Genomic DNA, 72,089 nt, shown 5'->3' with positions numbered 1-72,089 from the left:
ACCTATTAGATTGTGTTTTATTAACATCTACACCTACCCCAACCCTAACCCTAAACCTTACAATAATGCAAAAATATGAATTATTGTTGTTCGGTGTGACAAACATTATGCTGTATTGATGTGCGCATGCGCAGTAGTTTTGGTTTCACAAGCCTTTTCTTCCTTTAGTGATGCTTTTCCTTCATAATAATGCACGCTGGAATATGACCAGTTTAATCTGGATAATGAAAACTTAGCAATGCTATAACTGAGAAACTAGAATAATATTATTATTGACCCAATTTGGGAAAAACAAAGATTTACTTTTATAAAGAATGTCACCATTATTCCAAATAAAATAATGTGTGAAGACTAAAATTATGTTTATAAATCAGATGCCACACCAAAAGCACTAGTTTATGAAAATTTGATAATTTAAGGGGCAATTTAGTGATATCGTAATTACATAATAATAAGAAAGGAAGACCTCCCACCTTAGAGAAAACAATATTAGGAAGAATATTCCTAAATTAATCAGGATTTGTTAAATACTCCTTTAACCAATTTATCTTAAAAGTATTATTTAAAGAGGCAAAATCTAAAAAATGTAAGCCAGCACATTCATATTTATTTATAAGAGCAGACTGGAATCTGTGATTTATCTTTGATCCAAGCTAATATTTAATAATGGTTGAGCAGAGAGGCGTATTGTTTGGGGTTTAGGTATTAGAGGCAGATTTAATGACTGAATTCTCTCCAGAAACATCTCCTGCAAAGCATTTGTAAAACTGCTGGAGCCTTCAATTATATCCGCTTTCATTTCTGCACTACAGAAACCTGGTGGCTCCGGTGACGTCACTCGCGCGGCGCACCAATCAGCGCAGCAGGAGCGCTGGGCGCGTGCGTGAGGACGTGCACGAGCACAGCAGCGCGGACCCGCGGAGAAGAAGGACGCAGTCTCTGTATTACTGAACAAGGCACGTTTATTTATCTCTATTCCGGCCATTCAGTGTCATGCTTGTCGAATTCTACGCTTTAAATAGAAGTGATTTAAAGATAATACAAGTTTTGTTATTGTTTTTATGAAAGTTATTATTGTTTAGTGCATTAGAGATTTGTTGCGATGGACGGCTGCGCGCAGATCTGCAAGTGTTTCCTGATCCTCTTCAACATCCTGTTCGCTGTGAGTATATATTTACACTCCTCTCCTCAGATGAAAGAGAGGGATATACATGACAGAAACGCGTTTGGAAATGGAGATTAAGCGCTAGCTTCGCTTGCAGCTCATTCGCTTAAAGCGCAGTGAAGACAAAGTGTGAGCATGACTGCTGTTCTTTCCAATTAACCATGCTTTTACTATAGTAAAAGTGTAGTAACTATGGTTTTTCTGCAGTAAAAGTGTAGTAACTATGGTTATACTGCAGTAAAAGTGTAGTAACTATGGTTTTTCTGCAGTAAAAGTGTAGTAACTATAGTTTTTCTGCAGTAAAAGTGTAGTAACTATGGTTTTTCTGCAGTAAAAGTGTAGTAACTATGGTTATACTGCAGTAAAAGTGTAGTAACTATGGTTTTTCTGCAGTAAAAGTGTAGTAACTATAGTTTTTCTGCAGTAAAAGTGTAGTAACTATGGTTTTTCTGCAGTAAAAGTGTAGTAACTATGGTTTTTCTGCAGTAAAAGTGTAGTAACTATAGTTATACTGCAGTAAAAGTGTAGTAACTATGGTTATACTGCAGTAAAATTGTAGTAACTATGGTTTTTCTGCAGTAAAAGTGTAGTAACTATGGTTATACTGCAGTAAAAGTGTAGTAACTATAGTTTTTCTGCAGTAAAAGTGTAGTAACTATGGTTATACTGCAGTAAAAGTGTAGTAACTATGGTTATACTGCAGTAAAAGTGTAGTAACTATGGTTATACTGCAGTAAAAGTGTAGTAACTATGGTTATACTGCAGTAAAAGTGTAGTAACTATGGTTATACTGCAGTAAAAGTGTAGTAACTATGGTTATACTGCAGTAAAAGTGTAGTAACTATGGTTTTTCTGCAGTAAAAGTGTAGTAACTATGGTTATACTGCAGTAAAAGTGTAGTAACTATGGTTATACTGCAGTAAACGTGTAGTAACTATAGTTATACTGCAGTAAAAGTGTAGTAACTATGGTTTTTCTGCAGTAAAAGTGTAGTAACTATGGTTATACTGCAGTAAAAGTGTAGTAACTATGGTTATACTGCAGTAAAAGTGTAGTAACTATGGTTATACTGCAGTAAAAGTGTAGTAACTATGGTTATACTGCAGTAAAAGTGTAGTAACTATGGTTATACTGCAGTAAAAGTGTAGTAACTATGGTTATACTGCAGTAAAAGTGTAGTAACTATGGTTATACTGCAGTAAAAGTGTAGTAACTATAGTTTTTCTGCAGTAAAAGTGTAGTAACTATGGTTATACTGCAGTAAAAGTGTAGTAACTATGGTTATACTCCTAGGTCTCGTCCACCCATTCGCCCACGTCAGCGCAAACGGATAGACCTGAGCTCGACTGCCATGGCCTCTCGTTCTCAGGCTCCTAGTAGCAGCTCCTGATTCCTTCGCTCGTCTTCGGAGGCCAGGCCCTCCTTCGGAGAGTTTGGTTGGACCGCACAAGCGTATCCGCCTCTCTCAATGTGGCCTCCCGACTCAGATCTCAACTGTTCCGCCGCTTTCTGCGCCTCGGGCGGTTTTAGACTGGGTCCTCAAGGCGAGCACCTCCTCAGACACTCTGCGCGCCACAGCCTTCAGAGTTCGAGCAAAAGCCCAAGGGCCATGCGAGCCCCCTTTCAGCGGGATTCTTCCCACGACTGTACGTCCTGGGCAGGCCGCGGTGTTACGTCAGGAAATCGTGTTACTCCTGGAGAAAGGGGCTATAGAGGAATTACACCCCACTCAGATGGAGTCGGGTTTTTACAGCCGGTATTTTGCTGTTCCCAAAAAAGATGGTGGTTTGCGTCCAATTCTGGACTTGCGTCGTTTGAATCTTGCGCTCAGAGTGAGCAAGTTCAAGATGCTAACAGTAAAGTCCATTTTGTCTCAGATCCAACCCCGAGATTGGTTTGTGACCATCGATCTAAAGGATGCCTACTTTCACATCCAGATCGTCAAGAGACACAGGAAGTTCCTCAGGTTCGCTTTCGAGGGCAAAGCTTACCAGTACTGTGTTCTTCCGTTTGGACTGGCTCTGGCCCCCCGAACATTTACAAAATGTATGGACGCAGCCCTGGCCCCGTTACGGCTCCGGGGCGTCCGAATTTTGAACTACTTAGACGATTGGCTTATATTAGCTCAATCCCAGGATCAGGCACTGAGACATCGAGACTCGGTGCTCGATCATCTACGGAGTCTGGGGCTACGAACGAACCCACGAAAGAGTGTTCTGCTGCCTCGCCAGCAAACAACGTTTTTGGGGGTAGACATGGATTCTCGCACGATGCAGGCACGTCTGTCTCCCGCACGTGTGCAGTCATTACAGACCTGTCTCAGTCATTTCAAGACGGGACGTCTAGTCCATGTAGGCTTGTGTCTCAGGTTGTTGGGTCTGATGGCGGCAGCGTCCCCTGTAGTCCAGCTGGGCCTGCTCCATATGCGACCGTTTCAGTGGTGGACCAAGAGCCAGGACATTTCACCTCATTGTCATCCGTTACGCAGAATTACGGTGACACGCAGAGGTTTTCGTTCTCTAAAACCGTGGAAAAGACCCCATTTCCTTCAGAAAGGAGTCCAGATGGGAACGTGTCCTCGTCGCAAGACTATCACGACAGACGCGTCACTGACGGGCTGGGGGGCGGTCCATCAAGGGTGCCCAGTCCGGGGACTCTGGTCAGAGGAGCAGCGGAGTTGGCACATAAATCGTTTGGAATTACTAGCAGTCTTCCTGGCTCTCAGGCGGTTCTTACCACAGTTGACAGGCTGTCATGTGTTGGTCAGGACGGACAACATGACCGTAGTTTCATACCTGAATCGTCAAGGGGGATTACATTCTCGCCCCCTGTACAGGCTGGCGAGGTGTGTTCTTCTTTGGGCTCGGACCAAATTCCTGTCAGTCAGAGCAGTCCATATCCCAGGTCACCTGAACTCAGGAGCAGACCTGCTCTCGAGGCAGAGACTGAACGACGGGGAATGGAGACTTCACCCTCAAGTGGTGAATCTCATATGGCAGAAGTTCGGACGAGCGGAAGTGGATCTATTTGCTTCGAGCATGACTACGCACTGCCCGCTCTGGTTTTCCCTGTCTCCCCCATCACCTCTGGGTCTGGATGCTTTGGCCCACGAATGGCCCAGAACCAGTCTGTACGCTTTTCCCCCTGTCCGGCTGCTCCCAGTAGTTCTACTCAGGATACGATTGGACAGAGTGGAGCGCCTGTTGTTGGTGGCTCCGTGGTGGCCTACCCAGTCGTGGTTTTCAGATCTGGTCAGTCTGTCGGTCGGCCCTCCTTGGGAGGTTCCCCTCAGACACGATCTGTTGACTCAAGCTCGGGGCAAGATTTGGCACCCTCGGCCGGATTTATGGAAGCTATGGGTGTGGCCCCTGAGCGGAATGCGTTAGTGTGTTCTGGTCTCTCAGCTGAGACTACTGACACTATTATTAATTCTAGAGCTCCCTCCACGAGACGCTTATATGCTTTCAAGTGGAGACTCTTTACTTCGTGGTGTAGACAACGTGCCCTGGATCCAGTTCATTGCCCCATTGGTTCAGTGCTGGAGTTTCTTCAGAGTCGTTTTTCTGAAGGAGTGACCCCCGCTACTCTCAAAGTGTATGTAGCGGCCATATCCGCGGGACATGCACTTGTAGGAGGTGTTTCAGTGGGTCGTCATCTTTTGGTATCACGCTTTATGCAGGGTGCGAGACGGCTTAGGCCTTTCCGCCCAACGCGAGTACCTTCTTGGGATCTTTCAGTAGTTTTGGAAGGCCTATCGGGCCATCCTTTTGAGCCATTGGAGTCTGTGGCAGTCAAGTTGTTGACTCTCAAGACCGTTCTTTTGCTGGCTTTATCCTCCCTCAAAAGAGTAGGGGACTTACAGGCTCTATCTATCAGCCCTTCGTGTATGGACTTCGCCCCAGGGCTAGTGAAGGTTTTATTGCGACCCAGGCCGGACTATATTCCTAAGGTTGCTTCGAATCCATTTCGTTTCCAACAAGTGGTTTTGGAGGCTTCTCCCATGCTGACGCGGGGTCAGGTAACATGGATCTTTGTCCGGTGAGGGCATTAAGAATCTATGTAGACCGCACAGCTCATTGGCGTGGATCTGACCAGCTGTTTGTGTGTTTTGGTGGTAAGAGCAAAGGCTCCGCTGTCACCAAACAGCGAATGTCACACTGGATAGTTGAGGCTATCTCGCTTGCCTACGAGGCGCGTGGCTTGACTTCGCCTCTGGGATTACGTGCTCACTCCACAAGAGCAGTGGCTTCTTCTCAGGCCCTTCTGAGAGGATCGTCAATAGAGGATGTTTGTGCTGCGGCAGGTTGGTCCTCTCCTAGCACTTTCATCAAGTTCTACAGTTTGGATGTGAGGATGGCTCCTGGCTCCCGGGTCTTATCCGCTTGAGCAGACGCTTCCTTGGTCTCCAGCTATCTAAGGTACGTCAGGCGTTATGGTATAGCGTTCCCAAAGCGATGACGTCATCGCAGCATTGAGTGAACCTAGGAAGGGGAACATCTCGGTTACGTATGTAACCATGGTTCCCCGAGTAGGGAACGAGATGCTGCGATGAGGGCCGTTCCGTACCTTGATAGCGCTTCCTTCGTCATTTGGAAATCTGATGAAATAGCGCGCGGAACGCTGATATAGCATACGGTACGTATGCGTAGGGGCGTTGCCATGCGCTATTTGGCCAATAAATTGGCGTGATGGTATAAGGGCTTCAGACATTCGTCACACCGAGGGTGTTCCCAAAGCGATGACGTCATCGCAGCATCTCGTTCCCTACTCGGGGAACCATGGTTACATACGTAACCGAGATGTTATACTGCAGTAAAAGTGTAGTAACTATAGTTTTTCTGCAGTAAAAGTGTAGTAACTATAGTTATACTGCAGTAAAAGTGTGGTAACTATAGTTATACTGCAGTAAAAGTGTAGTAACTATAGTTTTTCTGCAGTAAAAGTGTAGTAACTATAGTTATACTGCAGTAAAAGTGTAGTAACTATGGTTATACTGCAGTAAAAGTTTAGTAGCCATGGTTTTACTGTAGTAAAAGTGTAGCAACTATGTTTTTTTTGGCGCATTGATTACCATTTGTGTAACCACATGCAGTTTTACTACAAATGCATGATTAAACTAAGGTTAGTGTAGCAACATTATGTGTTCAATCATGCCTGCAGATAATTAAGATCCACCCCCAGACGCCAGATCCTGTCAGGAAATATCCATTTTGTCTGGTAACTGAACAGCTCGTCAGCGAAGTAGTTAATACCCAAACCCTGTTAACAGGAGGTCTTGTCTTACCCAGAATACCCAAAACTCTATTAACAGTCTTCAATCAGCCAAGAAGTAGACTGAGGCAATAGCCAGAGAAGAGCAGAAGCAGGAGACGAAGTGATGATGATTAAAGAGGAGCAGTGTTTATGGAATAGTCTTAGTTGTGTATGTCTCAGTGCTCAGACTTCATCTGACGAATACAGATCAAACAACTAGTGTTATACCAAAACTGCTTCAAAACAACATCCCAGAAACCTTGAGTTTCCATAAACATTCCCTCTTATCTCTTATTCATGAAGACAAACAGCCCTTGAAACACACAGTTATATGACTAAACAACAATGGAAAAATAATATAAAAAGCAATAATAATATAATATGTGACCCTGGACACAATTTATTTTTGATCACAGAAATGAATTACAGTTTAACAGATATTCACAGAGTAAACAGCAGTTTTAAATAGTAATAGCCGAATTTCACAAAGAGACCCAAGACAACAGGATGTTGGTAAATCACATCCTAGCGCCAGCAGTCTGAAACCAACCAACTCTTTCACAGAGCAGCTTACAACATTAACACAAAAGAACACTTATTGATAATCCCAAATCAGGAAGGAGACTGTCAAATTTGGGGCAAGTAACCAAGATTGATGGTCAAGGAGATGCACAGCATGACCATCACATGTAAATCCATGATAGAAATGGCTTCTCCCACCTAGAGGACAAGAACTAGATTGAAATTCCTTATGAGACCTTTTAACCTCTTTGGGTTCCACATAGGGGTGTTGCGATATACCGGTATTGACGATAACCGTGTTTTTTTGTCTTCTCCGGTTGTGTTCTACATGATATTTGTGGTAAACTGCAACTTTCCTGGGAAATGCATCTATTTTCAACCATTTTGTATTATGAAGAAGCACTTTATTTTTGTTCCAACTTATTTTATAGCTAGCTACTAATGAGTTGCAATTGAGAACCAGACAATGTTTTTGATAAAAGGCACTTCCCTGAGAATTTAACTTAATAAATGTAAAAAAGACACTTTAATGTCTCCGTTTGTCATTCTGTATAGCAAAGCAGATGAGAGTAGATCATGATCAGAAACCCGATTAGAAATCATTATGAATAAAATCGAATAATTTTGAATCGAAAATCTTTTTGAATCGAAAATCGATTTTGAATCGAATCGTGGCCTCGAGAATCGGAATCGAATTGAATCGTGAGATGGTAAAAGATTCCCACCCCTAATGCACATATTGCTTGGCATTTCACATTTTCATTCTCTTAAACTCATTCTTTCCTCACTTTCTCTCTTTCTGCAACTTATGTGAATGTATTAGTTTGTTTATGTGTTAGATTAGTTTACATGTCTTAGATTTATCCAATAAAGCCTTGACTATATTGAAAAGAGAAGTATCTTGTGTTTTATGCTGCCGATCGTGTTACTGTGCTTATTAATAGTGTTGTCTCTATATTTTGGCGTTTAATATCCAGAGTTGATGTTGTATGGTTCAGTGAATTCAGTGATCTGTCCAAATTCCCTATCAAATCATGAATGATTCCCTTTCAGCTAAACTGACCTGTTTCCCTTGCACAGTAGTGTAAAGGCAAAGCCATGGTTCATTTGCTGAAGGCTGTGCTGAATGTGTTTCAGCTGCTGGGCTTGGTTCTGGTGGCTCTGGGAATGTGGCTCCGGTTCGGTGCAGAGACCCGAGGGTTCTTCGACATCGATCTGAACACAGCTCAGTTCAACATCGGTGAGTTCTGCTGCTGTTTCTCTGGGACTCCTGCTGAAGCAGCTGATATCTAACCGTGTGTGTCCTTCAGGAGTGATAGTGCTGGTGGTCACCGGGGTCCTGATGCTGCTGGTGGCCGTGATCGGTGACTGTGGCGCCTGTAATAACAGTAAATCAGCTCTCTGTGTGGTGAGGAACATCACTAACACTCACAGCACAAACTACAGCTTCTGTGAAGAATCAAAACAACAAAATACATGTTTTTCCTAAACCTGTAAAACACAAACTTCCTCTAATGTCACTGCTCAATTCAACACTACAATACAACTTTTTTCCTTTGTTGCATATCTGAGGAAATATTTCTGTTTCAGAATTACAAGAGAGTGTTATTTGCAAACTAGATCAACTAGGTTTACAGCGGTGGCCAAAATTATTACAACACCAGCTAAAAATGGTTTGAAGTCAGTTCTTTCTATCTTCTGCTGTAGTGTGTCAGTACGAAATATCAGTTTACATTTCCAAACATTCATTTAGCCATTAATTGATTAATTGCCATTAAAGAAGAAACAGAACACACTGAGACAGACTAAATCCAGAAGAACTGTGTCTCCAAGACCTCCTGCAAAGCTGGTTCTGTTTCTTCATGTCATTCCAGACAGACTGGATGATGATCAGATCAGATCTCTGTGTGGAGCACTAACATCTCACTGCATTATTACAATTAATGGCAAAAACTGATATTTCCTACTGACACACTACAGCAAAAGATAGAAATATCTGACTTAAAACCATTTTTAGCTGCTGAAGATACTAGTGTTCTAATCATTTGGGCCACCACTGTAGAATTAGGTTTCTAAACGTTTTGTGTTTCTGATATTTAGTTTTCTGGCCTGCTGACCTTTCTGATCATCATTGAAATCACAGCTGGTGTGATGGCCTTCATGTGGAGCGACCGGGTAAAACACACACACACACACACACACACACACAGGTGTCTGTGTAATAGTGCTGGTTTTAATGTGTGTATGTTGTGTTGTAGGTGTCAGATGAGTTGGTGACCTTCTATAAGACCATCTACGCTCAGTATCTCAACACTAGGAGTGCAGGTCAAGCCGTCACCCTCAAATTATTCCACAACGCTGTAAGAGACACACACACACACACACACATTACCCATTTTAGGTAATGTAATCAGACTACTTTTAGATTAATTTTTGTCCCTAACTCGCTTACCACATTGATTTAAGTAGGATAATCTTGTAGCATATTGATATAAAAATACAAAGAGAAATAAATTATCATAAAAATGTAAACAAAGTAAATAATTTTAAAATAACATCAATCAAATTAAAATGCAGTTGACAGTTTAACGGCTGAGCCCATACTTCCGTTACTAATCCCAAAAGGTCACTTTAGAACTAGTGACGAAGCAACGTTGAGTTGCTTCACTGAAAGCTCATTGTATTACTATATTAAAAGCTATATTATGTGTAGAAGAGTATTATGAGAGAGAGATTGACTCAGCGAGTGTTATTACCTGCATCTGATACAGCATTTCAGCTCATATTCATGTTGTTGCCTCATATTCACAATAAAACATTAGCGGAAAGCGATATCTTTGTTGTACTATCCTTTCATCTCGATAACAGAGCTACTCTATGCATTTGTTAACTGAAATGATTTTTGTAAATCCAGTGCTCAAATGCTGTAATGACTGATCTCTGTGTAAATGTCCACAAAACCATAGACTTTCTGACAGTATATAAGCGGTAGGCTATTTTAGAAAAGAGCATTTAAAAGATGACAAAGAGCAATTATGGAGAATCAATCAATTCTGAATAATTTATTGCTATTGTGTGAATAATATCCCTAGTGAGAAATAAATATACCAAAATGTATTTGAAATATATTTATGTTGTGCTAAGTATAGTACAAATGCATTTACATATTTATGTACTTAACAAAAATGCCTTGCAATTGTACTTTTAATATAGTAAAGTGGAACAACAGTTTATTATACAGTTATTACTGTACGGAAGTAGTGCTGAAGTCCAACTAAAGATGTACTCAAGTATATTTGATTGTGCTCAAGTAGAACTGTTGCTACACTTTAAATATCTTGCATTAATATTCAAAGATCATACAATCCTCATCAGTAGTGACATTAAAACACATTTTAGGCTTAATATTAAGAAATGTGCTTTGTGTACATGTAGTACTCCAATAAAGTTTAATTATAATTTTTATATCAGTAAGTTTGAGCAATATGTCAGTTAATATGTTAATAGATTTGAACTATACTTAGTATGAAATAAATGTATTTTAAATATATTACTTTTTCCCTAGGGATGTAATCATGTAATCAATAAAAAAAGTAACTGTAGTCTGATTACAAGTATTTTAAAATGTAATTTAATCCAATTAGAAGTACCTAATTTGTGTAATCTGATTACATAATCCAGATTACATGTACAGCTCTGTTCACACATGTGGTCTATCAGGTGTGTGTTTGTGTTTCAGTTCAACTGCTGCGGCATCGGCGGACCGATTGAGATTTTTGTGCGAGACACCTGTCCAGAAGGCAACGTCCTGCAGCAGTTCACCTATGCTGTGAGTCACTTCCTGTTGGCCTGCTCTTATTATTTCTACAGTAAACTTAAAACTACCAGTGACTGAAAACATTCTTATAGTTAGATATATTTTAACATTCTGAAAACATGTTTTAACTAGTGCTGTCAATCGATTAAAAAATGTAATCGCGTTAGTCACAGTCCAGGACTGTGATCGATCACGATTAATCGCAAATTTAAAATACTAGGATTTACCTGTAAATGTGTTGAAATAAAGAAATGCATGACAAACTAGTTTAAGGAAACTAACCTTTCACATCTCCGCAAAGAGATGAGACATAATCCTTATTATTCTTTTGTTTTAATTTGTTTTGATGAGGGTTTTAACATTCTTAAAACATGTTTTAATATTCTTATATATGCGTTTTAACATTCCTAAAACATTTTAGCATTCTTATGAACGTTTTAACATTCTTATAAGTGTTTTAACATTCTTAAAACATGTTTTCAAATTCTTATCTCTCTCTTGTGTGTCTGTGTAGAGCTGTCCCGGCGTGATCAAGAACATCTTCGATTCTCACGCTCCGCTGGTTCTGGGAGGGTTTCTGGGGACAGCAGGAATCATGGTGAGTCTGGATCTCTGTATCCGCTCTCTCACACTCAATCACGTGTGTGTGTTCTGACCGTCTCCGTGTGTTGGTCCTCAGACGCTGGCTCTGATCTGCAGCGCAGTCCTCAGAAGACACATCTCTCCCCCCCAGGCGTCTCTTCCAGCATACGTGCTGCTCACCTCCTCGCCCTCAGTCCTGCTCCCTCCTCCAGACGCTCAGCTCATATAACCCTCTGTCTCTCTCTGGTGCTGGTGTGCCGCTCTGTGCTCTATAATAGCCTTACTACGTATCGCCATCTGTCTACTGAGCTCCACTCGTCTGTCTGAAGGACAGATCAAAGCTTTCTTCACTCAAGGGTCAAGGGAATCACATCTGTGAGTCGTACTCATCTAGAACTGAACCGAATGGCTCCAAAATTCCAACTCCAGTCTAAACTGAGGCCAGGATGCAGAATTCTGATTCAAGTCAAATTAAGGTCAAACGAACTGCACAGAAATCCAAACTGAGCTTGCTTGTAATGCGTAATTTCATCTGTCAGCACAAATCTCTCATAAACATGTTAAGGTTCAATATATGGTCTGTTTAGACTTTTGATTTTACTGCATTAATGCTATGCATCGTAGAGAAAGTCATTCCTTCGGTTCTGAATTCTGCGCGACTCTGTTACATTAGAAAACTCACTGCTGTTACGATTCTGTCACTGTCTTGTTGTACGATTATAATCTGCATGTTTCATGTTCGTTTTTTACTGAAACACATTAAAGAAACTTCTATAAACCTGTCACGGTCCAGTGTGTGTCATCATTTTTCCCGAATAAGGATGTAAAATAGTGCCGTTTTCACATTTAGAGACATGTACGTTTTAAAAACCTTGGTAAATATACTACGACACACTGAAAGTGTGAGTGGATGCCGATCTATCATATCCTTAATAATCATATTATTTCATTATTTCTTCTATGTCTATAGTAATAATAAATATATAGAATGTGGTTTGTCTTCCATTATTGCAAGAATGGAATATCCTTCTTTCCATGCTGAAGTCTATTCTGTTCCTGCAGGTGCTTCACGATGCCATAGAAGAACCTTGTCTGTCTAAATCGTTCCATAAAGATCCTTTAACATCTGAAGAACCTTTCTGTTTCACAAAAGCTTCTTTGTGGCGAAAGAAGGTTCTTCAGATTATAAAAAAGGTAAGAAAGAGATAGTTCTTTAAAGAACCTTTGACAGGCACCTTTATATGTAAGAGTGTAGGGTCACAGTGCCATGATTAGGGTGACCTCATCTACGTGAGCGACAGTCATTGGGTCAACTGTGACATTTATGTGTTCTGCTGTTTTATGAAATTCTTTGAAACTTGCTATACTCTCTGTTAGCGGACTTGGATGCGGATGAACATCTGAGTTTGTTGAATCAAGTTTCAAGTTTGTTTTATTTATATAGCACATTTAAAAACAGCAAGCACAGTTGACCAAAGTGCTGCACAAACAAAGACATAAAACACAAGATAGCCCACAGATTCATACCATAAATTCACAGTGAATTAAAAGCCAAAGAAAAAAGATAGGTTTTAAGAGATGATTTAAAAACCGTTAAAGATTGTGCCGATCTGATATAGGCTGGAAGGCTGTTCCACAACATAGGGCCAGCAACCGCAAAGGCTCTATCCCCTCTATGCTTTAACCGAGACCTGGGGACAGAGAGAAGTCTTTGATCACCAGACCTCAGACTTCGAGTAGGGTTGTAAAGATAAAGTTGGTCAGATAAATAGCTCGGTGCCAGATTATTTATAGATTTAAAAACATAGAGAAGAATTTTGAACTCAGTTCTAAAATGCACAGGTAACCAATGTAACAATTTCAGAATAGGAGTAACAGAATCAAATTTACGTTGTCCTTTGAGGAATTTAGCAGCAGCGTTTTGAACTAATTGAAGACGAGCGATGGAAGATTTAGAAATGCTGAGATAGAGAGAGTTGCAGTAATCCAGGTGAGCGCATGCATAGCAATCTCTAAAGTTTTCACAGAAAGAAACTATTTAATTTTAGAAAGAAGGCGTAGCTGAAAAAAAACAGGAACTAATAACCGCATTTATTTGTTTATCAAATTGTTTGTACTTTCTGTACTGGAAGCTCATAACACCAAGACAAATTCCTTGTGTGTGCAAACACACTTGGCAATAAAGCTCTTTCTGATTCTGATTCTGATTTAAGACTCTGATCCCAGAAAACACCTAGGTTCTTAATACAGGAAGAAGTAAAAGGAGCAAGGTAGTCCAAATCAACACTTCTGCTCCCTGAATTTTCACTAGGGCCGAAGACTATAACCTCGGTCTTTGATTCATTCAGAAATAGAAAATTATGATAAAACCATGTTTTCACTTCATCCAGGCAGGCAAAAAGAGATTCCAGAGCAGCATGTTTATTTAGTTTCAGAGGTAGATAAATTTGGGTATCATCTGCATAGCAGTGAAATGATACACCATGCTTTCTGAAAATAGAGCCCAGAGGAAGTAAATACAAAGAAAAAAGAATTGGTGCAAGAATATAACCCTGCGGCACTCCACAGGAAAGTTTAGCAGGCAATGAAGAGAAATTTCCCACTCTGACAGTGAAACTTCTATTTGTTAAATATGATTTGAACCAGCTAAGAACAGTTCCCTGGATGCCCAAAAATATTCTAGTCGAGATAAAATAATTTTATGATCAACTGTATCAAAAGCCGAGGTCAAGTCTAACAGAATTAGGAGAACAGAGTCACCAGAGTCAGTCGCTAATAAGATATCATTTAGGACTTGTAATAAAGCAGACTCTGTGCTATGCAGAGGCTTAAAACCAGACTGGAAGGTTTCAAAAATATGATTTGCACTAAGGAAGGACTGTAACTGAAAAAACACAGTTTTCTCCAGTGCTTTTGTAATAAACGGAAGATTTGAGATGGGTCGAAAACTAAAATTACTAGTATCAAGAGAAGATTTCTTAAGAAGAGGTGTCACGGTAGCTTCTTTGAGGCTATCAGGTATAGTCCCTGAAATTAGACATTTATCCAGAAAAGACACCAGACTGGGACCAATCGAGTCGAAAATTTGATTTAAAATACGTGGAGGGTGTAACGGTTTGGTTTCTGTTTAGTTCCCTGTTTTGCCCATATTTGGTTTTCCCAGTCATTAGTTTATTATCTATCATCCTCATCACCTGTGTTTAATCAATTATCTAGTTAGCTCCTTTGTTCTAGTTCCTATATAAGCATTCAGTTTAGTCTTTGTCCCTGTCTCGTCTTAAAGTTACGTTCCTATTGTGGTTATGTTGGGTTATTTGATATTGGTACGATTGGTCTCCTTTCTGTTATTAAAGTCTATTTACTTTGGATCTGCATTGTCTTCCTGGCCTTCCTTGGATACCCAACCGTAACAGAAGACGAGACCGTTACAGAAGACCAGACAAACGCCGGAGATCATCGAAGTCATGACTCCAGCTGAAGTCGCGCTGTGCAGGCTATGGCAGGGCGGCCTGAGTTTGGCGCGATATGTGGAGGTTTTTCTCGAGCTCATCAAGCGGGTGAGCTGGCACGACGCAGCTCTGGGTGCGCGTTTCCTGCTGGGGTTGAATGACGAGGTTTTACGCTGCGATCTTCCCCAAGGTAATTTTTCCCTGATCGAGCTCATAAACCTGATCTTCTTCCTTAACGGACTCGACGAAGAAGTCGAGGAGATTCCTCCATCATTCCGCTCCAGCAGGAACGCACTGCGTCTCCCCAGCTCATTCCACGCCGGGATCCTCCACATACCTCTCCAACGACTCCTCCCGCCTGCCCAACCATAAGGTTCCGACGCCCGCGGCAAAGATAATACCGCCGTCTAGGGCGAAGATGATTCTGCCCGCGGCGAAGAGGATTCCGCCTGTGGCGAAGATGGTGCCGCCGTCCGTGGCGATGATGATTCCGCCCGCGCCGATGATGGTTCCGCCCGCGGCAATGAAGTTTCCGCAGTCCGAGGCGATGATGATTCCGCCCGCGGCAAAGATAGTTCTGCCGACACAAGACCGGGGGCTACTGGATGAGGCTCTGCCCCTGGAGTTCTCGGCTCACGTACTCTCTCCAGTGCCTGCTCCTCGCCAGTGCCCTCCAATGCCTGCGCCTCGCAAGCGCCCTCCAGTACCTGCTCCTCGCAAGTGCCCTCCAGTGCCTGCTTCTTGCCAGTGCCCTCCAGTGCCTGCTCCTCGCAAGTACCCTCCTGCATCTCCGCTGGTCCCGCCCAGCTCTCCTGCGTCCCCACTGGTCCCGTACGGATCCTCACTCCCAGAGTACCCCCGAGAAGTCGCACTACCAGAGCACCCCCGAGAATTCGCGCTGTCAGAGCACCTCCGAGAGTCCGCGCTGCAAGAGTGCCCTTTGAATCCGCGCTGCAAGAGCGCCCTCCTGCGTCTCCGCTGGTCCCGTCCAGCTCTCCTTCGTCTCCGCTGGTTCTGTCCAGCTCCGCGCCTCCCGTGCGCCACCAAGAGTCCGCGCTGCAAGAGCGCCCCAAAGAGTCCGCTCCTCCAGAGCTTCCCACTGAGTCGACGACTCCTGAGCTTCCCACAGAGCCCGCTCCTCCAGTGTGGCCCCTAGAGGGGAACATCCCAAAAACAATTTGGGGGGGGGGCCCATATAGTCTCTGCCTGTGTGGCCGGGCCAAGGACACTGAGCTCCCTGATCCGCCATGGCCGCCCAAGCCCCCTGATCCGCCATGGCTTTCCAGGTTCCCTGATCCGCCATGGCATCCCGTATCGCTGGATCCGCCATGGCCTCCCGGGTCTCCAGGTCCGCCATGGTCTCCTGAGTCTCCTGATTTGCCCTGGAGGCTTCCCTTGTCTCCTCCCTGTCCTGGTCCAGCTCTAGCCTCCAGGGCGCCCGCCCCCCCTCCCCGATGTTACTGTTACGGTGCGGGACGCACCTTCCGGGAGTGGGGCGATAACTGTAACGGTTTGGTTTCTGTTTAGTTCCCTGTTTTGCCCATATTTGGTTTTCCCAGTCATTAGTTTATTATCTATCATCCTCATCATCTGTGTTTAATCAATTATCTAGTTAGCTCCTTTGTTCTAGTTCCTATATAAGCATTCAGTTTAGTTTAGTCTTTGTCCCTGTCTAGTCTTAAAGTTACGTTCCTATTGTGGTTATGTTGGGTTATTTGATATTGGTACGATTGGTCTCCTTTCTGTTATTAAAGTCCATTTACTTCGGATCTGCATTGTCTTCCTGGGCTTCCTTGGATACCCAACCGTAACAGAGGGAGAACATCAAGAGAGCAGAAAGACGGTTTCAAATGGTCGATGGTTTCTTTGAGAGACTGAAGAGCAACTGGATCAAAATCACTCCATATAGCTGAAGAGTAACAACATTCAGGTGAAACATTAGCAAGAGGTTGTAGCTGAGATCTCAGAGTAGTAATCTTATCACAGAAAAACCTTGAGAAACCTTCACATAATGACACTGAGGGATTTGAAATCACATTTGCAGGAGGATTTAACACAGAATTTATAACAGCAAATATAGCTTTAGAGCTATGGTGATTCTTTGCAATTCAATTTGAAAAATACTTAGACTTAGCAGATCTCACTGCTTTCTGAAAAGAAGCAAGATCGTCTTTAAGCATTTCATATGAAATTAGCAATTTGTCCTTTTTCCATTTTCGTTCAGCTCTTCTACAAGCTTGCCTCAGAGAGTGGATGTTATCATTGAGCCATGGATCTGTTGTAGGTTTTGACTTCTTGGGTTTAAGAGGAGCAGTGGTATTCAGAACCTCTGAGCAAGCATTATAAAACAGACTAAGATGCCGTTCAGCATCCACGTCAGGTAAAGATGACTCCAAGGACAGAGACAAGCACACCTCGTTAAAGGAGTTTGTGAAGTCATCACAAAAGTGAGAAGAAAATGAACGAATTATTTGTACAGTAGGAGTAATATTAGAACTTAGCTGAGAGAAAGGCAACGTAAATAATACAGAAATATGATCTGAGAGCAAAGTGTCAAAAACCTGAACATCAGTAATAGAAAAACCCTAAGAGCGAACCAAGTCCAAAGTATGTCCGTGTATAGGTGTAGGATCTTTCACCCACTGAACCATACTGAATGAATCAATCAAACTGAGAAATTCCATTTCCAGAGGTTTGGACTGACAACACACATGTATATTAAAATCGCCTAGTAGAAGAACATTATCATACTTTGTTATACAATCACTCATAAAGGCAGTAAATTCTTTAACTAGGTGAGGAGGCCGATACACCAGGGCTAACAAAACCAGATCATTCCATTCCAGTCGCAACAATTGTACTTCAAAGCTACTGTAAGCAGCAGATGGAACAGAGCTACAGTGGCTACTAAAACTGTTTTTTAAAATTACCGCTAGACCGCCCCCGCAGCCAGAAGAGCGGGGCAAATTAAAAAATGTGCAGTCCGCTGGAACCAGGTCAGAGAAAGGGCTCAGATCACCAACCTTAATCCAAGTTTCTGTGATGAACATAAAATCCAAGGTATGAGTAATGAAAAAGTCATTTAGTAAAATCGTCTTATTAAAAAGCGACCGAGCATTAATCAGAGCCATCCTAGAAGGCGGTGGAGAGATGATGGGAGCAGAGGCTCTGTTCAGAGAGTGAAGATTCTGAAGATTAACTCCACCGCGGCGAACAGAGAGGAGAGTAGCGAGAGGTCGTAAATGAAGAATCCATGTGAGTGGGTCGAAGCCAGCGAGCAGGATGATCCAGTGAACGCCAGATAGCACAGCCTAAGGTCCGCGTCATACGGAAAAAGCTGGAAACACGGCCCGTGCGTAACTCCACTTTCAATTTGACAGCAACCCCTCCGCGCTTTCCGGGTCTCCTGCGACGCTTTCTCCGGGAAATATCAGGAAGCCATCTGCGCAGATGATCTGGAATATCCGAGATAATGTTTGGAGAACACGATTGTGATTTAACCACAGACCTTGCTAACTCTGAGGTATAGGTAGTCACAACTGAGTCTTTAATATCCAGAAGTAACAGGCGATCATAGACCAGAGGGGAGTAACAGTTCGACACGGATAGAAAAACAAACAGCAGAGAGGCCAGACGGCATGCCACGTACACCGGCGCCATCTTGAACTCATTCAATACGTCTGGCTTGATGTATTGAATGAGACTGTTCCTCTAAAACCTCTTAAGCACAAAGATAAATCTGAACTGTGGCATACCACTGAGACTCGGCTGCTAAGGCAAGCTTGTAGAAAGGCTGAGCGTAAATGGAAGAAGGACAATCTATACATCTCACTACAGTTGTTCAAAGACAGTTTATTGGCTTATCAGAGAGCTGCCAAATCGGCTAAGGCAACCTATTTTTCAAATTTAATATTACATAATCAGTCTAGACCTAAAGTCTTGTTTTCCGTTATCAATTCTGTTGTTAATCCCCCAGTCAATACTATGTCTGTTGCCTCTGTTGCTCTTTCTGAAAGCTTCAAGGTTTTTTAAGGATAAAGTAGTTAAACTAGGATTGGTAACTCATACTCCCCCTATTGAGCTGCCTCTCCCCCCACAGTTGTCTGTATCCTAGGATGTCTTTGAATCTGTCTCCCTTCAGTCACTCACTTGCCAAGTTGAAACCTTCCTTTTCTTCATATGATGTTATCCACCCTAGGTATTTAAAGCAAATTGTTGACTCGGTTGGACCGGGTCTAATGTCCTTTTTAAATAAGTGTCTTTTAACTGGGGTGGTTCCTGCTTATCTGAAAGTGGCAACTGTCACACCTCTCCTCAAGAAGCCTTCACTCGATTTGTCAGTTTTAAAAAATTATCGCCCTATCTCTGTTTTACCATTTATTTCCAAGGTTTTGGAAAAGATTGTGTTTCTTCAACTTCAATCTTTCCTTGCTGTAAATTCTCTGTTTGAGCACTTTCAATCTGGTTTTAAGGCTGCCCACAGTACTGAATCTGCCCTTCTGAGAGTGTTAAACGACATTTATTTAGCAACTGATACGGGTGACTCTGTGGTCCTCGTTCTCTTAGATCTATCAGCTGCTTTCGACACCATTAACCATTCTGTATTAATTAATAGACTGAAATCTTGGGTGGGTCTCTCTGGCACAGTTCTAAAGTGGTTCCAGTCATTTTTATCTGACAGGAAATTTGTGGTTAGGTTAGGAGAATTTTTATCTTCCACTGCTTCTCTCCCCTGAGGCCTTCCGCAAGGCTCGATTTTGGCCCCCTCTCTATTTTCATTATATATGCTACCTCTGGGATCTATCTTTAGAAAACATGGGGTGTCCTTTCACTTTTATGCCGATGATACTCAAATCTATTTACCTTTTAGAAAAAATGATCCACTGGCCATGACTGCTCTTTCATCCTGTTTAGATGAGGTTAAATCCTGGTTATCTCAATTTTTTTTATCCTTAAATAAGGAGAAAACTGAAGTAATTGTTTTTGGCCCTTCAGAACATATGAAAGCATTTAATTGTGACTTGGGATCCCTATCGGCTTTTAGGTCCCTGCAGGTACGGAATCTGGGCGTTATCATGGATGACTCATTAAAATTCGACAAACAAATTTCTACAGTAAATTTTGTTTTTAAATCTTTGCACAATCAAGCACCGGGCTACCTATCTGAACTGTTGCATCAGTATATCCCCTCAAGAAGCTTAAGATCTGGTGACCAGAATCTTATTTTAATTCCACATTCCAGACTTAAACGTAGAGGTGACCGTGCCTTCTCGGTAATTGGTCCTCATCTCTGGAATGACCTGCCAGTGGAAATTCGAATGGCCCCGAGTTTGACCATTTTTAAGTCTCTTTTAAAAACCCATCTGTTTTCCTTGGCTTATTAGGTTTATATTCCTGCCTATTATAATTTTTCTGGTAGTGTTTTATTCGGGTTCTTTGTTTTAATCTGTTTGCTTGCAGTTCTTGGAAAAAGCACTTTGGTCAGTCTCGTGGCTGTTTTAAATGTGCTATATAAATAAAGTAAACTTGAAACTTAGAGTAGGTGTATTAGAGCTGTATTAGAGGTGTATTAGAGTAGGTGTATTAGAGCTGTATTAGAGTAGGTGTATTAGAGGTGTATTAGAGCTGTATTAGAGGTGTATTAGAGTAGGTGTATTAGAGCTGTATTAGAGGTGTATTAGAGCTGTATTAGAGCTGTATTAGAGGTGTATTAAAGTAGCTGTATTAGAGCTGTATAAGAGCTGTATTAGAGGAGGTGCATTAGAGGTGTATTAGAGTAGGTGTATTAGAGCTGTATTAGTGTGTGCTCCAGCCTCCAGGGCGCCCGCCCTCCCTCCCTCCCCGATGTGACTGTTACGGTGCGGGACGCACCTTCCGGGAGGGGGGCGATAACTGTTACGTGTCTGTTTCTGTTTAGTTCTCTTTTGCCCAGGCCGTGGCTATATGGCCCCCCCCCCACAAAATTTTATTGGGGAAGTTACCCTCTGGGAACCATTGAGGAGGAGTGGGCTCTGTGGGGCGCTCTGGAGGAGCGGGCACTTGGGGGCACTCGGACGGCGTGGACTCTTGGGGACACTCGGACAGCGCAGACTCTTGGGGGCGCTCTTGAAGGGCGGAGCTGGACGGAACCAGTGGAGACCTAGGAGAGCTGGACGGAACCAGTGGAGACGCAGGAGAGCTGGACGGAGGGAATTTGTGAGGATCAGGCACTGGAGGGCACTTGCGAGGAGCAGGCACTGGAGGGCACTTGCGAGGAGCAGGCACTGGAGGGCACTTGCGAGCAGCAGGCACTGGAGGGCACTCAGGCAGAGCTAATTCATGGGGGCACTCGTGAAGCGCTATTTCCTGGGGGCGCTCTGTTAGCATAAACACAGGAGGGACTGGCCCAGGAGAATCGGGCACTGGAGAGACTGGCCCTGGAGAAGCGGGCACTGGAGGAACTGGCTCTGGAGAAACGAGCACTGGGGAATGCTTATTAAGAGCGGGCACAGGGAAGTGCTGGCGTGGAGCAGGCACAGGAGGGCGCTGTCGAGGAGCGGGCTCTGGGGAGAGGACAGGAGCCGAGAATTCAGGGGGTAATCGCCAAATCCAGGAGCTCCAGGGCAAGAACCGGCAGGCTTGCCATATTCTCAGGCAGCGGGCTTGCCACATTCTCAGGTGGCGGGCTAGGGTTGGCCGCGAACAGCGGCGGGCTTATCGCGGGTGGTGGAATCATCATCGCCACGGGCGGAACCATCTTCGCCTCGGACGGCGGAATAATCATCATCGAGGGCGGAATCCTCGTCATCGCAGGCGGCAGCATCATCATCGCCGCGGGCGGAAGATCCCAGGATATCCCTTGCAGGGAACCAAAACCAGCCGCCTCCTCATCTTCTGTTCGGTCAGATCTTCTGTTATGCGTATGGTGTTGTAGGAATGAGCGCACGAAGGAGTAAACGAAAAGGAGTATTCTTTATTAAATAGCATCAACACACTTTACATTACTTTAACTCAATTCGAGATCTGACAAAAGACAAGGGGAGAACTCAGGACTTATAAAGGGATCGCCCAAACGAGATAATTAATATAACACAGGTGATGAGGATGAACGATGATTAACTAATGACAGGAAACAAGAACAGGAAGAACCAAATAAGTGTTGGAAAATGTCACTCTTACTAGAATGGTTATTGACTTTTGTGTATTTCAGTTAAAGCTGTTAAAGTTACTAAGCTGCCTCTAATGTGAATTTTCTTTTTTTTGGGTTTTGATGGTGTGACCACTGGGGGGAGCTCTGGGCATATTTTTTGTATTCTGTTAGCTAGCATTGAAGAAGAGCTGTATACGTTTTGTCTGAACACGCAGTAAAGGAGAACGCACTTTTTGTTCTGTGCGTTTGACTAAAAATGAGTACTCTGAGTCTTTATTAAAAACCAACAATAAGGGCAAAAGAGAACTAAACAGAAACAGACACGTAACAATAGAGTTGTTTGTGGTGGGGATAAATCGAGGGGTTGAGGGTCTGTCCCTGTAAACTGAAAAAGTGAAACAGCAGCGGAGGGGAAGTGCTTAGGGACGTTCACTAGTGATTGTCTAAAAGTGTACTGGAACACAGACATCGTCTTTATAAATGAACATCAGGTTCATCGACACATTGGTGTGAAGGTTACTCTCTAGAGGAGTCTGAGTTTTACTGAATTACTGCAAATCTGATCTCACCACATATTTCAACTGAAAAACACCCAAATGAAAAGCAAAGGGTTTTATCGACTGAATATTCAAACTCTGAAAGTGGTGTAGGAGGTAAAAGCCAGACCTCACTGATTACAGAAAACACGATCACTGGATGTTATCTGTGGGTCCATAATATCAGACAGACAGGACAGAGTTTACAGATGAACACTTTCATGAGTTAGGCAGGTCTCTGTTAATCACATATATTCACTCTCTACACATCCTGATCCACCGTAAAGCTCACAAACATCAGTTTCAGTCCTGCTGAACAAACCTATTTCAGACTAAACCACATTATGAAAGCCACTTTGGGGAAATGAAAGTAAACTGGCACGTCTGTGCTCCCAGTCACAGAATCACTGACTGAGACACAGAATATGAGAAAATACACCACAGTAAATTATTCACAGAGCATATTTAACCTCCTGAAAGAGGGAATGAGGGGAAATTCTAGCCCACCACAAACGGAAACCCCCTCACAATCTTTCTGCTGGTTACTATCATCTGATCAAAACAATGTTCTTGGCTGTTTCATCTACTGCTATTGTTTTTGTTCTTATTATCATTACTTATTCTGTTGTTTTACAGAGAGAGAGAGAGAGGGGGGGGGGGGGGGGGGTTATAGTTGTCAAATATGCTTTCTTTCCTTTATTACAATACGTTTTAGTATACTTTACCACACTGAATTACAAAAAGAACGCCAGACCGAATCAAACATGGCTGCTGAAGGACGAGATCTGTGGAGATTTCTGCTTCACCAATCTCTGGAATCCAGTGAAGTGCGTGCCAAACATGACTTAAAGGTGTTTCAGAATCATGGCATCAGATCAGCACAGTACCTGCAGTCCTCGTCTCTGCGGCCCGTTCACACTCGCCACGCCTGATCTGGATTCACTTCACTTCACTTCCATCCTGTCACAGAAGCCCACACCATCTGCGTATTAAACACACACAGAAGTTTACAGAAGGGTACCCCAGATAGCACACAGACGTCTGATAAAGGTCTGGAGAGCATCTGCGGTGTACAATCATCTGACAGACGTCTGTAAAATTCAGATTTAAACCCTTTCTAAATCATAAACATCTCAAAGATAGGATATATGTATTGCAGATGAGCAAACGCTCTGATAACACGTCTCTGTGATGTATGCGTGCTATCTGTTTAAATCTGTTTTTGTTTGAACTTCCATTTATAACGCGCATGCGTCAAACGCGTTAATCCGCTTTCAACATAAAGCCAATGTAGCGGTTGTTCTTCTGCGTTGTGTTATTTTGATGTTAATAATAAAAGATTTTCTACACAAATCTGGTTGTGCCAAAGGTGATTTAATTGCAGCGCCTTCGCTCTCTCTTTTCTCTCCTCTCTGTGCAGTAAAACACACAAACAGACAAGCACTGTTATCTGCCAGACTTTCTCTTTTGCCTCTCCTCTCTAGTGACATTGCAGGAAAGAGGACGAACTCTGATTGCACTGTGATTTGAACCTCTCACCTACGTATGACGTCAGCAGACGTACATACTGTGACGGTTACCTTTAATAAGAGCACACAAGCTTCTTTCAAAATAAAATACCCCTAACAAATAATAATTAAAAATAAAATAAAGCAAATGACAAAAAATTTATAATCTGGTGTAACAACATAACCCTGCTACATCCACCCCCACTGTTTTACACCAGATTATGAATTTCATACAAAGTTTCAGCAAATAACAATGTCACTTATTCTGAGATCACATTAGATCTGCTCAGTTCTCAACTATATCTTCCGAGATTAAGGTAATCCAGGGGTAGCTAATCCCCAAAGTACCTATAGAAAACCATGCCTTTTACATAGTTCAATATATGACAACAACAAGCGTACCCATAAATGTACATCATCCACAATATGTAGTCAACAAAAACTACAAGAAAAGAGAAAAAAAATAAAAAATAAAATTGCAACAATTTATCAACACTTAATATTCATTCAACACTTTAAACTTCAAGAATTGCATGTACTCTCTGTGTAGACATAGACTGTATAAGTCTGTTAACTGGTTTAATGAGTCTCCCAAATCTGGACCTAAAACCATCTTGAACAATTGATTCTCTTACACTCATCTGATTTGACCTGTCCCAGGGTTTCTTATCTTATACGTGTTTAAAGTGTCACTTTTGCCCACAACAACATATACCACCCTCTCCCATCGGTCCGCTAACTTCCTTTTTCCACGTTCCCCCTTATTCGCAAGAAGTACTCTGTCACCCATCTCAAGAGAATGCCCTTTTCCTTTACGGTTATAATACTCAGCTTGTTTAGACTGTTGGCGTTTGGCATATTCCTGAGCAACAGACGTTGCTTCCCTCAAGTCTTTCTGAAGTGACTGAACATACTTGTGGACATCAACGGTCTCGTTATCCAAGATGACACTTTCAAACAGGACATCTACTGGTAATCTCGGTGTTCGTCCGAACATCAAGAAAAACGGTGGATACCCAATGTCTTGTACAATTGTACGCGAAAGTAGGAGTGTTCAACAACTGCGGCCACTTAACTTTAGATCTCGGAGGAAGAGAACGGATCATATCACCCAGGGTACGGTTAAATCTTTCCGTTTGTCCATTCCCCATGGGATGATATGGAGTGGTGTGCGATTTTCTCACACCAGACAATCTCAACAGTTCACCCATCAAAGAACTCTCAAAGTTAGTGCCTCTGTCGGAATGAATGCGACTCGGGAACCCATAAATGCAGAAAAACTTATTCCACAAGACACGCGCAACTGCTTCTGCAGTTTGGTTTGGACACACATAAGCGCAGGCAAACTTTGTGAAATGGTCAGTGACCACCAACACGTCGACCGACCAAAAATCAAGACACACCATTTCTAGCGGAGCACTTGTCTGAATTGACACGAGTGGAGCCCTTGCCTCAGTTTACTCAAAATGCACCTCTCACACTCATTAACGTATTCCTTTATGTCTACCTCCATAGACTCCCAGAAGAACCGCTGTCTGGCCAACCAAAGGGTGCGATGCTGACCCTGATGACCAGCATTATCATGCACACCCTTCAGAACAGTACGTCGAAGAGCTGTTGGCACAACAAACTGGTAAGTCTTTTTCTTAGACACCGGATTCTTTGAGATTCTATAAAGAATACCCAACTTCAAGGCAAGTTTACCCCATTGCCGCAAAATTTTCAAAGTTCTTTTAGACTCGTACACTTTTTCTCTGTGAGAAGGTCGTCTTCCTCTCTCCACAAAGAATTTCACTCTGTCAATCACAGGATCTTGACTCTGCTTTTCCAGCAATTCATCGTGGGCAAGACTACCAAGTTGACTCTGCTCTACGTCCGCCAAGCTCTCTAAATGCTGCACGTAAGCCACACTCCTAATGGCTGCACCTTGCTCCCAATCCTGGTGAGATTTTAGAACTGCTGACAAGTCTGGATGAGAGACTGACCCAGTAAAATAAGTGGACCCAACATACACTTTCTCACCACCATCTGTATGCTCTGAGAAACCATCTATTTTGTCACCATCTGCACATTCACACGAAAGATGGAACATATCCTGCACCTGCTCGACAGCAACAGACTTGGCCTCATGTAGCAAAACATCGTAAGGTGTTCTAGTCAATCTATGCAGAATTCTCGAAGTTGCAAACGGCTGCCTACTTAATGCGTCTGCCACTACATTTTTCGGCCCGGGAATGTATTGAATGTCAAAATCATATGGCGACAGCTTCGCTACCCACCGCTGTTCACATGTATCCAGCTTGGGTTTTGTGAGGATGTACTTAAGTGGGTTATTATCAGTCCACACAGTAAACCTGTGCCCTCTGAGCCAATGACTGAATTTATCAGAAATAGCCCACTTCATCGCCAAAAACTCAAGTCTGTGTGCTGGGTACTTTGACTGTGCATGATTCAACGATTTTGACGCAAATGCAATGGGCCTTGCCACAGCACTCCCCTCCTGTACCTGCGACAAAACGGCACCAAGCCCACTAGTAGAGGCATCCACAGACAACAGAAACGGCTTAGAAAAATCTGGGTGAGCAAGCAAAACCTGACTAACCAAAGCAGTTTTCAAATTCGCCAAGGCAGCCCTGCAGTCATCAGTCCAATCTGATGGAGAAAGAGTACGACCTCCTTTCAGCCGCTTTACTCCTCTCCCCATCCTAGGTCTCTTTTTTCCTGTCAAAAGCTGAAACAAGGGTTTAACCATCGAAGAGCAATTCTCTATGAAGTGCTGGTAGTATACCACCATACCTAAACCTGATTTTACCTAGTCTCCATTAAATCTTTCTCGGATACGCTCAGAATAGCTTAAATTTTCGCTGGATCACTGGCAACCCCTTCTTCAGACACGATATGGCCCAAAAACTTTACTGACCTCCTCAAAAAGCTACATTTTGAAGGAGATAGTTTCAAATTGTGGTCTTTCAGACACCGAAACACCATCTCGAGCCTTTCCAAACTCTCCTGTTCAGTCTTCCCAAAAACTAACAAATCATCCAGATAACACAAAAGACTCAAGAAATTCTGGTCACCAAACACAGTCAACATCATTCTCATAAATGTTGCATTCCCCCCCAAAGCCGCCAGCACATCAGCTTGGTGAGGGAGGGAGTGAACATCCTTCACTGTGCGTGCATTCAGCCATCGGAAATCAGTGCAGATCCTTAAATCACCATTTTTTTTCCACACTAAGACCAATGGCGATGCAAACTCACTGCTCGACTTTCTTATGATTTCCTTCTCCTCCATTTCGTCTAAAGTCTCTTTCAACTTCAGGTAATGTGCGGGAGATAAACGGCGATACGGAAGACGAAAGGGCCTGTCATCTGTAACTCTGATTCGATGACAAAAACCATTCGCTTTGCCACAGTCCAAACTGTGCCTAGAAAACACACACTCATATTTTTCTACCAGATCAATGAGCTTGTTCTTCCAAAAGGGAGACACTTCGCAATCCCTGACATTCAGATCGCTCAGCCCCGGGTCATGCAACCTGCTGTCACCTTTCAAACTCGCTGCAGATGTAGAGGTCCCCGTCATTAGACTGCCACTCGACCCGTCAGAACATACCGTGCCTGCATTTTGGCTAGCCATCATGTCAGTGCTTTGCGCAAGGTCCTCCAAAGCAATGCAAGGGTACACATCAGCTACCTTTGCATTTTTCCTCAGCACAATTTCCGAATTGGTCGGGTTGATCATCTTCACTGGTAGCCAGCCATCGCCCCACAAAGGTGATACAACCCTCCCAATCAAGACGTTCCGATGCACGCAACGCAAAATACTTGGTTCGATGACTACTGTGATTCCTACTGACAGTACTGATCCTGGAGGTAAACGACCCCAGACAAGGTGTTCGCTCATAGGCTGCAGTGTCACAGATGACCTCAGTCTCAGCGTACCCAACTTGTCAGGAATTGAATCGCCCCTCCATCTCTCTATACATGAAAGCATGCGTAAAAATTGGCTATTGTCAGACTGTATAAATGAGTCGGGTCTATTCACCACTTTCCAAAAATGATCTGTTCGCTTCATCTGACTTATTAGGGGTTTCAAGACATTAGTTCCAAGCAGTTCGTTTCCTACCTATTTCTACTCTGCCTTTTTGCTGTTTTTTCTGTTAATTGCACTTACTGGAAATTAGAATAATTTGCGCCTCAGGTGAGAACGAGCCTTTGTGTTTGTGCAAAGTGTTAGTTTCGTCTTGAGCTATTTAGCAGTCCTTTAACCTCATTGGCTGGGCTGATCAGAAGCCGGCAACAGCGACTGTGAAAGTATTTAAACTGCTCGTCGCTGCTCTAAGGTTGGGAAAGCCGATTTGTCACCAGAAGAGACGGACTACAGCTGCGTAAGTGTTTTGAATAACTTGGTTGCAGTTCTGTTGTTTAAATAGTTTACTTGCTACTAGGAAGGAATAGTTCGTTTCCTACCTATTTCTACTCTGCCTTTTCGCTGATTTTTCTGTTAATTGCACTTACTGGAAATTAGAATAATTTGCGCCTCAGGTGAGAACGAGCCTTTGTGTTTGTGCAAAGTGTTAGTTTCGTCTTGAGCTATTTAGCAGTCCTTTAACCTCATTGGCTGGGCTGATCAGAAGCCGGCAACAGCTGTTTTCACTCTAGTTTCTTAGACTGTATTTAGTTGATGTCAGAGCGCTGACGGAAGCGTTCAGCCTCCTCGTGTGAAGACCAACGAGTGTAAAGACAGACGACTTTTTCCTGCGCGACTTTGACCGAGCAACGACACCGAGCACACACTTAAGTATCCTTTATATCTTCCCTCACGCTTTCCTATCCTCTATCATGTGTTTCCAAACCATTCCGGTTCTCTCTCTACCTCGCTCTAAAAATACATGCAGAAGGTCACGTAACCCTGCTAACCTGCGCACTATCTCTACATCTTCCACTGCACCTCTTTCTTTCTCTGTAGGTCTTTGGAATTGCCAGTCAGCTGTCAACAAAGCCGACTTCATTTCTGCATTTTCCTTACATTCCACACTCAGCATCCTGGGCTTGACTGAGACCTGGATCCGTCCAGAAGACACGGCAACCCCAGCTGCTCTCTCTCACAATTTCTCTTTCTCTCACACCCCTAGGCAAGTTGGCCGGGGTGGGGGCACTGGATTGCTCATTTCTAACAATTGGAAATACTCTACCCACTCTCCCCTAGGCAATCTCAACTCATTTGAATCGCATGCTGTTACTGTGACAGCTCCTATAAGACTCCAGATTGTGGTAATCTATCGTCCGCCGGGCCAAATACCACCAACCTTCCTAGACGAGCTGGACGGACTGCTGTCGTCTTTCATGGAGGATGGCACTCCACTCTTAGTCTTCGGCGATTTCAACATTCACCTAGACAGGCCTTATGCTACAGACTTCCAGTCACTCCTAGCTTCATTTGATCTCAAACGCCTCACCACTACTAGCACGCACAAATCAGGTAACCAACTCGACTTAATTTATACACGCAATTGTTCTACAGATAACATTCTGGTACAACCACTCCATATATCTGACCATTTCTTCATATACTCGTTTGGCTCTGTTCGAAGGCGGTCGCATTTTTCTTCCCTCCCTCCCTCCTGAACTTCCCTGCTTGCTCTCTTGTATTGTCCTGTCCTCTTAAGAGACTCTCGCTGCACTATTTGCAAAACCGAAATTATGGATCTGATCAACTGGTCTCTAAATGCAATTGACACCATCTTCTCGACTAGGAAAGCGGGATCTGGAGAACCGGAATGTCCCGCTGGGACGTTTGCTGCTGGCTACACGATGGACGCATGGGAGAGATGGCGGATCGTGTGTCTGGCGGCTCTCTCCGTGGAGGACATTGAAGACATCTTCTTATTCGGAACAATGATAACTGGGTTTCTGCTATTTGGATTAGGCGTTGCCCTAAATTATCAGAAAATTAAGGAGACGGGACTGGCTGTCCAAAACCTCTCACGGCTGCCCGTCATGATTGAGGCTGTAGGCAGAGCGGTCGCCTCGGAGACTGAGGCGATTAACCGCAATATGGATTCAATCACGGCTAAGCTCTCGGCTTTGGATAGAAAAATCGACGGACATGGAGATCAGAATGGACAATGAGAATTAGCTGTGAAACTGGAAGACAGCTGTTCGCACTAAGACAAAACAATCTTATCTCTTTCCGGCTTCCCACAACAGAACGGCTTGGCAAGGCCGCTCTGGTATCAACTCTCCGGTGAATACTGCAGGGAGACGCTCTTTCTTCCATTCCCTCCTCCCAAAAACACCTTGTTATTGTCGGGCGCTTGTGCTCTGTCCAAGGACGTTTCCATGGCAATTGCTATGTCGCATCACAACCTGCGAACTGAGTCGACTGGTTTGGAGTGCTGGCGAAACGGATTTCAAGGCATACGAACTCACACGAACTTACACATACACACACTCATACACCTCCCTAACCCCATCCCACGCCTTCGTCGCTTCATCCTGTCAGGCGTTAACGGGTCCGTGGGTTTGCGCTGAATGGCAGCTGGCCGGATGGCTGTTTCGTCTGAACTAGGATTACTATGCAAGTTATGTTCCTGTGTTGACTGTGCTTTATGCTGAGGTTTTTTGTCTGTTCTCGCGCTGCGTTCTCTTCCAAGAACGCAGTGCGAGGACACTTTTTTTTCTCCTCTCTTTCCTCATGTTATGCTGTATTTCTTCTTCTCTATTGCATTTCGTTGCCTTGTACCTACATGTGCAATGACAATAAATTGAATCCAATCCAATCCAATCCAATCCAATTACATTACATTTTGCAACTCAGGTGCCACCATCTCCCTTACCGGTTACTTTCAGACGCAACCTACGCTCCCTTTCCCCCTCCCTTCTTTCCTCTGTAGTATCCTCCTCTCTTCCCTCGCCTACCCATTTCTCTTCTCTGGATGTAAATGCAGCCACTGACACTTTATGCTCTACCTTAACCTCTTGTCTAGACGACATCTGTCCTCTCTCCTCTAGGCCAGCACGGGCTGCTCCTTCTAACCCCTGGTTATCCGATGTTCTTCGTGAGAATCGGACCAAACTCAGAGCGGCAGAGAGAAAATGGCGCAAATCAAACAATCCGTCGGACCGGAGTAGGTATCAGTCTTTGCTTTCATCTTTCTCTACTGAAGTCCACACTGCCAAATCCTCACATTTCCACAACAAGATCACCAGCGCTCCAGACATGCGTAATCTCTTCAGAACATTTAATTCTCTCCTCTGTCCCCCTCCTCCACCTCCCACCACTTTGATAACCGCTGATGACTTTGCCTCTTTTTTCACAGACAAAACTAGAACAATCAGCAACCAGTTCTCAACTCCGCATGACCTCCGATCAACCATCTTCTCCTTCTGTCCCCTCACCGAGGCAGAAGTATCCAAACTTCTCCTCTCCAGCCATCCTACAACATGTCCTCTCGACCCGATCCCCTCACATCTTCTCCAAACAATCTCTCCCACACTCTTACCGGCACTCACACACATTATCAACACATCTCTCCTCACAGGCATCTTCCCCACAGCATTCAAGCAGGCTCGGGTAACCCCACTGATCAAAAAACCTACATTAAATGCTTCTCTTTTAGATAACTACAGACCTGTCTCTCTCCTTCCATTCATAGGGAAAACACTCGAACGAGCTGTCTTCAACCAGCTCTCGCGGTTTCTTTCACAGTACAACAAGCTGGATGCTAAACAGTCAGGTTTCAGGAGTGGCCATTCAACAGAGACTGCGCTACTCTCAGTCACTGAAGCCCTGCGAACTGCAAAGGCCGATTCCAAATCGTCAGTCCTCATTCTGCTGGATCTCTCTGCTGCTTTTGACACTGTCAATCATCAGATTCTCCTGTCTACCCTCTCATCACTGGGCATCACTGGAATTCCACTTCGCTGGTTTGAATCCTATCTCACCGGTAGATCCTTCAGGGTGACCTGGGGAGGGGAGGTATCCAAACCACATCATCTGATCACTGGAGTTCCTCAGGGATCGGTTCTTGGACCCCTCCTCTTCTCCACGTACACTACATCGCTGGGTCCCATCATACATGCACATGGCTTCTCCTATCACTGCTATGCCGATGACACGCAGCTCTATCTCTCTTTTCAACCAGATGACCCAACGGTAGCTGCACGGATCTCAGGCTGCCTGGCGGACATCTCGGCATGGATGAAAGAACATCACCTACAGCTCAACCTGGCAAAGACGGAACTTCTGGTCTTCCCTGCCACTCCGACTCTACGGCATGACTTCACGATTCAGTTCGGCTCATCAATGATTACCCCATCAACTTCGGTCAGAAATCTTGGTGTAATCTTTGATGACCAGCTGACCTTCAAAGAGCACATTGCAAAGACTGCTCGTTCCTGCAGGTTTGCACTACACAACATCAGAAAGATCAGGCCCTTTCTGACAGAGCATGCTGCGCAACTTCTTGTCCAGGCCATGGTTGTTTCTAGATTGGACTACTGCAATGCTCTTCTGGCTGGTCTGCCATCAAACGCAATCAAACCTCTACAAATGATTCAGAATGCAGCGGCACGACTGATCTTCAACGAGCCCAAAAGAGCGCATGTTACACCTCTCTTCATCTCTCTGCACTGGCTACCAGTGGCAGCTCGCATCCAGTTCAAGTCACTGATGCTTGCGTACAGATCTACCACAGGCTCTGCACCCTCCTACTTCCACTCACTATTACGAACCTACATCCCCTCCAGAAGTTTGAGATCTGCTAGTGAGCGACGCCTTGTGGTACCATCACAGAGAGGCTCAAAATCACTCTCCAGAACATTCTCGTTCACCATTCCTGGCTGGTGGAATAATCTTCCCACCCCTATCCGGAACGCCGGATCTCTGGCAACCTTCAAGCAACCACTGAAAACTCATCTCTTTCGGCAGTACTTGACTTCATCCTAAACTCAAAAAAAAAAAAAAAAAAAAAAAAACTTTCCCTCTATCTTTCTCTCCACCTACTAGTTTGTACTTATTTGAACAATGACTGAGACTTGGTGTTACGAGCACTTCCTCTGTCTGACTGCCTCTTCAAGATGAATTGCTTTTTGTATTCCCCAATTGTAAGTCGCTTTGGATAAAAGCGTCTGCCAAATGACTAAATGTAAATGTATGATTGGGTCCTTTTGACCACTCACAATCAAAACAGGGACACTGAAACTAACCCCGTAGACTTCAAGCTTCAGATTGATTACACCATCGGGACAAGTTTGTTTTCCACCGCAACCTACCAAGACAATATCTGAAGAACTCAGGATATCCTGGTCCAGCACCCCAGCGTCTCTGAGTTGTGGAACTACATCAGCGCTCAGAGTAGTCGCCATGGAGCCACTGTCCAACATACCCTGAAGCTCAACTTTGTCCTGTAATAACACACTTGCATAAAACAAACTGCTGATCAACTTGCATGCTGTTCTGAAAAATTACAGTTTTCTTTTTGCCAACACTTTCACAGAAAAACGAATAAACCGATTCAATATCAGTCTCACCAGAGGAATTACTACACGGCCCCACCTCGTCCCCTGCCCGAAGGGAGCTGTCTAGTTTCCCTGTGGCGTGACTTCATCTCGCCGACCGGAGCCCACCCTGGACGTAATTTTGTCGCAGTTGTAGCTCACGTGTCCAGCTGCAAAACACTTGAAACACAAGTTACACATTCGACAATGAGCAGTGGTGCTGTGCTCACTGCTTTGACACACTCTGCATTCCCGAATCCTAGGCCCTGCTTGTTTAGGCCAGGGGCCCCGCACAGACTGAGTGTTGCACACTAAAGCTTTTTCCAGCAAAGTCAATACATTGTCCAATGCATTTTCATCATTTACGCTGGCACCCTGTTCAGACTTAGAAGGCAAGGGAGTCACATCAACTTCTGGCTCTGAGGCAAGTGTGGTAAATTGTTTGACAGCTTGATTAGTCAACTTCCGTTCTCTCAACAACTCATCAAGTTGCTCTTGCACCTCTGATGCAGTCCATGACTGTACAGGTTTACTCTTGAAAACAAAAGCTAACTCTCTGTCAGGACAGTTGCGAATGAACATAACTGCTAACTCTTTGCTCCTGTTATCCAGAGTTCTGCCTTCCCATCTTAAACTTTGTTCAGCAACGTCTGCTGCCTTATTTAGTCTTATCCAGTAATCCCACGCACCCTCTTTAGGATATGGTCTCACAGAATAGAAGTGCTGCTTCAAAACAGAAAAGACAGAGTCAACAGTAGGAGTCATTGTACCATTGCGCAGCCATACTTTCATTACATTTCTGGCCTGCCCCATTACTCTGTTCATTATCTCCTCAATCATTTCAGAATCAGTCACATCCAGTTTGTTCAAATATACCTCATCATGTCTTCCCATTCCATGATCGAACATTTATCTGAACCATCTCCTCTAAAGTGTGGCGGTGCTGCCACCTCAGCTTTCAGGATCAAGTTAATTTTCGATGCATCAATGACAGCAGAATTTGTTTGATCAGTCACATATCCACTGACACTTTCTTGAGACTTCTTAGCAGATGGATAATTTGGAAATTCAGTTCTCATCATACTTTCTCTGATTGACTGTCCAATCTCACTACCAATTTGTTTTATGAGTTTACTCATTTGACCCGACATTTCTGACTGCTGAGGAGCATACTCAAAATCACTGGCTCTAGGTAATGGACTCCCACACAGTTCACTACTGTCGTAGGCAGAAATGCCAACTGTTCTACCCCGGCCTGTACTACAGTACTGAGGATCCCCAAACAGCCTTGTTTCATCAGGCATATTCATCGGACTTACCCGCCCTCTACCGACTGTAAAAGTGTTGTCCCACCCCAAATCACTTCGTTTAGCGGCCATTCCCCTCAGGTGTCAGATTACACTGTCAAAACACAATGTTGTACACCCACACACAAAAAAAAAAAAAATCAAATAAATGACAAGCTGTGTTAGAACTCTTCAAAAACTTTCAAGTATCCATCAACCTCATATAAGCTTCAGTTTACTAGGGTATTGTAGTTCTTTGATTGAAAAATCAGTCAACTGATGATGAGAAATACCTTCATCCAGTTTATCCAGTTAATTGACAACACTCCTCAATGATCCAGTGCTCGCCTGATCCCGCCGAGCAACAACTCACCAGTCCCACAGTCGGCACATCAGTCACTGTCTTGCATCTTCAATGTAGAATTCTCCAACCAACAGTAGTCTCATCCTGTGCGCAACTCAAACCGCCCGACCTCCGAACACCAGCAACAGAAGACCGAAGTCCTGTCTCGTCTCGTCTCCAGTTCCCCCTCAGCACCAGCAAAACTCCAGGTCAGCAATCCCGGCGGTCGACAGCAATTAATCATTCGACAGGTCACGGCACCAGTTTTGTAGCGGTTGTTCTTCTGCGTTGTGTTATTTTGATGTTAATAATAAAATATTTTCTACACAAATCTGGTTGTGCCAAAGGTGATTTAATTGCAGCGCCTTCGCTCTCTCTTTTCTCTCCTCTCTGTGCAGTAAAACACACAAACAGACAAGCACTGTTATCTGCCAGACTTTCTCTTTTGCCTCTCCTCTCTAGTGACATTGCAGGAAAGAGGACGAACTCTGATTGCACTGTGATTTGAACCTCTCACCTACGTATGACGTCAGCCGACGTGACGGTTACCTTTAATAAGAGCACACAAGCTTCTTTCAAAATAAAATACCCCTAACAAATAATAATTAAAAATAAAATAATGCAAATGACAAAAATTGTATAATCTGGTGTAACAACATAACCCTGCTACACCAACATGAAGTTCATTCTTTCTTTTGACACGATTTCTACATGTCGGCTTCAAATGCCTTCCTCAATAACCGTGCACTTTGTAATAGTAGTCAGCTAAATCGCTGTAATTTGCTCACTGACGCACCCGTCGCATGCTCGTGCGTGTTTGGTTTCAGAGGAATCCTGCAGGCGATGGTTTCGATTCTGCTCTACTGAAACGCCTGACGTCACTCGAGCGGCGCACCAATGAGCGCGCACGCCGCGCCGCAGGAGCAAGCACGCGCACAGCAGAGAGAGCAGCAGCACGCGAGCGCTTCTCATCTCCTCATCATTACTGAACAAGGCAAGTTTATTTATCTTTATCACATCAACTCTGTAGTCATTTATAACAAATACTAGTGCACTGTATATATTATGGTGTTGTCAACACATTGTTAATGAATGCTGCAGCATACTGCTGTATTAACTATAGTGAACTGATAAACTGGATTAAATACTGCAGTATACTTTAGTTTTTACTACAGTAAACTGATTATTTTTCTTACCCCATTGCCAGATTATTTCGATTGTTTCAAGCAAAAACTCACTTAATTTTTTTTTTTTTCTGAAAACAAGACAAGTTTTACTTGTCTAGAAAATCCTTATTGATTTAAGAATTTGTAGATGTTTTGGCAGGAAACAAGGCAAAAACATCTAAGTAAGAAAAGCATGTTTTGCAGTGCAGACGCAGTTGGGTAATTTACCCAAAAAATACTGCAGTAATTTATAGTAAATACTATAGTGTTTTTGAGACATACTATAGTAAAGTACGGTTCAAAAACACTAGTATTTACTATAAATTACTCTAGTATGTTTTCATGTGGGATATATGTGTTATGCTTCTCAAATTCTATTCTTTAAGTGATTTAAACATAATAAAGTTGACATAGTTTGGTCATTATATTGTTAAAAGTGGTGTTTTGTTGCAGTGAAATCAGTCGCTCGTGATGGACGGCTGCGCGCAGATCTGCAAGTGTTTCCTGATCCTCTTCAACATCCTGTTCGCTGTGAGTTTGAGTCATATTCACTGCAAATGGAAATGAAGCGCTAGTTTCACTTTCAGAATCAGAATCAGAATCAGCTTTATTGGCCAAGTATGTTTACACATACAAGGAATGTGTTGTAGTGACAGAAGCTCCACAGTGCAACAGAGAGACAGCAACAGGACACAGATAATAAAGAATAATATACAAATAACCAAATAGGCAATATACAAAGCAGCAAAAACACAATATATAATATAGACAACTATGTATGTACAGGTCAAGTATGTGCAAATTAGAAATTAGAAAATAAAAATAAAATAAGTGAGTGTGGTGAATGGATAGTGTATTATAGTTGTGTGTTCCACATTTATTGTTGAGTGTTCATGAGATGGATTGCCTGAGAGAAGAAACTGTTCCTGTGTCTGGTCGTTCTGGTGCTCAGAGCTCTGTAGCGTCGACCAGATGGTAACAGTTCAAAGAGGGAGTGTGCTGGATGTGAGGGGTCCAGAGTGATTTTACCAGCCCTTTTGCTCACTCTGGAGCTCACTACCAGCCCGTTTGCTCACTTCAGCTCATTGGCATGAAGCGCAGCGAAGGCAGAGCTGTTTGTGTTCCAGTGCAGTAAAGGCACAGCAGTTATTTCAGTGTTCAGTGTGCTGGTGTTTCTGCTGAAGGCTGTGCTGAATGTGTTTCAGCTGCTGGGCTTCGGTCTGGTGGCTCTGGGAATGTGGCTCCGGTTCGGTGCAGAGACCCAAGGGTTCTTCGACATCGATCTGAACACAGCTCAGTTCAACATCGGTGAGTTCTGCTGTTTCTCTGGGACTGGTGTGAAATATAGCTGGTGTTTGAGCGTGTGTGTGTGTGTGTCCGCAGGAGTGACCGTGCTGGTGGTCACCGGGGTCCTGATGCTGCTGGTGGCTGTGATCGGTGACTGCGGCGCCTGTAATAACAGTAAAACAGCTCTCGGTGTGGTGAGCATCACTGCAGACACAACAGCATGTGTGAAGAATCAAAACAACGTTTGTTCCCAAAGCAGTAATACACAAACCTCGTCAGGTTTCACTGGTCAAATCCACACACACCTGTCTGGAGAAGTCATGACCCTTCTCTTCTTCCCATATCTGAGAGTTAGAATAGAGTTATTTCTGAATGAGATAAACTAGGGGTATGAGTGAAGTGAAGTGACATACTGCCAAGTATGGCGACCCATACTCGGAATTTGTGCTCTGCATTTAACCCATCCGACGTGTACACACACAGCAGTGAACACACACACACACACACACACAGCAGTGAACACACACACACACACACACAGCAGTGAACACACACACACAGCAGTGAACACACACACACACACACACACAGCAGTGAACACACACACACACACAGCAGTGAACACACACACACACACACAGCAGTGAACACACACACACACACACACACACACACACACACACAGCAGTGAACACACACACACACACACACACACACACACAGCAGTGAACACACACACACACACACAGCAGTGAACACACACACACACACACACAGCAGTGAACACACACACACAGCAGTGAACACACACACACACACACACACAGCAGTGAACACACACACACAGCAGTGAACACACACACACACACACACACACACAGCAGTGAACACACACACACACACCGTGAACACACACACACAGCAGTGAACACACACACACACACACACACACACACACAGCAGTGAACACACACACACACACACACAGCAGTGAACACACACACACACACACAGCAGTGAACACACACACACAGCAGTGAACACACACACACACACACACAGCAGTGAACACACACACACAGCAGTGAACACACACACACACACACACACACACACAGCAGTGAACACACACACACACACAGCAGTGAACACACACACACACAGCAGTGAACACACACACACACACACACACACACAGCAGTGAACACACACCGTGAACACACACACAGCAGTGAACACACACACACAGCAGTGAACACACACACACACCGTGAACACACACACACAGCAGTGAACACACACCGTGAACACACACACAGCAGTGAACACACACACACACACAGCAGTGAACACACACACACAGCAGTGAACACACACACACCGTGAACACACACACACAGCAGTGAACACACACCGTGAACACACACACAGCAGTGAACACACACACACACAGCAGTGAACACACACACACACCATGAACACACACACACACACACAGCAGTGAACACACACACACACACACACACAGCAGTGAACACACACACACACCGTGAACACACACACACAGCAGTGAACACACACCGTGAACACACACACAGCAGTGAACACACACACACCGTGAACACACACACACACAGCAGTGAACACACACACACCATGAACACACACACACACAGCAGTGAACACACACACACCATGAACACACACACACACAGCAGTGAACACACACACACCATGAACACACACACACACAGCAGTGAACACACACACACCGTGAACACACACACACACACAGCAGTGAACACACACACACCATGAACACACACACACACACAGCAGTGAACACACACACACCATGAACACACACACACCGTGAACACACACACACACAGCAGTGAACACACACACACCATGAACACACACACACACAGCAGTGAACACACACACACCATGAACACACACACACAGCAGTGAACACACACACACCGTGAACACACACACACACACACAGCAGTGAACACACACACACCGTGAACACACACCCGGAGCAGTGGGCATTTATGCTGCAGCGCCCGGGGAGCAGTTGGGGGTTCGGTGTCTTGCTCAAGGGCACCTCAGTCGTGGTATTGAGGGTGGAGAGAGCGCTGGACATTCACTCCCCCCACCTACAATCCCTGCCGGCCCGAGACTCAAACACACTCGGTATGTACTGAATAAACATTTCTGTGTTTCTGATATTTAGTTTTCTGGCCTGCTGACCTTTCTGATCATCATTGAAATCACAGCTGGTGTGATGGCCTTCATGTTTAGCGACCGGGTAAAACACACACACACTCATTCACAGGTGTCTATGTAATAGTGCTGGTTTTAATGTGTGTGTGTTGTGTTGTAGGTGTCAGATGAGTTGGTGACCTTCTATGCCACGATCTACGCTCAGTATGTCAACACCAGGAGCCCAGGTCAAGCCGTCACCCTCAAATTATTCCACAACGCTGTAAGAGACACACACACACACACACACACACACACACACACTCACGCACATACACACACACACACACACACACACACACACACACACACACGCACACACTCAGATGCACACACACACAAACACTCACTCGCACACACTCACGCATGCACACACTCACATGCACACACACACACACTCACACGCATGCACACACACACGCACACACACACGCACACTCACACACACACACACACACACACACACTCAGAAGTAAGACGTGTGATATGTACGTTCGCCTCTACAGACGCATGACGCAAAATACCTCAAATAGTGTTGAATTTAATTATTTTCGGTTTTACATTATTATTTTACAACAAATTATACACCAACACAGCTGAAAATTAATTGTATTTTCACAATAACATCTTACAGACACAAATTTGCACATAAATTCATTAATTATTTAACATATGTGCCATTCTGAGGCAAGAGAAGGTGGTGAAACGGTATTCTAATAGAATTGTTAAGTGCATTTTGAAACATATTAAATTGGGCTGTCTCTAACGATTATTTTGTTAAATGAGCAATCTACTGATGATATGTTTTTTTATGTAATAAAGATAGACTTAAATGAACAGTAGCTTAAACTTTAAATCTTTAAAAATAGACTTAAATACCTGTAATGATGAGGAAATAATAATTGGTTTAAATAAAACATCAAAAGCGAGTAATCCTATTTTCATTGAACAACACTGTTAAAATACATAAAGAAATATACATCTATACAAACCTAAGGCCTATGTATTATTAAAATGCCTACACAGTGGTTGCATATTTATAAATATATTGATGTAATATTTTGTGTTGGCGTTACAATATTTGTTCTAAATGTTTTCAACACCTTTCGTCCACAGATGAACGTTATAATTATCCCAAACGTATCATATAACTCTTAGCACATGCAGAGAGATGCTCAGGTGACCGTGAAACACATGCACGTTACTGGAAACTCACAGATAACGCTATTCAGAATTAAATAACACAAGCTTTGTCAAATGTTTAGCTACAAACTATGCTGATATCCCAGACACATTTTCACCTCGACAAGAAAGATCCACACGTTGTAATTTGGCGAGGCATGAGATCTCGTCAAGACCTGGCATTATTGTAGAGGAATAAAGTACTATAGTAATGATAAATGGGCATTGCTTTGTGTTACTGTATGTTGTGAGAAGTTGTCTATAATATTTTTAATTCATCATCACTAAACAACTTATTTGAGGTTTTGGGTTATCACAATACTAGCTAAAAATATTAAGAATAAAATTCATAGTGCATTTTGATTGTTATCCAACATTTAATTTGAATACTTATAAAAATACTAAAAAAGGCATTGTTGTCAAACATTTTATAATATTTCAACACGTCTTTTCTTCTCTGTGTCTTTTTGATCAGAAGTTACGATGTTAGTATTCATGTATTCTAACCAATTAGAGGAACTATAATTTACTTTGTCAGATCTTCATCCCAATGATGTTAATCTTGATTTTACTTTGTATTCTGAGTAAATGTCATCTTCACAATGCCAGAACCAGAATTATAGAAATATAAAGTTCCTATTTACTTCCTTTAAGAATGGCAAAGCCTCTGAACTCAAAGGCTTCAATAATATACAACATCTGAGACTGTTGTAAGGAACCTTTCTTTTTTTATTACAAAATTGTATTATATATTACATCATGAAACTAAATATATTTCCTTTGAATAATGTTCTGTTGTTGAATAATGAATTTAATGTTGACTACAGCGTCCGATAGAACACCGTTAATAGTAAGAACGTTGTTTGCGGTACTACACCAATGTAACAGCCAAAAAAGAAAAGTTATCTAAAATGAAATAAACTTGTATTTGTTATAGGCTATTGCTTTTACTTATTTCCTAACAAGTGAATAATAATTATATCTACTATTGCAAACTTTAAAGTTCATTTGAAGCGACGAACATGGAGACGACGTACATATCAGGCGTCTTGTAAGGCAACGTACCTAGTTCAGACGTACTTAGTACACGTATATTTGTGATAAATTTCTTACATACACCGCCGTCACGTCGCCGCGGGTCTGTCGTCTGCCCTCCCCATCAATCCCCATTCAAAAATCGACACGGACTGACGGCGACGGAAGGGTAGACTGCTCCTTGTCCTGCTAAGTCTTCGGTGTGGCAGCTTTCACACCTCATACACGCACACACAAATACACACGCTTACACGCACGCACACACAAATACACACACTTACACGCACGCACACTCACATACACACACGTGGGCTGACAGGTGTGTGCGTTTGTGTTTCAGTTCGACTGTTGTGGCATGGGTGGAGCGATTGAGCCGTTTGTGCGTGACACCTGTCCAGAAGGCAGCTTCCTGGAGAAACTGATGTATTCTGTGAGTCACTTCCTGTTTGTCTTGCTCTGATTTCTGGCTGTTTGAAGTTAGAGGAGTGCAGGCACTCATCCGTGTGTGTGTGTGTGTGTGTAGAGCTGTCCCAGCTTGATCAAGAACATCTTCAAAGCAAACGCTCCGCTGGTGCTGGGAGGGTTTGTGGGGACGGCAGGAATCATGGTGAGTCCATCGTTCACACAGCAACATTCTAAAACGCTTAACGTGAAAAACACTTAACGTGGCTTAATGCATTAAAACAGTGCTTTTAAAAGACCAAACTCAATAAACACATTATTAATAAAGTATACTATTTGCAGACATGCAGATGAGCCCAGAATAAGAACACAATCCATTTAATTGCATTAAAACAGTATTCTGTATAATCTGTATAACAGTGTTCGTATTCTGAAAAGTGAAGTAACGTGGCCAAGTATGGTGACCCATACTCAGAATTTGTGCTCTGTATTTAAGCCATTCATGTGCGCACACACACACACTCACACACACACACACACACACACACACACACACACACGCACACACACTCACACACACCGACGATTCCTGAGACTCAAACCCGCAGCCTTCATATTAGAAGCCTAATTCTCTAACTATTAGGCCATAACTGGGCTGCTTGTCTGTACACAGAATGATTTATTAGTAATGTTTATTGAATTTGGTGTTTTTAAAAGCACAGTTTCAATGCATTAAGCCACGTTAAGCGTTATTGACGTGAATCGTATTTGACATTAAGTGTATTTGGTAAAGCGTTTCTCTCTCTCTCTCTCTGCTCGACAGGTACTGGCGCTGGTCTGCAGCTCTGTGCTCTATAGTAGCCTCAAGCCGTCTTACTACTCTTCTCCAAACATCTACTGAGCCTCCACTCGTCTGTCTGATGGACGGATGAACGCTTTCTTCGGTCAAAGGTCAAGGGAATCACACCTGTGTGTGTCACTCATCTAGAACTGAACCGAATCGATTCCTGCTCAATTCTTCAATCTAAACTGAGGCGAATTAAAGTCGACTGAGTTTCACAGAAATCAGAACTGATCTGCTGTAGTTTGTAACGCTTCATTTCATTTATCAGCACGAACCAATCATAAACATGATACATCTCAACATATGGGCTTGTTTTATGCATTAAAGTTAAACTCGCTGTCTGTTACGAGCTCTTCCTGAATATTTCATTGTCTTGCTGTGCGATTAAAATCTGCATGTTTCATGTTTGTTTTTTACTGAGACACATTAAAGAAATTTCCATAAACCTGTCACGGTCCGGTGTGTTTCATCAGAGGTCAAAGGTCAGGAGTGATCAAACAAGCACTGCTAATCATTACAACACATTTAGTCATTTTAAATGTGAAGTAACACATGAAGTTGCAGAAACAAATGGACTATAAAATGTGAGAAATGAAGAAGAGAATGTCATGATAAATAGATGTGTATTTAATAGGGATGTGGCTAGTGATGGGCGAAACGAATCTTTTCGAAGCTTCGAATCAACTGAACCGATTGCTTCTCAGAATGATTCAGTGTTTGGAAGCGCTCGAGACGCCACGCGCTGGTGACACCTGCTGGTCAGAAGTGTGTACATGAAACAAAAAAGGGGGGGGGGGGGGGGTAATGGTAATTTTAGATGACCTTTTGGAAGTATTTAAGTATAAAACCCTTTATAATCAATAATAACATTAAATTTATTTAATATTTTCTCTAAACCTTCTTGGATATTAAGAATTCTGGCCAAATTAAAGATAGTTTAGTTTTTGTTGTAGGCTATATCCCAAAAATGAACAGCTGTGAGCACGACATATCAGGCCACTGGTGTGTTCCTCGTATATATATCCAATGAGGGAGAGCCTGTTTTTAAAGAGCCCAACACATTACAATACACAAATCACATTGTATTTCTGAACAGATCATTTATCACAATGATCTACATCTCCTTCCTTTAGCTGAAACCTCCTACCGAAAGAAAGAAAACATATTTAACAATGAACAGATTTGCGGCATGACATTAGTCAACAACTGAGAATATGAATAACTTTCATTATAACAATCATTGCAGAAACAAATCTCAAGATGGTCTCAGTATACATTAATTAAACACATCAACAAAAATGATATTAGCACTATAGAAATAGCCATAATAAACACATTCAGCATGCATTCAAAATCAGAGCCAAAGTGCCACTAAATCTACCATTAGTAGAACTCACTGTTCATATCTTGGGTTAGGCTTGCAAATACGACCTGAACGTGTTCTGTAAGGTGCACTTAATGTTTCTCAGACTCAGGAGAGGAACGCATCCGTCTTAGGGGTGTCAATATTAATCGGGCTTCATTGCACAGTGCTTCCTCTCGCGTTTATTAAAATGGGAGTGAGTGACTTTATCCTTTTAATCCACACAGCAGTGTAACTAAGCCTTTTGTTTCAATTCCACGCCCACCATAAGCCACAAGGTTAGGTGTGCTTTCTTGCTCCACTGGTTGAGGAGGGGAAGTCGTGGCCTAATGGTTAGAGAGTCGGACTGGGAATCGAAAGGTTGCGGGTTCGAGTCCCCGGCCGGCAGGGATTGTAGGTGGGGGGAGTGAATGTCCAGCGCTCTCTCCACCCTCAATACCACGACTGAGGTGCCCTTGAGCAAGACACCGAACCCCCAACTGCTCCCCGGGCGCCGCAGCATAAATGGCTGCCCACTGCTCCGGGTGTGTGTTCACGGTGTGTGTGTGTGCATTTGTTCACTACTCACTGCTGTGTGTGTGCACTTGGATGGGTTAAACGCAGAGCACCAATTTCGAGTATGGGTCACCATACTTGACAATACGTCACGACTTTACTTTACTTTACTTGAGCATTGGTGGCAATGCGCTTGAATGTTGTTTGCACTTTGCCCCAGTGTCGACTTTCACCTCAACTGGAGTTTTGCTTATATGCAAAGTGACAAATCCCTCTTCCTACTGTAGAAGAGTTTTATTAATCAATGTGAATATAGCCATTTATGTATCACGTTATGCTACTATTATAAAGCTGTATCTGCCTGCGCATGTAGAGGCCTGCAGAAGACGTATGGTTTAAGGTAAAGCTGCATGTTTTGACACAATAGGGTCTCTTCCATTAACGTAACATAAATTGTGGTCTATTGCCTGCTCCAGGAAGCAGATGGAGGCACAGCCAAAAGAAGGTAAACAATGACTATTATGTAGGAAATGTATGGAAAACTGTATAAGAGTGTGCAGACACAGATTCAGGAGATTCCCTGCAGGGTCTCTCGGCTTCATTGTCTCTGATAATAAAGTCTCTCTTCTGGCATCAAAACCCCAAGACTTTGAGACTTTGAGAGTGACTCCTCACAGCACTGGCAGAAGCCACCACACTACTCAGCCTTTAAAGATAAAGATGATTTTCTTTGGTTTGTGTGTTTATTTATTTACTTGAAGCAGGTACAGCTAGTGTGTAATGCGGTTTTAAGGGGGATAAATGTTCTATGTAAATAATTTTTCTGTTTTGTTTTGTTCATTCTGATGTAAAATTGTTTTATTTGTTCTATGAAAAAAATGGTCAGTTATGAAACGGTCAAAAATAACTTTTTTAAAACTGTTTTATTTCTTTTAATTTTTTTCTTTGTGTTCAATAATATTGTTAATCGTATGACAAAACAAATGGATAATAAACTGTAATTTTAACTTTAAAAAACTTAACATTTGTCTATATTACTATATTGTCTTTTGTTAAATTCAGCATAATTCATATCTTTTATGTACACACACACACACACACACACACGTTTCTTCCTCCAGGCTGTCACAGATCTGCCAGGCTCTGCCACCACAATCACAGCGATCACTCTCAGCTGTGTCCTGATTACACTCACCTGCTCCTCGTCACCTCTCCCTATAAAGACACACACCGTCAAACACTCAATGTCTGGTCTCGTTCATGAGAAGGAAGACTGCTAAACGCTACCACAGCCTTAGTAGCGGTTGCACTTTGGGTACTTACCTGCTAAATCTACTTATCTGCATTCTGTGCTCCTAGGATCCTAGTACTTCCAGCTCCAGCGATTCCCGAGTGTCCGCTCCTGGTCGGCGGTGTGTGCCTTCTCTGGTTCCCCGTGATTCCCGCTCCACCTGCAAAAGACAAGATTCAAGTTCAGCCACCGCTACACCTGTCTGCTTCTACCGGTTCCACACCCACCTGCCATCTCCTGCACCCGCCATACTGTTGTTCAATAAACTAACGTAACCATCTCTCTTGCCTCCAGTACTCTTTCGTAACACAGGCAATCTATACTTCACAAATAGTTAAATGTTCCACCATTGTAGAGCTCGTCTATTGGTCCAATGGGGGTTTCCAATAATACGAGGAAGGTTTCTCTGCGTATTGCTTGTCTTTCCTTTTCACAACACAACAAGATTAAATGCACTATATTTTCTCACATGTAGTAACTCGTTGTTACATCTGACTCCATTAATGAAAAATATTTTAATGATATCTGTGCATCATTAAAGTGAACGAATATTTGATTATTCTGTTAAACTCTGATTATATTTTACCCGCTTAGATCAGGAAACTATATCGCTTCGAGTTCCTCACCAGGTCTCCGGCACAATTTCGTCAGTTCCGATGACCCAAAACAGAGGTATTGGCTAAATATCTGAGATTTGCCGTATTCCCACGTGCACAATCAAAGATATGCAATACTTAGCCCCCTTGGATGCCCCTCAGGAACTTAATTCAATCGTTCACTTTAGTAGAGTTTTCTTTTTGACCACCATTTAAAGACATTAGTCGTTAGTTAATGGCTTCGTTTTGGCCAATCTCGTGGCTTTTCCACGTAAGCTTATCTAAAGTAACATTAAATTAGAACAGAGGTCATTGACTCATTCAGATCTAGGCTGATCAAACAGCATCTGCTGATTCATCCAAGCACACTTGAATCTAGATGTCGGGTATTAGTCGTCACTAATCTCTGACGCAAACTTGTGGAAATATACGAATCCGATAATCTACTTGGGAAAACAAATCTCAGAGTCGGTCAGAATACAATCAAACGTTTACAATTTATTGACCAGGTAATGAAGCAATAATTCAAAATCCAATTCATAAGAATAAAATCATCAGTTGAACATGTCATAACAACAATTCAGAAATAGAGGAATTTGTAGAAATTATTACCTGTCAACAAAACGACACACAGCGTTTGTGTGGGAAGTCAACTTACAGACTCCCCGAACTTTTCTGCACCTTTCCCTTATATACCCAGATAACTCTATATTCTTACCAAATGGTGGCGTCTGTCATTATAATTACAATTTGGTTCCCTGTTGAGGGATTCTCACTGTGAGATCAGAATTTGTACTTGAATAGTTTTACATACAGGAGGTATAGTCTGATGGGGGATCTGGGGGAGGGAAACACCTTTTAAGAGACACATCACTTTTCTCATATTTTATAACTTCTTTTAGCTTTTCATTATGGTTGGGAGAATGAGACCATTTTACCAGGCGCACAGAGACACTTTAAATGATATCAAACATGTATACAGGTCCTTTTAAAAAAATTAGCATATTGTGATAAAGTTCATTATTTTCTGTAATGTACTGATAAACATTAGACTTTCATATATTTTAGATTCATTACAACACAACTGAAGTAGTTCAAGCCTTTTATTGTTTTAATATTGATGATTTTGGCATACAGCTCATGAAAACCCAAAATTCCTATCTCAAAAAATTAGCATATCATGAAAAGGTTCTCTAAACGAGCTATTAACCTAATCATCTGAATCAACTAATTAACTCTAAACACCTGCAAAAGATTCCTGAGGCTTTTAAAAACTCCCAGCCTGGTTCATTACTCAAAACCGCAATCATGGGTAAGACTGCCGACCTGACTGCTGTCCAGAAGGCCATCATTGACACCCTCAAGCAAGAGGGTAAGACACAGAAAGACATTTCTGAACGAATAGGCTGTTCCCAGAGTGCTGTATCAAGGCACCTCAGTGGGAAGTCTGTGGGAAGGAAAAAGTGTGGCAGAAAACACAGCACAACGAGAAGAGGTGACCGGACCCTGAGGAAGATTGTGGAGAAGGACCGATTCCAGACCTTGGGGGACCTGCGGAAGCAGTGGACTGAGTCTGGAGTAGAAACATCCAGAGCCACCGTGTACAGGCGTGTGCAGGAAATGGGCTACAGGTGCCGCATTCCCCAGGTCAAGCCACTTTTGAACCAGAAACAGCGGCAGAAGCGCCTGACCTGGGCTACAGAGAAGCAGCACTGGACTGTTGCTCAGTGGTCCAAAGTACTTTTTTCGGATGAAAGCAAATTTTGCATGTCATTCGGAAATCAAGGTGCCAGAGTCTGGAGGAAGACTGGGGAGAGGGAAATGCCAAAATGCCTGAAGTCCAGTGTCAAGTACCCACAGTCAGTGATGCTGGTGTTGGTCCACTGTGTTTTATCAAGGGCAGGGTCAATGCAGCTAGCTATCAGGAGATTTTGGAGCACTTCATGCTTCCATCTGCTGAAAAGCTTTATGGAGATGAAGATTTCATTTTTCAGCACGACCTGGCACCTGCTCACAGTGCCAAAACCACTGGTAAATGGTTTACTGACCATGGTATTACTGTGCTCAATTGGCCTGCCAACTCTCCTGACCTGAACCCCATAGAGAATCTGTGGGATATTGTGAAGAGAAAGTTGAGAGACGCAAGACCCAACACTCTGGATGAGCTTAAGGCCGCTATCGAAGCATCCTGGGCCTCCATAACACCTCAGCAGTGCCACAGGCTGATTGCCTCCATGCCACGCCGCATTGAAGCAGTCATTTCTGCAAAAGGATTCCCGACCAAGTATTGAGTGCATAACTGAACATAATTATTTGAAGGTTGACTTTTTTTTTTTTTTGTATTAAAAACACTTTTCTTTTATTGGTCGGATGAAATATGCTAATTTTTTGAGATAGGAATTTTGGGTTTTCATGAGCTGTATGCCAAAATCATCAATATTAAAACAATAAAAGGCTTGAACTACTTCAGTTGTGTTGTAATGAATCTAAAATATATGAAAGTCTAATGTTTATCAGTACATTACAGAAAATAATGAACTTTATCACAATATGCAAATTTTTTGAAAAGGACCTGTAGTTACTTCTTGTACATACATAACATTGCATAGGTTCTCAGTGTATTTTAGGTGAGGAGGAGGAGGAGGGTGAAGGGGAAATAGTGTGTGTGAAGTGTGAGCTGCACTGTGTGCTGCGTCTCTGACGTTCCTTTCACATCTGCAGGAGATAGTTCAAGTGTTCATTTTCAGGAGGGCCTTTTGTTTCATCGAGGGGTCGATCAGACATATTGGCACCAGCCTCACACCATCGTGCAATAAAGATATGTGCAATAACCCTATATTTATTTGTTTGCACCTCCATTCTACCACATCCCTACATCTCATTCTTTTCTATTATCTATAGCACAACTGTACATACAATTTATTTAATTTTTCAATTTATGTTTTTGTCTATTTATATTTACGTGTGTGTTTTTATTATTCTCATCTTATTTTTTATTGTCTGTGTGTTTTGTTGTCTCTGTGAACTGGAAGCTTGTGACAATAAAGCACTTTCTGATTCTGATTAAATTTTATATTATCATCTCACACATCATGGGTCAGCATTTTCTATAACGTATTTCTATACGAAAAAATATATGACTTATTATATAATAAGCATCAAACTAATATTGATGTTGTAATACTGGTAGCACTAATATAACAATTTGATGATATATTTTACAAAAAAGTAACAATTTTGAAACCGCTGATGGTTGTATTTTTTGTCTTTTATCTCAGTTTTCCTATCAGTGTTATATAAGGGATTTTTATGCATAATAGTAACCCTAGAATGTGATCAAAGAGTTTAAAATAGCTGGGCTGAGATATATAACAATTCTGATGGCTGCAGAAATATGGTAATTTAGTACACACATTATCCCACCGGTCCGACCATAAAACACAAATTTTCACACACTTTTCCATAATAAGAATAATAATAATAATAAATATAGCTGCAAGCAGCAATAACCAGGGTTCAAACATTTTAAGTCCTAAGGTCTAGGTCAACCTGGATGCATCGCTGACAGTGAACGAAACACATCGAAAATGGACAATAGGCTCACACACACACACACAAATAGAAATGAAATGATTAAACTATCATATTAATAATCATTAAGCTTGCTTACACACACACACACACACACTCATTCACGGACATACATGCACACATATTTTGTTACAGATATAGATATTAGAATTAAATGACAGGTGACAATACTTTTTGCAAGTCTTCTCTTTTTAAGAGTTTATACAGTCATTTTCAAGTTTCTCTGTGATCATATGGCAAAATTGTAAAAACTGACATCTGTATGAACAAAATGGTAAACTTGAATTAAATGTAATTTTCATCTCCATAAGAAAACGTTTTTTTTTTTTTTTTTATCAAGATGGCGCCGAGTATGGCTGCTGTGGTGTGGAACGCTCCCGTACTTTTGTTGTTTTTGTTTGTTTGTTCTGTGTTTAGTCATTCTCTTACTGTCAGTTTTACCAGAGACGAACTACTGGACATAACGCAACACACACCGGACAGTTTTTTTCCGGTCTTTGATTATTCAGACGCTTTGTTGGATGTTTTGGTCGGAGGGGCAGCGGTCCTAGTCAAACGCGCGCTCAGACGGAAAAGAGGGAAGCGCGCCGGCGCGCTGGTTAAACTCCGCGATCGCGGCTTCCGAACTGCGCTCCCAAGCATTCATCTAGCGAATCTCCGATCCCTTCCTAACAAAATGGATGAACTACTTCTCCTCACCCACACAAATAAGGACTTTTCAAACTCTGCTGCATTGTGCTTCACTGAAACCTGGCTGAGTGAAAACATCCCGGATAACATGCTTCATTTGCCGGGATATCAGCTGTTCAGATCAGACCGCATCACGGAGCTAACGGGGAAAACGAGAGGTGGTGGACTATGTTTCTACATAAATGAAGGTTGGTGTTCAGATGTAACAACTCTGAAGAAGATGTGTTCTCCTAATTTGGAGGCCTTCTTCATAAACTGTAAGCCGTTCTATTCACCCCGAGAGTTTTCCTCCTTCATTCTCGTGAATGTGTACGTGCCTCCGGACGCGTGCGTGAGCGCCGCGATGCAACAGCTGGCCGAACAAATATCTGAAACAGAGCAAAGGTACCCGGACTCTTTTTTAATCATTCTTGGAGATTTTAATAAAGCAAATCTCTCCCGCGAACTGCCAAAATACAGACAGCACGTTACATGTCCCACCAGAGACAGTAATATATTGGATCATTGTTACACAATAATTAAAGATGCATATCACTCTGTCCCACGGGCAGCTCTGGGGCTCTCTGATCACTGTTCGGTTCATCTCATACCGACCTATAGGCAAAAACTCAAATCTTCTAAGCCTGTATTAAGAACTGTTAAGAGATGGACTAATGAAGCAGAGCAAGATTTAAAAGCTTGTTTTGACCTCACTGATTGGAGTGTTTTTGAAGCCGCTGCCACCGATCTGGATGAGCTCACAGAGACTGTACCATCATATATCAGTTTCTGTGAGGATATATGCATCCCCACCAGGACATTCTTATCATTCAATAATGATAAACCGTGGTTTACTGGGAAACTCAAACAGCTTCATCAGGCCAAAGAGGACGCTTACAGAAGTGGGGATAAAATCTTGTATAACCAGGCCAGGAACAGACTAACAAAGGAGATCAGAGTGGCTAAAAAGAACTACTCTGAGAAGTTGAAAAAAGAACTTTCAGCCAACGATCCGGCGTCGGTATGGACTGGTCTGAGGAACATCACCATGTACAAGACACCACCCCCACAGTCTGTGGAGAATCAACAACTGGCTGACGATCTCAATGTGTTTTACTGCAGATTTGAAAAGGCCAGACTGACACCCAACACCCGCTCTGATCTGCACTTCACACATTCACCTTCCCCCCCTGCAACCCCCCTTACTCCCTCCCCCACCATTCTACCTGCGTTTAAAGTCTGTGTAGAGGATGTGAACCGGGTCTTCAGAAAACAGAAATCTAGGAAAGCTTCAGGACCAGACGGTATTTCACCTGCCTGTCTAAAAGTCTGTGCTGACCAATTGGCCCCCATCTTTACACAAATCTTCAACAGATCTCTGGAGCTGTGTGAAGTTCCCTGCTGCTTCAAACGCTCCACCATCATTCCCGTCCCCAAAAAGCCCAAAATCACTGGACTTAATGACTACAGACCTGTCGCACTCACGTCTGTGGTCATGAAGTCACTTGAGAGACTGGTCCTGGCCTACCTGAAGGACATCACTAGACCCTTGCTGGATCCTCTTCAGTTTGCCTATAGACATAACAGGTCTGTGGATGACGCTGTCAATATGGGACTGCATTACATCCTGCAACACCTCGACAAACCTGGGAATTATGCAAGGATCTTATTTGTGGACTTCAGCTCGGCCTTCAATACCATCATACCTGACCTTCTCTCAGACAAACTGAGACAGCTCTCTGTGCCCTCCTCCATCTGTCAGTGGATCACCAGCTTCCTGACAGACAGGCAGCAGCTAGTGAGGCTGGGCAAACTCACATCCAGGACTCTCACCATCAGCACTGGCGCCCCTCAGGGTTGCGTTCTCTCCCCACTGCCCTTCTCCCTCTACACGAATGACTGCACATCAAAGGACCCCTCTGTCAAGCTCCTGAAGTTTGCGGACGACACTACAGTCATAGGCCTCATCAAGGACGGTGACGAGTCTGCTTACAGACAGGAAGTTGAGCAGCTGGCTGTCTGGTGCAGTCTTAACAACCTGGAGCTGAACATGCTCAAAACTGTGGAGATGATAGTTGTCAAGTTCTGTGTGTTTTCTGACTGACCACAGCTCTGCCCAAACTTGAAAACGGCTTAATCTCTGATGGACGCAAAGGACAACTCAAATCTGTTCACTTTTCTATGTTTTATTTTCTTAAAGATGGTTTGATAGATTGGGATGGAACAGAATAGGTTGATAACCTTTAAGATACACAAACAAAAGACATGAATTAGTTACAAATAAATCAATAACACTTTCTCAAAGTAATAAATAAATGTTACTGAATCCTCAAACCAAACAAAGTCATGTAGATTAACCTAGGATCTCATAGTTAATTAAAATACCAATCCCACAATTCTTATATAATAATTAACAATACACATACTTAGAGTAACGTTACTTCCAAGTTTGACGTTTACTTAATAAAGTCTTAAACTATTTAACTTAAATTAAACATTACAGCCAAGCAAAAGTCATATAGAAGCATGACCTCAACACATTCAATCACATTCTGTCCTACCAGTTGCGTCTTTGGATGATCAGGAGCTGTGGTCACAGTATTTCTTCAGGAACGAGTGAGAGGGCCAACTGAGCTCTTACCAAACATTTCAATGCCATGCACTCCCTGTGGGTGCGCAGGTAAATATGGTTCCAAGAGCACTTCCTGAGAAGTTGGTTCCACCAACTCCGTTGGTTGCCCCCTGCAGGTTGGGAGTGCTCTGAGTGTTCTGGGTGAATCTAGGCTGGAGTGCTCAGTACAACTTATAACCATGAATTGACACAACACCTCCCACTTGACCTCCTGGTTCTTCAACCCAAGGAGATCACACCAGTACTGTGATGTCTTGAATTTAGTTACTCCATTTTTGATCCTGTTGCTGCTGCTGCTCTTCAACTGGAAGCAGGACAACTATCCGTCTGACATCCCTGTGAAGAACTGTTGCAGGTATCTTGGTTGAGAGTTTTTCCCTTTTCTGAGTGGGCTTCACAGTTGCGACTGGGTAGCTGGGGAAGGATCGGAGATATACATCCCTCACAATTCCCTTCCTGTCAGTGTTGACATCAATGACTCTGGCAAGCCTGAACTGACCTCTCAAGGCGTTCTGGTCAGCCAGCCAGATGATATCTCCAATTGCCACATTCCTGTGAGCGGTGTGCCACTTGGTCCGGACAAATAGGTTTGGTCCGGCTAACTGGCTCCATTTCCTCCAGAACCGGTCAACTTCTGTTTGGAGGACTCTTAATCTCTTGTAAGAGTAGCCTTCAAAGTCAAAGGTCCCTGGATCTCCTCTGGGTCCAGTTCTTCCGAGCAGAAGTGAATTTGGGCTGATGTATTCTACACAGTCCTCCCGGCTCTGAGTCCTGGCATCAATAGGGCTTTCATTAGCGAGGTTGGAAGCCATATAAAGGAAAGTTTGAAACTCACCCCATGTGAAGACTCCATTACCCCCCAGATTGTGCAAAGCCCGCTTCACAGTCCGGACAGCAGCTTCAGCAGCTCCGTTTCTGTGAGGTGAGTCTGCTGGATGGATCTTCCAGCTCCATTCTGTGCCGTGCTTGGAGACTTCATTTTCAAGGTTTGATTTTTCCAGTCGGTCCAGAAACATGTAGAGCTCTTTGAGGGCAGGTCTGGCTCCGACAAAGTTCTTTCCAGGATCCGACCACAATTTCCTCGGATGTCCTCTCAGTGCTGTGAATCGTTGGTAGGCTAACAGGAAGCCTTCAGCTGACTGGTCACTGACGAGGTCTGTGTGCATAGCTCTGGACGCCATGCAACAGAAGACAATTCCCCACACTTTGAGTTTCACCTTCTTTCTCACCTCATCCTTCACTTCGTAAGGTCCAAATAAGTCCACTGTTGTGTACTCAAATGGATTGGCGGGCGTTATTCGCTCCGATGGAAGGTCACTCATGATCTGTTGGCATCTTTGGGCCTTGAGTCTCCTGCATGTTACACAGTTGTCAACGATCTTCTGAGCTAGTTTCCGGCCTCTTACCACCCATGCTTTCCTTCTCATCCGGAGGAGTGTGCCTGCAATTTCTTCATGATTTGCCTGGTGGGCCTCTTGAGCTAGAAGAGTGGATACCCATGATGTGCAGGGCAAGATTGGTACCGCAGTTTTTTCTTCATTAAAGATTTGGAATCTTCCTCCACAGAGCAAAAGTCCAGTGTTTTCATCTCTGACCACAACAAGCCTGCTGAGTGTGGTGTTTGGCAAGGTTACCTCTTCTTGAGCCACAAGGAAGAGATCCCTGAGCGCATCTTCACACTCCATGATGGTAAGCGTAGCTTCCTTGACTCTGGACTTGATCTCAAGAGCTGAAGGAATCTCCTTCCTCTTTGGCTTGCTCGTGGTTGAAGTTTTGGCCAGCATTTCTTTCCACTTTGTGGCAGCTCTCCACACCCAGGCAATGACTCTAATCAACCTGGTTAACACTTTAACCTTCAACCCCATTTAGGGCCTCGCAGGTGAAAATAACCTACCTGAATTAAAATGGTAACAGTTTGTGACAAAGTGTGCTTACACAAACAAATTAGGTATCTTTGGAAAGAAGAGACTCTGGGCTTTACTATCTATCATCCAAAGTTGATAATGCTCAAAAAGATAAAAAGTTATAGACACTGACGTGCCTTGAAAAATATTTTTCCACACTGAATGTTTTTTTATTTCATATACAAATACATGAAATAAGTCCTGGAGCAATCCAGAAAAGTAATGGATCGAAAGCCATGTGTCTCATCAGTTCATATTTCAAATTTGAAGAAGATACCATGAAAAATGAGATTCCTGCAATATTTTTTCTGAAACTATTTATAGTCCCCCCACCCCCCTGTTTGAGGAAAAATAACCACCAAATGGATTGCAGAATTATACAAGCTATTTTAGTCATTATACATGTTCCTGCATAGTTTTTCAATTATAAAATAATAGACAGATTTATTTGAGCACTAAAAAATACAAAAATAATTATTTGAGTAATAAAAAAGGAAAAAAAATAGAAAAAAATGCTTTGTATATAGTATGTATACTGAAGTATTCTTCGTTATTCGTTATTACAATGATAAATATCACTGCCAGACGTGAAGTGATATTGCCAGACATGGTCATAGAGTCAGTAAACACACGCTGATGTGCTTCCATTCAGATTATAATCAAACAGATGGGCCATATAATCAATAATAGCTGATCAATGAATCACAATGATAGCCGTCATAGAGTCGCTAATAAACACGCTGATGTGCGTCCATACAGATTATAATCATGCAGACACGGCCACATTCCCCACACAATACACACACACACATATAAAAAATGTAGAAGAAAAAAAAAACAGTTTTTTATGGATAAAGCAGATCGCTAAGTTATGCCCCGCTCAGATGACAGCGTGCGTCACAGAAGCGTCACTGCCGGCAGGAGGGAGCGCCAAATTCAAATAATCTATATTCCGCTTTTCTGAGACTTTTTTTTCCGTAGACGGTCTCATTATGTTTGTAAGACCGTATTCTACAAAATCGTTTTGTTTTTTTACCACCAAGACGCTGTTTTTGAGCGTAATTTATTCCATAACGGACGCGAACAATAACTCTCTGAAGAAATGAAACGTAAACAAAGGAATATTCATCCTTATTACAACGTTATTGTTTCGCTGGACTAAAAGTGCTCGCTGGGATGTTTTTCTGTGGACCCTTACCTCTCTAACTAAACTGGGATTTCAGCAGTGGACGCGTTTGTGGCTCGTTATTACAATGATAAAGGTACGTACGGCTTTTTTACTCTGCGTGTTTGGATGTGTACTGCTTACACAAATGTAGCAAATTTGTGCCACTCATTCCTTATAAGCTTTCCATCGAAAAACAGCGATCTGTCGTCGATGCTTGAGGCTTAGACCCTCAGAATGATATAGAGTTTGACAAGATTAACTTTGTCCCGTTTCATTTATTCTATTAGAAAACAATGACACATGCAAACAAAGAGCGTTCAGTGCGAGGTCGCTCTGGTGCAGGCTAACAGGTTAAACTGCTGAACTTCCTGATCTCAAGGATTTTCCTCACTGAATAACCAGAAGTTGGCCTCCGGACCTGGATTTGGTGCCCTCTCACGCTAGGGCTGCTTTGCAGGTCCTTGTTTTGGTCAGAGGTTGGAGACATTGGCATTGCAGTGGCAGGTGGAGCATATTGGTTTTTTTTCACCTGTGCTCGGGTCAGTGCTGCTGTAAAACATTTCCTTTGGAGTTTGTTTATACCTTCTTTGGCATCTGCAGCGACATCTTTGGCTGACTTTGTCGGCCACTCCTCTACAGGTCGTTTTAGAAACTCTGGGCCATTTTGCCACACAGAGTTCTCTTTGAGGTCTTCTGGAGTTGCTCCTCTTGTTGTGAGGTCCGCAATGTTTTGCTCACCTGGAATCCACCTCCAGTCTTCAACTGATGTGGACTTCTGGATCTCTCCCACTCTGTTTGCAAAAAAGGTCTGGTACCCATAACTGTCCCTTTGGATTGCACCCAGCACAGTTTGACTGTCCAGCAGATGGAGCCAACGTTCAACTTGCATCCGACTGTGCTTTTCAATGTATTTCCTGAGTCTTGCAGCGAAGACAGCACCACAGACCTCAGCCTTCACTGGTTCTCCCTTTTGGTCAAGTGGTGTGAGCTTGGCTTTGGACTCCACAAGCCGGACCAGGATTCCTTGCTCGGTCTCCCACCTGAAGTATGCAACAGCTCCATAGCTCTGGTCGCTCCCATCTGAGAATGTTATTCCCCAGGGTTCTCCAATCCTTTTGATTGGTGTGAGGCTCCTATGGAAGGTAATTTGGTTGAGGCGTGTGTATTCCTCAAACAGGTGGATGGCTTCTTCTCTAAGTCTTTCAGACAGAGGTGTGTCCCATGTGTCTCGTGTTAGAGTTTTGCCTCCAGCTTCTTGAAATGCCTTTCTGACTAGAATGGCTCCTTTCTGTTTGGCAGGTGTTGCAAGGCCTATTGGGTCATACAAACTAGCTACTTGGCTAAGCAGTTGTCTTCTAGTCAGTGGGTTTGGAGTTTTTTTTCTCACCTCTTCTTCGACAAGATCTTGGCTGATTCTCATCTTATTTTTTCTCTTTGAGAAGTTGATCGAGGTCATGAGGTACAGTTTGTCTGGTTCGACCAGGTAACCAACTCCAAGGGCTTTGTTGTCTCCTTCTCTCATTTGGTTGGGGAGAATGAAGACTTGATCTGACGATGCTGAATGTTCTGATGTAGACGTCTGCCTCCCACTTTGGCCTGACCGGACCCACGGCTTGAGGAAGAATCCACCTGCCTTCAGAATTTCTTCGACTTTTTTGGTGGTTTTGTCTAGCTTTTCCAGGTCATTATGGGATGTCAGGATGTCATCTACATAGGAATCCTCTTCAAGGACTCTCCGCTCCTCCTCCAGATGAGTGAACATGGGCAGCTTTGCTGTCTCTCTCATGGCCAGTTGTGCGATGCACCCTGCTGGTCGATCGCCAATGTTGACTCTGGTGATGGCATATTCCTCAATTTCTCCATCTTCATTGTTTCTCCAGAGAAATCTATGGAGGTGCATCTCCAGGTCTTCAAGCCACACAGAATTGTACATCTTCTTGATGTCGCCGAGGGCAGCATGGACTCCTCTCCTGAACCTTAGTAGCACTGCTCGGATGGGATTCAGTACATCAGGCCCTTTCAGGAGAAGGTCATTCATGCTGGTTCCTCTAAACTTCTGGCTGCTGTTCCATACCAGTCGAACAGGTGTTGTGACAGAGTGTGGGTTTGGCGCCACCAAGTGACTGACGTACCATACTGGTCCTTTCCAGTCAGCAATGGTCTCTCTAGTGAGTTTCTTTGCTGCTTTCCTTTCCACCATCTCATGGACTTGACTTGTGTATGCCGCACGCCACTCTGGTTCTTTTTTGAGCTGCTTCTCTGTCCTCAGAAACGTGGCCTCCACCGCGTTTCTGTTGTTGGGCAGGGAACTTGGATCTTCAATCCAGGGGTATTTTGTGTCCCAGTGAGGCTCCTGACTATGCGCATCTGACTTCACATAGCTGAGGCCTTGCCTGATCATCTCAAGCTCTCTTTCCTCGCTCAGAGTCATGTCTTTGCCTCCTGGTTGACAGTTACCACAGCGGCATCCTCCACACATGGGCTCGCAGGCCGCACCAATGCTGTCCCACCTCCACCAGTCCAAGAACTCTCTGCCAACAACAGTGCTTCTGGTTTCAGCTCTAGATTCTTGCATCTCAGCAATTTCTTGATACTTCACTGCTGTGATTCTCATTGATCGTGCAAAGTGAGTCTCAGAATTGTGCAGGGCCATGTCCACTCCTTCACAGAGGTCTGGATGTGCTCCGCCAACGGTCTTTCCTAAAGGGCTTTCCCACAGGACAAGATCTCCTACTACCTTTACTCTCTGTGGAGCGAGTCTTCCTTCACGGTGGCTTATGAGAAGCTCAACATGTTCTGGTCTGTGAAGATCTTCCAGGTTGGTGTCGGGGAAGAACTTCATGAGTTGCTGTGCTTTGATTACTCTGTGAACTTTTGCAATTTCATCCAACCCATAACAGATCAGCTCATGAGCTTTCTCCGTGCCTCTAGGTGTCTTGACTCTTACCTTGAGTAAGTATCTTTTGGTCTTTACTTTCATGGCCATGCCTCCAACTCCATGGATGACAAGCGTGATCTTTTCACTTTGAAGCTTCAGTCTCCTGGCAGCTATATGAGTGATGTAGTTGGTATCTGATGCTAAGTCAATGAGAGTTCCAATTTTCTGTCCTGCATTGGTGGTTACTTCGAGAAGCATAAGAATAACTGGTAACTCACGTGTGCTTGAGTCCATCACTCCAGGAAGGCTTTTTCCAGTGCAGTGAGATTTCGCAGCCATGTTGGTGAAGGCTCTCCTGAATTTTTCTGCCATGTCTGGGGTGAGTGCAGATATTAATTTCTCTTGCTCCTCTGTGAATGTTTGCCTCCTTGTGCTGGGTTTTCCCACTTTAACAGATTCTTTCCCCTTGAAACCTCCTTTCAGGCAGAGAAAGAAATGGTGATCTGAAGAGCTTCCTCTTTTGCAGTCTTTGTTCCTGCACAGGTAAGTGTCCGTACATTCATCATCCTCTGCATGACATCTGAGGCATCTTCTGCATGCTCCCAGCCTTTCAACAGCATCCAGCTTCTCACCAGGCTTTAGTTCTTTGAACTGCTTACAAAAGAAGATCTTCTCACGGTGCTTTTCCTCTCCACAGACAACACATCCCCCTATCCTCGTGGACTTTGTGGAGGCATACCTCTTCTCCAGGTACGTAGCTTTCTTTTCAGGTTTTTCACCTACACCCAGTTGGTCTAGTTTCTCTAAAATATCCTCTTGTGTCTTTAAGAATGTAAGAAGGATGTCAAAGTGATTGTCAGGTGTGACTCCATTTCTTGGATTGACCATGAATGTCAGCCAGTCCCTCTTCATATTATCTGGCAGCTTGCTCTCTATGGATCTGATCATAAGTGGATTCTTTATGGCTCCAGTGCTTTCGAGCTCCGTGAGGTCATTCAGGGCCTTTTCCACAGCTTGAATTAGGTCAATTACCTTCCTTGGCTGGTGTGACTTTAAAGGAGGGATCCTCTCTAGGTCCTCAATTATCTCCAAGGCAATTGTTGGCTTGTTTCCATACCTGTTTTGAAGTACTCTAAATATGTCTTCAGCACTGTTGTATGTTGACAGGCGCAGGTCTCTACATATTCTCTCGTCCACACTGTCAAGGAGTTGGAACTTCTTCACTTCCACTGAGCCAGTCGGCTCTCCCTGCTTTTGCAGGCTTTCCCAGTCTCTCCTCCATCTGTGAAAATTCCTTCTAAACCCAGTGAATTTAGGTAGACTGGTCGGCTTTATCCTCACCACTGGTTGTGGAACTGCCGTCGGTTGAGGCTCTGGTCCTCTTCTTTCCTCTTCTGCAATTTTTTGTGCGGTGAGGAATTCTGCTCTTCTGGCATCGAGGTTGCTGCCGAATGTTCTCAGGTCTTTTAATCTGACTTTCAGGTGTGCTGTCTGATCATGTGGGATCCATCTTTCCCAGTCTTTCAGGTTTACAGTTGCATCATGGATTAGCCTCTTCGCTCTTTCCAGCTGTAGTTCATAGCCGTCTCTATTGATAGCAGTAATGGGGGTTGCTTGGGCTCTGTCACAGGCTTTTTCCGCTTCTTGGATTGCAGAGTCTACCTCCTCTTTACCATATCTTGGCCAGAGTTTGGATTGGACTGCTTCACGGATGTCCCCCAGTCTTGTGTCGCACTCTTCCATTGTCCTTTCAAGCTCAGCCTGCTGGTGCTTGTCTAGCTTGACTTCTTCACCCTCCTCAGTTCCCACTTCAGCATCTGCCAGTAGGCCAGCCCTGTAGTCATCATTTGAATCGCTGACATACCTTGCCAGGGAACTGAGCTTGCTGAACTCCTCTTGTAGTTCATCCTTCATCATACCATCTGCAGCTTTGCCCAGGTAGTTTGCTTGTTTGGTGAAAGCACATTTAGCTAAAGTCCGCTCTTGCTTCAGTTGCTTGACTGTTTTCCCAAGAGTTTCCTTTGCCATGGTGAAGAGTTTCCAGTCAATTATTCCTTTGCGTCGACAGCTTGACTTCAGGCCTTTGATCCTTGTTCTCACTGCCACGCTGGTTATCAACTGTCAAGTTCTGTGTGTTTTCTGACTGACCACAGCTCTGCCCAAACTTGAAAACGGCTTAATCTCTGATGGACGCAAAGGACAACTCAAATCTGTTCACTTTTCTATGTTTTATTTTCTTAAAGATGGTTTGATAGATTGGGATGGAACAGAATAGGTTGATAACCTTTAAGATACACAAACAAAAGACATGAATTAGTTACAAATAAATCAATAACACTTTCTCAAAGTAATAAATAAATGTTACTGAATCCTCAAACCAAACAAAGTCATGTAGATTAACCTAGGATCTCATAGTTAATTAAAATACCAATCCCACAATTCTTATATAATAATTAACAATACACATACTTAGAGTAACGTTACTTCCAAGTTTGACGTTTACTTAATAAAGTCTTAAACTATTTAACTTAAATTAAACATTACAGCCAAGCAAAAGTCATATAGAAGCATGACCTCAACACATTCAATCACATTCTGTCCTACCAGTTGCGTCTTTGGATGATCAGGAGCTGTGGTCACAGTATTTCTTCAGGAACGAGTGAGAGGGCCAACTGAGCTCTTACCAAACATTTCAATGCCATGCACTCCCTGTGGGTGCGCAGGTAAATATGGTTCCAAGAGCACTTCCTGAGAAGTTGGTTCCACCAACTCCGTTGGTTGCCCCCTGCAGGTTGGGAGTGCTCTGAGTGTTCTGGGTGAATCTAGGCTGGAGTGCTCAGTACAACTTATAACCATGAATTGACACAACAATAGTGGACTTCAGGAGAAACCCCCCTGCTCTCCCCCCACTCACCATCATGAACAGCACTGTGACTTCAGTAGAGTCATTCAGATTCCTGGGCACTACCATCTCTCAGGACCTGAAGTGGGACAATCACATTGACTCTATTGCGAAAAAGGCCCAGCAGAGGCTGTATTTCCTCCGCCAGCTAAGGAAGTTCAACCTGCCTCAGGAGCTGCTGAAACAGTTCTACTCTGCAATCATCAAGTCTGTCCTATGTTCTTCTATAACTGTTTGGTTTGGTTCAGCTACCAAAACAGACATCAGAAGACTACAACGGACAGTTAGGACTGCTGAGAGAATTATCGGTGCCCCTCTGCCCAGCCTCCAAGAACTTTACACCTCCAGAGTGAGGAAAAGGGCTAAGAAAGTCACTCTGGACCCCTCACACCCAGCTCACTCTCTCTTTGTACTGTTGCCCTCTGGCCGGCGCTACAGATCACTGAGCACCAGAACAGCCAGACACAAGAACAGTTTTTTCCCCCAGGCCGTATCCCACCTGAACAACACATAACACACCCCGGTACTGTACATCTGTAAATAACTCATCAAACCTTCATCTGTACATAGGACACATGCACATTCACAGTTCTGTCTATGGTCATGTCTCTTTTCTGTATATTTTTATTTTTATTACTATTGTTATTCTTAATTATTGTATATTCTCTTCATTAGTGTTCTTTATCACCTTAATTATATGTTGTCTGCACTATGTTTGTACTTTCTGTACTGGTAGCTCATAACACCAAGACAAATTCCTTGTGTGTGCAAACACACTTGGCAATAAAGCTCTTTCTGATTCTGATTCTGAAAACCCATGAACAGTACTGTTTTAGTGTTTAATAAGCCCAAAGCTGATCAAAATGAGAATATCTATTTTATGATATGAAGATCTAGTGTTTGTGTGAATATATGAGCATTTTCTAGCAATTTGAGGACATTTACCAAAGAAATCTTGTTTTTGTGAGGCCTTTTTAACTGCTATAGCACCACCTATAGTCCAATCGCCATGAATCTTTGCATGATTGTTAAGAGTCATTTGATACATGTTTTCACCAAGTTTTGTTAGCTTTTGAGTTTTCCTTTAGGTTTTATAGGCTTTTGAGTACATGTGGCCACACCCCTTTTATAAATTACTCCGTTATAGATAACCAAGGGACAAAATTAAAATTTTGCATAAAACCTAGGACTAGTTCGCAAAAGTAGGTTTTTAACATATTTGTGAATATTAAATGAATGATTTGATGCACAGCATTACTCCCAGAGGCAAAGTTGCTCAGAATGAGGAGATCTAACATATATGAAGACCATGTGTTTGTGTGAATATATTGAACATTATCTACAATTTGAGGTCATTTTATACAGGAATATTGCGTTTTTCAGGCCTTTTTAACTGTTATAGCACCACCTATTGTCCGATCTCCATGAAACTTTGTATGCTTGTTAAGAGTTGTCTGACACATGGTTTCACCAAGTTTCGTAAAGTTTTGAGTTTTCGTTTAGGTTTTATAGGCTTTTGAGTATGTTTGGCCACGCCCCTTTGCCAAATGACCTCGTTATAGCTAACGAAAGGACAAAATTACATTTTTTGATGTAGAGAGTCCAGAGAATTGCGCTACAGTGGTTTGATCGAGATTGAGCGAAAAACCTAGGAATAGTTTGCAAAAGTAGATTTTTAACATAATAGAGAATATTTAATGAACGATTTGATTGACAGCAATAATTCCTGGGGTAAAGTTGCTCATTATGAGGAGATCTATCAAATGATATGCATATTGTGTGGATATGTTAAACACCACGTGATTACAGAGCCAAAAACCTCGTTAGCGCCAACTAGTGGCCGATTTCTTTCAAAATTCTTACAGACATTTAGGGCCATGAGTCGAACATGCCCACCGAGTTTTGTTCCGATCGACCTCCGTTAACCTCGTCTAATAGGTGCTCAAATTTCATTGGCTGATGGCAGCCATGTTTTTTGAGCTACGCCAATGTCCTCATAGACCCGTATGGCACATTGGATAAAGACACTGCATACCGATTTTCAAGTCGATCGGACCAACATTCGCGTAGTTATAGCTGTTTTTAGGTTTTTTCCCTCTTACAGCGCCACCAAGTGGCAGAGCTGCGCATTTTTTTTATTTGACCAAAGATTAAGCTCATACACATGTGCACTGAGTTTGATGAAAATATCTCATTCCGATGGCCATTTTGTTTTGATTGAGCCAAGGATTACAATGATATAAGACACTTCAGTCTACAACAAGCGGTTTAGGAGTTATGAGTAGTTTTGCGTTTGTGATCGCTGTAGCGCCACCTATGGGCTGAGTCTTTGATAGGTTCTCCCCAAATTGAGGTCTATCATTTGGCCAAGTTTCAAAGCCTTATGGTTTGGTCTGCACGATCAGTTTTACGGTGCAAAATAATTGTAATAAAAATCCTAACAATTACAATAGGATTTCAGCACTACGTGCTTGAACCCTAATAATAATAATTGTAGATTATTTCAAAGGGTTACTGACACATCATTTGGATATTTTCATGTCTGGGAAAAATTTGGGATTGAAGGGGTTAACCTTGCTTTCTCGAAAACACCTCTGCTTTATTCTAATTTACCCACAAAAACACAAACAGATGTTTACACAAACAATCTGAGTCTGCTTTTAATTCGCATTTGAATGCGTTTCTCGCTTTTTTGTTGTTGTAGTTTTTCCACAAGCAACTTAAATCCCGATCATCACAGAGATTCATTTCCTTATTTTTCCTCAGCTTCGAATGCTTTTCCTTTATAATAAAGCATGTGGTGATATGACCATATGACATCTCAGTAATTGTATCTGATCGAATTAAAAGCCATATATATCAGTTTAATGTGCATGGATGGAATGGGCAGTGACTTGTTTTCGAGGTAATTCCGTGTGTGTTTTCTTTGACTCTTTTCTTGGCATCAGCAGTAAAGCTGAAGATCTGCGTGTTTTCCAGGAAAGTGGACGGAAATGGTTTAGAAACGCGTTCGCCCCTCCGATGATGTCACTAGGGCCGCGCACCAATGAGAGCGCGAGAGGAGCAGTGCATAAGAGCGCAGACAGCAGCGCATAAGAGCTTCAGTATTGTTTCTATTATTATTCGCTGGTGTCTTCATCTTTATATAAAAAAAAAAAGGGAAGTCGTGGCCTAATGGTTAGAGAGTTGGCCTTGTAATCCGAAGGTTGGGGGTTCGAGTCTCCGGCCGGCAGGGATTGTAGGTGGGGGGAGGGAATGTCCAGCGCTCTCTCCACCCTCAATACCACGACTGACGTGCCCTTGAGCAAGACACCGAACCCCCAACTGCTCCCCGGGCGCTGCAGCATAAATGCTGCCCACTGCTCCGGGTGTGTATTCACGGTGTGTGTGTGTTCACTGCTGTGTGTGTTCACGGGGTGTGTGTGTGCACTGCTGTGTGTGTGTGTGTGTGCACGCTGGATGGGTTAAAAGCAGAGCACGAATTCCGAGTATGGGTCACCATACTTGGCTGAATGTCACTTCACTTCATAACTCGCTCACGATGGACTGCTATGCGCGGATGTGCAAATGTTTCCTGATCCTCGACAACATTCTGTTCGCTGTGAGTATGTCTGGGTTTTTACTGCTATTTGGATCAAAGTGTGCTATAAATGTCATCAACACATTTGCATGTGGAAATAAAGCGCTATTCAGTTTCCTCGCATTTGCACGAGGTGCAGAAAAGTTCGGAAAAGCTGGCAAGATATTAACATTCAATTTTCCGGATCAATAACTCGCGAGCGAAACGTTTTTACTACACAATTGACTACAAGCGAGTTTTCCTCCGCGATACTGAACGCACTGATCTCACTGCGCTGAGTCTGAGACCGAAGGGACCGTCTGCAAAGTACGAGTTACTAATCAAATACTCAACTTCACAGTAACACACTGCACTTTCACCAAGCAGTGATGTGTCAATTGAATTTGGAGAAAGTACAGTGTAGTTATCAAATATTAGTCATAATAAAAAAATCTGAAAAGTGTTGTAACACCTCGTCTCTTTAGAGCTGCTACTCTGAGGGGTTCAACAGGTTTCTGACATGTACTGATTAAAATACTCTTCACAACACAAAAGATCTTTGATGTCTATTTTATTCTCCCACAAGTGTATATACCCACACACAGGTGCAAAACCCCAATGAATAAAGCACAAGTCAATTTAAATGTTCTTTGTCCTTTAACTGAGTCAATGAGGTGAGATAAACGTATTATTCCATGATCAGCTGAAGTACGAGGAGTGCAGAGAGATGAGAAAGTGAAGATATTTGAGTGCAATGTTATTAAATCCCCAGCGTCTGCTGTACTGTGTGCTGCGTTGGAAGAACCCACACCTGGATCGTGGTTGTACAGCTCTGTCCAGAGGAGATTTAAGATGCATATGATCAATGGCATACGAATCATTTGAAGAACACAACAGGTGTAGGCATAGGCAAACAAAATCCTTGCTAAAAAGAAAACAAAAGGCTGACATCAGTAACTTCATACTAGACATGTTGTCAGGTAAATAAATCAAACAATACTCACAGATGAGCAAAAACTCAAAGAGTTCTCAACCAAGGACTTAAAGAGCAAGCTGGTAGCATGAGTTCCACCACATGGGCTGTGTCCAAATTCAGGGTCTGCATCCTTCGGAGTACTCATTTGAAGGATGTTACGTCACAGCGCTGCGACGAAGGCTGTCCAAATTCGTAGGATCCTTCAAATGCGGCCCACAAATACGTCCTCCTTTTCCCCGAATTGGAAGGATGGGTGTGGTGGATCCTTTCCCGTCCTACCTATCCCATAATTCTTTTCGGCAGAGCGTAATGGCGGACGAAGCGAGCGGTAGCGGAGTGGGAGAGGAGTTTCTCTGACAAAACAAGCTAAAGTTTATGCTTCGGCTCAATGAATTTGTAGGAGAAATTAGTAGAATACTTAAAAACAAATAAAAACAGGCTATAATGGCTTACCTGGATGTGACTGTCTTGTAGTCTGATATAAAAAACTCTCCGACAACGAGCAAAGAAAGTATTTAATTTATTTAATTGCTTTATTTCTTCCAAAAGAATTAAAATGAGGAGAATAACTCTTTGTTTGTCCATTTTCCCGCTTCTTGCTTGGCGCTGTCACGGTTGCTAGGCGACAGGATATGAGCAACGGGTAAGGGAGGGAACTGAAAGAAGGGTAGGCTGTCCAAATTCACAAACACCGACTTCCGGGTAGGAAGGATGCTAAGGAGGATGCAGACCCTGAATTTGGACACAGCCATGGTTTCCCTCTACCAAACCAACTGATTTACTCTATGGTGATCGAGCTTATATGCCCGGTTACGTCTAGGCAATAGCGCCCTCCAGCTGCTCCTAGTGGTACTACATGTGACCCAAATACATCACTATGAAAGCAAAACTTTAGAGGAACTAAAGTATAAAAATAAAATAAAACCAAGTAACGCTCTGTCCGTTACAGTGTGTAAAAGCAATTATTTTAAAAAATGAGTGTCGTATTATAACCAGCAGGACAGCAGTGATGTGTGAACTGAATTTGTGAAGTTATTGAGTATCATAATTTTTTTGCGTTTGGCACTTTGCAGACGGTCCCTTCGGTCTCTTTATTGCAGTGTGAGTGCCTGGCTGCTGGTGTTTCTGCTGAAGGCTGTGCTGAATGTGTTTCAGCTGCTGGGCTTGGTTCTGGTGGCTCTGGGAATGTGGCTCCGGTTCGGTGCAGCGACCCGAGGGTTCTTCGACATCGATCTGAACACAGCTCAGTTCAATATCGGTGAGTTCTGCTGCTGTTTCTCTCTCACATCACTGGCAAACGAGCCACGAGCTCTTTTTTATATGTTCTACATTTCATTAAAAATGTATTTAGAATGAACAATGACTGCTGTACAAAGAGTAAAAACCCATCAAGAACCCATCTTACTCAGATAGCACACGTACATCTTCAAGACGTCTGCTAAAGATCCTAGTCCTATAGACGTATTGCAGATGAGCAAACAGCGTTGAAGATCGCCAGTGCCTTATTCTCCTCATAACTGAGGAACTTATTTTTGATGCAGCTGAACCAGCGGGCAGCGCGAGTCTGGAAAAGTGTGTATATTTGTCCTTCCGCACTTAATCTGTAAGTTTCTCAAGAGTGATGGGTTCCACAAGATCTGTTTCAGCGGCCACGAGCTCAGTAGAGGACTGATGCCATCGCTTCATGTTGAAACGCATGATATCTAGCCGTGACTCTCTGTGTGTGTGTCCTTCAGGAGTGATAGTGCTGGTGGTCAAACAACACACAAACACAAACACACACACACACGTAGTCTGACAGGTGTGTGTGTTTGTGTTTCAGTTCGACTGCTGTGGGGTCAGTGAAACGATTGAGGTGTTTGTGCGTGACACCTGTCCAGAAGGCAGCTTCCTGAAGCTGATCTCCAATTCTGTAAGTCACTTCCTGTTTGTCTTGCTCTGATTTCTAGCTGTGTGTTGTGTGAGGAGTGCAGGCGCTCATCCATGTGTGTGTGTGTGTGTGTGCAGAGCTGTCCCGTCATGATCAGGGAAGTCTTCAACGTTTAGGGCTGCCACTAACGACTATTTTTATTTCGATTAATCTATCGACAAATTTTTCGATTAATCTAAATTATTAATTTCCCGCTAAAAAATCAACAATTTTACTTTAAAATATTTTATTAAACCAAATGAAATCCACATTTCTATGAGATCCTTTTTTTAAAGCAAAAGTGAAGTGCAACAGAGTGAAGAAGCAATTGTTGATCTCTCAGTCCAAATCACTGAAATCAGTTCAGTATTATAGTGTGAGAATTACAACATATCCATGTGTTCTAGTCTAATGATAATAACATTATAATCAAAAAACACTTTTTAAAGGAGTATTTACCAGAAATATTATTTACCAGAATTTATTTAGGTGAAAAATGTAAATGTGCAGTATTTCTAGAAAAAATACTTTTTTTTAATATATAAAATCAATTAATTGGAGATGCTTTTTATTTTTTAATTTAATGGAACAATTAAAATGGAATACAGAAAATAATGGAAAACAAAATTTGGTACAGATATAAAACTGTCAAACTCAATTAATTAGACAGGCTTTTTGATTAATAAAATAAAAAAAAAACTGAATTTGGAAATAAAACTGATTTCATAGGGCCCTTTTAAAATATATTTTTTGTGGTAATAAAAATGGATTTAAGTGAACAATAGCTTTTAAAATGACTTAAAGTACATATATAATAGCAATGATGCAATAATAATGAGTTCAAATAAAGTATCAAAAGCAAGAAATCATATGGTTTTATTGAACCAAACTGTTAAAATACATAATGTATTCTAAACAATAGAGCTAATGTAGATTATGCATCACAACAAAGACCTGCAGGGGCGCCAGAGGCCTTATGATTATTATTACACATTACTGTTTAATATTGACCAAGCACCATTTAATTCAAACGTACACTTCATCTTTAATATTTGGCCATTTCTTTAGGACAGAAATGCTATAGTCACTGTAATTAAATTAATATGTGGATATCAAACCGTGTAAACTCAGAGTGAGGTTTGAGCTTTTATTTTTAAATCGAGATGTAGTCTCCTGTGTTTGTGTAGATTTATAAATGATTTACCTCACAAATCTGATGAAGTGACCGGATGAAGGTTATAATAAACCCAAACTCACAACAGCATGCAGAGATGAGTTTGAGTCGCTCCACACATGTTAATTATGAATTTTAAATGTGTTTAATATATCATGCAGCCTTGGAAAATAGTCTAATAATGTGTTTAATGGATTCTAGTCCATGAAATGCGCCACTTCCGGTGTTTTGCCGGTTAGTCGACGCGAGCAAAATGAAGTCAACAATTTTTAAAAATCGACTAGTCGACTAAAATCGATGAATCGCAACAGCCCTAGTTTACAGTAGCAGGTTGGCATGACAACTGTTTTATAGGTTGTTTGCACATGACGTCACTGATGATGCAGCTGGAGAGCAGGATGTGATTTTTCTCCATAGGCATCACTAGCAGAAACTCAAAATTCATGTGTTTTGCGTTGTTTATGGATGCTCAAATCGGCCTGTCAAAATATTGATTTCTTGTTTTTAATCAATTCTCATTCTCATGATAAACCAACATCAATTCTTGTTGATGTTAGACTTTTTGCTTTAAACGAATGGTTATCGTCATGGTGTAAAGAACAGAAACTGCTCTTTGTTAATAATTGGAATCTTTTCTGGGAGCGTGCTAGGCTTTTCCGTGCTGATGGCCTGCACCCCAGCAGAGTCGGAGCGGAACTCCTGTCGGACAACATCTCCAGGACGCTACGCTCCATCTGACTAGTAAGCCAACTCTCAAATAACTGCTATGATGACTTTTGTTCTACCCACTTAAAAGATAGAAGTACTTGCGCTGTCCAATCTATACAGACTGTGTCTGTTCCCCGAATAGTGAGGTCAAAATATAAATTTAATGCAGGATCTAGAAAAAATCTGACCGTGATTAAACCAGAAAAACGCAAAATAAACGAACAAAAACAATTTTTAAAGCTTGGGCTCCTAAATATTAGATCACTCGCACCCAAAGCAGTTATTGTAAATGAAATGATCACAGATAATAATTTTGATGTACTCTGCCTGACTGAAACCTGGCTGAAACCAAATGAATATTTTGGTCTAAATGAGTCTACTCCACCGAGCTACTGTTATAAACATGAGCCCCGTCAGACTGGCCGTGGCGGCGGTGTGGCAACAATATATAGTGATATTCTCAATGTTACTCAGAAAACAGGATACAGGAGGTTTAACTCATTCGAAATACTTCTGCTTAATGTTACACTGTTAGATATGCAAAATAAATCTCTCCTATCTCTTGCTCTGGCTACTGTGTATAGACCGCCAGGGCCATATACAGATTTCCTAAAAGAATTTGCAGATTTCCTCTCAGATCTACTAGTTAATGTTGATAAACTGCTAATTGTCGGAGACTTTAACATTCACGTTGATAATACAAATGATGCGTTAGGACTTGCGTTTACTGACCTAATAAACTCTCTTGGAGTCAAGCAAAACATCACCGGGCCCACTCATCGTTTTAATCATACGCTAGATTTAATTATATCGCATGGACTTGATCTTACCGATATAGATATCGTACCTCAAAGTGACGATGTTACTGATCATTTCCTTGTATCGTGCATGCTGCCTATTACTGATATTAGTTATATGGCTCCGTGTTATCGTCCGGGCAGAACTATTGTTCCAGCCACCAAAGACAGATTCACAAATAACCTGCCTGATTTAT

At 42.8% G+C, this 72,089-nt stretch overlaps 2 protein-coding genes across 4 annotated transcripts; both read left to right on the top strand.

Annotated features, from left to right (window-relative positions):
• The first annotated feature begins 859 nt into the window (after positions 1–859).
• LOC306855983 (CD9 antigen-like) lies at positions 860–12,121 on the top strand. 3 transcript variants are annotated; one of them, XM_079394947.1, is made up of 9 exons: positions 860–956; positions 1,069–1,162; positions 8,078–8,180; positions 8,251–8,348; positions 9,041–9,115; positions 9,199–9,300; positions 10,680–10,769; positions 11,272–11,355; positions 11,437–12,121. In XM_079394947.1, the coding sequence occupies exons 2-9, from the start codon at positions 1,103–1,105 to the stop codon at positions 11,566–11,568; spliced, it is 744 nt and encodes a 247-aa protein (XP_079251073.1). In that variant the 5' UTR covers positions 860–956; positions 1,069–1,102; the 3' UTR covers positions 11,569–12,121. The 3 variants fall into 3 exon arrangements, with proteins under 3 accessions (XP_079251073.1, XP_079251072.1, XP_079251074.1); XM_079394946.1 differs by having other exon boundaries at positions 862–956; positions 1,083–1,162; XM_079394948.1 differs by having other exon boundaries at positions 908–956; positions 1,091–1,162.
• A 23,897-nt stretch (positions 12,122–36,018) lies between these two features.
• Positions 36,019–43,730, top strand: LOC306855972 (CD9 antigen-like). The gene is made up of 9 exons (XM_079394939.1): positions 36,019–36,087; positions 36,713–36,790; positions 37,465–37,567; positions 37,643–37,740; positions 39,789–39,863; positions 39,939–40,040; positions 42,375–42,464; positions 42,558–42,641; positions 43,260–43,730. Exons 2-9 carry the CDS (start codon positions 36,731–36,733, stop codon positions 43,335–43,337), a joined length of 690 nt encoding a protein of 229 aa, XP_079251065.1. The 5' UTR covers positions 36,019–36,087; positions 36,713–36,730; the 3' UTR covers positions 43,338–43,730.
• The last annotated feature ends 28,359 nt before the right edge of the window (positions 43,731–72,089 follow it).

Source organism: Barbus barbus, assembly GCF_936440315.1.
Source record: "Barbus barbus genome assembly, chromosome: 3".
NCBI classification, from domain to species: domain Eukaryota; kingdom Metazoa; phylum Chordata; class Actinopteri; order Cypriniformes; family Cyprinidae; genus Barbus; species Barbus barbus.
The sequence above is the reverse complement of the archived record's forward strand: the minus strand, read 5'-3'. Positions and strand labels throughout refer to the sequence as shown.

What these genes read in the sequence shown, in the direction of transcription:
- LOC306855983 (XM_079394947.1), top strand. Translation starts at nt 1,103, where the DNA reads ATGGACGGCTGCGCGCAGATCTGCAAGTGTTTCCTGATCCTCTTCAAC. An exon ending in GTAAATCAGCTCTCTGTGTG is followed by an intron (nt 8,349 to 9,040) that starts GTGAGGAACATC and finishes TCTGATATTTAG; the next exon opens with TTTTCTGGCCTGCTGACCTT. An exon ending in TGCAGCAGTTCACCTATGCT is followed by an intron (nt 10,770 to 11,271) that starts GTGAGTCACTTC and finishes GTGTCTGTGTAG; the next exon opens with AGCTGTCCCGGCGTGATCAA.
- LOC306855972 (XM_079394939.1), top strand. Translation starts at nt 36,731, where the DNA reads ATGGACGGCTGCGCGCAGATCTGCAAGTGTTTCCTGATCCTCTTCAAC. An exon ending in TGGAGAAACTGATGTATTCT is followed by an intron (nt 42,465 to 42,557) that starts GTGAGTCACTTC and finishes GTGTGTGTGTAG; the next exon opens with AGCTGTCCCAGCTTGATCAA. An exon ending in TGGGGACGGCAGGAATCATG is followed by an intron (nt 42,642 to 43,259) that starts GTGAGTCCATCG and finishes TCTGCTCGACAG; the next exon opens with GTACTGGCGCTGGTCTGCAG.